The sequence below is a fragment of the Aquarana catesbeiana genome, linkage group LG07 (assembly GCF_042186555.1).
Source record: "Aquarana catesbeiana isolate 2022-GZ linkage group LG07, ASM4218655v1, whole genome shotgun sequence".
Lineage (NCBI taxonomy): Eukaryota > Metazoa > Chordata > Amphibia > Anura > Ranidae > Aquarana > Aquarana catesbeiana.
The window spans coordinates 142,186,563-142,258,651 of record NC_133330.1 but is presented as its reverse complement, the minus strand read 5'-3'; positions in this window follow the sequence as shown (position 1 = coordinate 142,258,651).

The window sequence follows — 72,089 nt, the reverse complement described above, 5'->3', positions numbered from 1 at the left end:
GTACTCCTGACTGGAGACAGTGCTGCACCCTGGAGATGTAAATGTGATCCAACAGTGTGTTTTTTTCTGTGGTGGCTGCCCAGACCAGTTGGGTATATCCTCTTGAGTGAAGAAGGTCAGATATTGGCTTCTTTTCTCTGCACAGAAAATCTTCATTGAAATCTCCACAGAGTATTATAGGTTGGAAATCCATTATTTCCAAAGATTCCAAGAGGCCCAGCAGGTTAGTAAGGAATTGGCCAATACTGTAATCCGGAGGCCTGTAAACAACAGCGATCAAAGCTTGTACAGGGGACTCCAGTTTGACAACCAAGAACTCCAAGTCAGTCACATTGTGATGATACTGCTTTTCAAAGGCCTTGAAATGGTTTCTGACATACAAGGCGACACCTCCACCACTTTTACTTGCAATGTGAGGAAGGTTCGTGTACGAGAGGTGTCTGTTGCGTTTGAACAGGTTGTAGCCCTCCAGCTGGAGACTTTCAGCAACAGAAGAGCCTGAGAGATGAGTTTCAGTGAAACATAAAACATCTCCAAGTGTCAACTCATGGTGAGATTTGATATCTTCAATGTGAGCTGGTAATCCTTCCGTGTTGTGATGGATAATTGTTAATGTTTGCTGTTTGTCTGTTGTCTGTAGAAACTTTAAGAGGGGCATAACACTTTCCAGTGATGCATTCTTCATTGAATCCAGGGAGGCTGTGATTTCAGGATCAGCAAAGATCTTCTCATCAAAGTCGGTTATGTACAGTCCTTGCAGTGTAGTCGTTCTACTCAGAGCAACATAGGCCATTCCCGGTTGGAAGACCCGTTTCAATGAGACCACTGCTGACTGTATCGACATCCCCTGACACTTATGAATCATACATGCAAAAGCCAACTTCAGGGGGAACTGCCTGCGAACAACTCCTTTCTGTCTCAGGTTTTCCTCTACCCTTTCTATGTACACCAAGTTGTCAGCATCACAAGACGACTTGTTACGGTATCTCTGTCCTGCATTTGGATTGTCCAGCATAAGCCCAAGCTTGTTTACCGTAGTAGTACCATTCTCAGTCTGGATGATTATTCTTGCAATCTTGCCAAATGTCTCGTTAACAAGCCCGTCTTCTACATCAATGTTTCTTGTGATCATGATACGGGCACCTTCAGCTGCTTGCAGTGTGTCAATCAGATTGTCTTTGTGTCCTTTGAAAGGTTGGTGTTGCCTCAGCATCACTCCTGTCTTAGGGTCTTTTCTGTAATCGTCGGCATCTATGTTGGTGACGTTTGAATGGAGAACAGACACAGTTGCAGCATTATGTTTGTGAACCTCTTTGTTGGTGGCAAATATGTGTAGCACGTCATTAGGGCAGTGGGTGGGATCTGTAAAAGCCTGAGCAAGCAGAGCTTTGTCATCATTGCTTAAGGTGACAGTCTTCTGCTTGACTCTGATTCTATTCAAAAGCTCAGCAAATGAAATGTCATCCTTCTGTCGCATGATCTCTGTCAGCGTGATCATCTGAAAGTTGTCTTTCCAGAGGTCATTGGTATTTTCCTCAAACACGCAGAGTGGCTTACTTTTTCCCAGCGGGGGGACCTGGTAAAAGTCTCCTACTGCTAGTACTGACATACCACCAAAAGGTTTCTTACTGCCTTTGATTTGCTGTAATCTCCAGTTGATGTAGGCAAACAGGGGCTTTGAAATCATTGACACATCGTCAATAACAATGATCTCCGCATTTGACAGCTGTGCCCTCACTTCATCTTTTAGATTTCCAAGTCCTTGGTAGGGTGGCTTCAAGTTTCTTGGCAACTTCAGCAGAGAATGCAAAGTGTTGCCTGAAATGTTGAAAGCTGCTGTTCCTGTAAATGCAGTTAGTAAAACGCTGGGCATGGATATGTCTGCTTCCTCACGTAGTCTGGTAAGTTTACAGAGTATCTTTGTCGCCTCAGCATAGATGCACTTTATCAGGTGTGATTTGCCTGTCCCTGCACCACCAGTGACAAAGTAATAGAATGGGTCAGGATTTAGGCCACGCACACGGTTAGTGCACCAGTCACAAACTGAGTAGAATGTCTGAGCTTGTGTCCGGTTAAGGTTTCTGTACATTTTCCGAAGGAAATCAGGGCACATTTGTGGGGCCTTCACAGTAAGCGCAATTCCACCTGTTTGTTTGTGACATGTATACTCCGGAACATCATCTTGTTCATTCTCATGAAGTGGCTCCCCTTCTTTGCGTTCCTCTATACATTCCAACCTATCCAACTCAGCTTCTGGGGCAAAGGTGTTCCAAGCATCTTCAACAGGGCCGTTTTTTACAAAGTCATCCAAGACTTGTTCCACAATTTTGTTGTGTTGTTCGAACTTCTTTTGGTTGCTGGTAACAATTGCAGACACTGCTCGGATTGCTTCTTCTCCTGGTAAGCTCACACAGGCGCCTTTGTAAAAATCCTGGTGTGTTGGGAACCTTACAGTTTTCAGTGATGACTCTGAACGGTGGGGGAGGTAGAGTTTAAGCAGTCTGCCGTAGTAGTTCTCGGGGTCCTTCTTCTCTGAGAAGCGTGCGTACCTGATGATTGCAGGCTTCCCTCTCGTGCGTTTTTGAATCATTCCCATTTCATTCAATAGGCTGACACGCTTGCTGTCTTCCTTTTGCTTGCCATCTTCCTTCTGCTTGCCATAGACAACCCTGTAATGGGATGCAAAGTCTGCCAGACACATGGACTCAAACTCTGGTGTTTCGGGTCTGGCTCTGTATTTGTCGACAAAACTCGTCATCCACACATTAAGAGAATCGGCTGGTTTGTTCTGCAATGCACTGAACGGGAGACTCATTTTCAGTGCGTTGTCACCAGTTGGCAGAAAAACAACCTCACGTGAGCAAGACTTCATTTTCAGGCTGCACGTACGGGCCACAGACTCCTGGGCGCTGACCTCTCTGTGTTTTGAATAAGCCTGAAGAACCTCTTTCATTTCTTCTCGTTCTGTCGCTGTTTCTGGGCTCATTTCTTTGACTATTGTTTTGAGATAGTCACTCAGCTCCCGTTCTGGCTTGGATATGTAGGACAACATGTACATGATGCAACCATACTCATCAAGAATGTACTGGATGTCCATGTTGGCGTTCCAGGCCGTCAGCAAATGTGGATTGTAGTTGTTCACCCAGCAGTCCTTGACATCACGCTTCATTAGAATCACGCTTGAGGAGGTCAATGCCTGAATGTACGAGTTGTACTGATTCAAAGTCATATCACACTGTGCCAGTAGCTGTGACATATCTTCAAGCTGCACTTTTCGGTCATTAAGCAAATCACAGACTGGTTTCAGTTTGTTTTTGGCTGCTTGTGGTTTCATTCCACAATCTCCTTGTTCTTCTGGCATCGGGTAAGTTATCCTTGTTTTTCTAATAGGTGGCTTTGGAAATCCAAATCTGCATACTCTGTTACCTTTCTTGCATGATTTTGAATGAGATCTGCTGTGCATTTGAAGTTCTGTTACAAATCTGTGAAGTAAGGCCTGTTTGGCTTCATCAGGCAGCTGGCATGAGATGTTATGATCTATAAAGGCACACACCTTGTCATCACTGTCTTGTCCAAATATAGGAGCTCCTGCTACCCAACAGAGACAATGTATATGAGGGCTCCCTCTTGCCTGAAATTCAACCCGGTAAAAGTAATCGATATCTTCACCAATTGGCTGTGCAGGACCCAACAGCAGCTCTCGCATCAGAGCATCAACCCGTTTGTCAAACATGCGCATGGTGGTCACTGGGTTGCCTCGAAGAATGTCACACTTTTCAGCCCAGTCTAGCCCCGCAAAATCCACCTTTTGACCTTGTTGTGCCTTTATTGCCGTTATTACCTCTGGCCATCTGAATTCTGCAGCAGAGAAGGTAAGAAAAAATGTTGGCTTACCCAATTGTCTGACCATGGCTAGCAAATTCTTCAGATTTTTATCCCAGTAAGCTGGACTCCCTCTCAGTGGTTGCATGAACCTTGTGGCATCTCGGTTTCGCACCAACCTCTCACCCTCACACTTGTCCTGTAGCAGCTTGTTGGATATTTTCCGTCCATCCCTGGTATTGGGTTTTCCTTTCCTTAACTGGATGGACATGCTGCTTTTGGCCATGTGTGTTTCTGTGACAAACTGCGCAAAGAAGAGGTAGCTTGTGTCTCTTGCAAAACGAGTATCAACACAAAAAAGCCTTGCATTGAAATACATGCTCGGGGACAGTTTGACTTGTCTTGCCTGGTCCAATGTATTCTGTCCAGTAGGGAACTGAACAGGGAAAGCCATTGCCTCAAGCCTAGGAACTTTAAAGAAGCTGACAGGTGTGTTTCCTTGTGCAGGTGCAATGCTGAATATTCCATCACCGTGTGTCAGTGCTTCCTCTCCAAGGTCAGATGGCTCCAAACAACTGTCTAGGCCAATTCCAGGTCTTAGTGTATCCTTCTCATCCTCTGCATTTGGAGGTTTTTGTTCATGGCCTTCCTGTTGCTCAGAAGCAGCCGGTAAACATGCAGACTGTACCTCTGATGGATCACAATTTTCGATGCGTTCAAGTATCTCCATCATTTCAGTTTCGTCACAACTGTCGAGTTCCATCCCATCATCATCATTATCATCATCATTATCATCATCATCATCAGCGATTGTCTCATCCACTCTAATTGAAATGTCACTGTAGTCGGGGTGTGTGTCAATGAGTTTTGACAGACCTGCTACTACATTTCCCATGTTGACATTATGAAACAGCTGGTGGCCTTTGTAAGTCAGACGTCTTTTCAGCTTCACTCTGTGTAACTGGGATGTGCTGTGCGATCTTGGTAGAGTATTGACCGTGGTTTCCACCTCGGATGGCACACACACTACAGCACCATGTATAGCTGCCTGTCGACCTTTGGGAAGTGTGATGATCTTGGCAAATGGCAGTATTTTGGCCAAAAGTTGTCTTTCCAGCACATTCAAATCGCAGAGCTCTGGGGGAATGGGCGCCAGCTCCATGTTGTTAGCCACAGCGATGGATGATTTGTGTCCTGCTTTTAAATGTGAGTCACAGTTGTGACAAATCCATTCTTTGGTCCTTTCATCTGGTACGGTGCATTTTTCAGGTCCTTGACAGTGATTGTTGCACACATGGACATATTTCCCTGTCAAACAGGCAGCAACAATGTGTAGATTTTTCTTGTAATTGCTGTGAATGCAATGTTTCACTTGGTTAGGGAAAAGGGTGCGATGACACATCGTGCACACAAATGTTGGCCCAGCTTTAATGCATTCATGGAAAGTGGATATAGCTGTCTGCATTAGGCTGTTGTCCACTGGTTGACTGCATTCCCGCATGACACGAGTCCATCGTCTGTATTTCATTCTTATTTTGAAGGCACATTGCATCTTATGGGTTATGCGAAAATCTGCTTGAGTGTGACGCTTCATTTTCATGTAACTCATGCAATGTTGCAAGTGACGTTTTCTGAAAGCAGGATCATTATGATATTTTCTGGTGATGTATTGCTTCTGCTTCAAGTTGAAATCGACATTTGTCGCATATTTTCTGGTGATGTATTGCTTCTTCTTCAAGTTGTAATCTGCATTTGTCGCATATTTTCTGGTGATGTATTGCTTCTTCTTCAAGTTGTAATCTGCATTTGTCGCATATTTTCTGGTGGTGTACTGCTTCTGCTTCAAGTTGAAATCTGCATTTGTCGCATATTTTCTGGTGATGTACTGCTTCTGCTTCAAGTTGAAATCTGCATTTGTCGCATATTTTCTGGTGATGTATTGCTTCTGCTTCAAGTTGAAATCTGCATTTGTCGCATATTTTCTGGTGATGTACTGCTTCTGCTTCAAGTTGAAATCTGCATTTGTCGCATATTTTCTGGTGATGTATTGCTTCTGGTTCAAGTTGAAATTGGCATCTGTTGCATATTTGCGAATGATATATTGCTTCTGCTTCAACTTAAAATCAGCATCTGCTCTGTATCAGCTGGTGATGTATGTCCTTTTCTTATTCGTGACAGACATCTTTGTAGCCTTGGAATCACGCCTTCTTTCATTTCTGTGTCTTGTCTTCAGTTTTTGTTGTCTCTGTGCATTTAATTTGGAAAATGCCTTACTGTCCTTCCATATGCCCTGTGAGGATTTTCCATCAAGTGACCGTGGAGAATGCTTGCTGGCTGGGAATCTAGTGTGTGTTGCATCTTTGGTCATCTGTGTCACTTTGTTCTCCACATGCTTTGCATTATGTGGTTTGTCAGATTGCACCGGTGGGGACAGCAAACCATCTGACAGACGTCTTGCATGATGAAATGAGACTGGCATGAAGTCATACTGCAGTCCATCAATAGGGTCTCTGGTGTCTGTAAGGAGCAATTCATACAACTTATAAATCCTTGCCCCCATATCACTCAAATGTGTAAAAGTGATCATAACAGCTTTTCCTTTTCCAGTGGCAGGAAGTCCATCCTTATTTCGACTATGAGAATCAAACAGTCCATATCTCCCAGACTTGTCTCTGAACAATGCAATGCAATATGGCACTACTATAAAAAGTGCATGTGTAACATCTGCATTGAGGCACTGAAGTCTTGTGGAGAGGTCAACAAACCAACCTTGGTTGTCACCGTCTACCGTGGCTCTCATACATCCCGATAACACTGGAGATTTAACAATGTTATACTCATATTTGTCAGTGTTGAGTCTGAGGGGCACTTCTTCCATTGTCAAGTGCTGATGCTGATAGACATTTCTTTGTTTTAGCTGTTTTATTGTTGAGCCATACAAGCTGTTGCCCTTCTTCAGTATTTGATCAAGATCACCCCCTTTCTCACATCATCAAGCTCACTGTGGTATGCCAAAAATGTCAGAGCCATGCATGTACACTGTTTGTTCCTTAATCTTCCATAGCCATGATGACCCTGATGAAATGATGCCTGCACAGAAATCTCACTTGGTACACATAGTTCTTGCATACCATGGTTTTCAGAAGTGCCCATCACACTGTCACTGTGCTCTTGAACTTGACACTGAGTTGAACATGAAAATGACACCACAGGGGGGGCAGGAGGCCGAGCCTAGCGGAGCAGACATGCATTGTTAGAGCTCCACGCCGCTGAGGAGAGAAGAGAAGGACAAAGCGGAGCCTGCAGACTCAAAAGGTATCCATTTGAACCTTTTTGCCCCTGGGAACAAATTGTGAAAGTTTGGGCAGGAAATATGGTACTAGGAGGAAACCGTGGCAGAAATAAAAATCACCTCACAAAGAGCTCACAGGCACTCACTGCAGCTGAAGCAGCTCCAGTCACCTCACAAGATACAGCATCAGGGCGCTCTCACAGACAGAAAATGTCACAGCAAGACTCTCCATTTGAGTCAGATACAGAACAAATCCTCTCACAAACTTCTCCACAAGCCTCCTCAGTATCCCCAGTAATATTATTACAATTTGAAAAGATGCTTCATAAGGCTTTAAAACAAACCTCAGACCAAATAACAAAAAGCCTAACCAAAGAAATAAGAGAGCTGGGAAACCGCACCGCAGCCTTAGAAATAAAAATGGATGAAATTGAAATTACAACCCAAGAAAATATAACAGAATTGGAACAATTAAAAAAAGAGAATTTAATACTTCAAACTAAGCTCGAAGATTACGAAAATAGAGCCAGACGTTCAAACTTGCGCATAAGGGGAATACCTGAAACTGTGACAGACCTGCAATCTACTATTACTGCTCTATTACAAGAACTAAAGCCAGATATCCCTATTGAACGTTTAGAACTGGACAGAGTACACAGAGCCCTCACAGCCAAAAAGAAAGATGGACCCCCACGTGATATAATCACAAAATTTCATTATTACAGAACGAAAGAACAAATACTAATTGCTGCAAGAGAAAAAAAGGAACTTCATTTTCATGGACACAATTATCAAATTTTTGCTGACCTATCCCAACTTACTATTACTAAAAGACGATCCATGAAACCCCAACTAATGGAACTGCAACGCCACAACATTATGTATCAATGGGGCTTCCCCTTTTCAGTCAGATTTAACTACCAAGGTACAATTTACAGAAGCAGATCAGCAGATGAACTACAACAAACCCTTTTAAAATTAAATCTGATAGAACCCACAAGCAGCAACACTTCCACACGCAGAAGAATGGCATCATCTTCACCTTCAGGCAGCACCCAGAAAATTTCAGAACAAAATGGGAATCATCATTCTCACAAAAGAGGCCGTTATGCCACATCATCCATGGACCAAGAAGATTCAATGGACTGACATCCTAATTCCTGATATCTCTTGATTTATTATACTAAGAGATGGTTCTCTATAAAAAACCTGTATTTATAACTGAATGTAACTGCATTCTGATAGTCACACACTGTGTGGGATCATGTTACATTCCAGTTATATTTCTTATTACTTCTGATTCATATAGCCTTAGAATATATAAGTGAAATAAGGAAATTCTTGTTCAGTTATATATTATCAGGTAATAATAATAGATTTATTACTTTTTAGGACAAATATGTTTAATAATCCAGAAGTAATGGAAGCTTTTTCTTTCTTTTCTTAAAACAAATATATTATTACCTAACTAGTTCCTAGAATTATGTTTTTGTTTATTCTAATCTGAAGCAATACAACCTCAATTTTATGAGTTAACATATCTAAACAGTTACATATGAATAAAATATGTAATTGTTTACTCTAAAAGGGTTAAAATCCCAAAATAATTCAAACTATCTTCATCAATACCAAAGTTATTAACAGTACCTTTCTAACTGAATTATTTAGCCTAGGGCAAGACTAACCATATACAACCACCCTGGAATAAATAATTTCAACAAAAACTATATTCTGCACTCCAATTAATGAAACATCATTTTGATGTCTTTTGACATAGCACTTCTCTCCTGTAAGCGGAAGATCCATGTACCCCCATTAGCCCTCCTCATTCTCCCAACCATATTATGTGGGAGTGTGACGAAGGCACTTATTCCCCTGAGAGAGATATTTATTCTCTTTCACGGGTAAATTGTGATTACTTGCAAAAAATAATTTATACAATGTATCATCTAATCTCATATGTTTTTTGTTTACTCTTTACTCCAGAATTCACTGGTTTCTTTTCTATCTATTTATCTCTTCAGTCCACACAGGTTGATCTGCGCAGTCAGCTCTGCATAACAAAAAGTAAGTCAAAACTATTTGATCTATTGCCATGGCACCACTGAATATACTTTCCCTGACTGTTCAGGGAATAAATGTCCCTCAAAAAAGGACCAAAGCCTTCCGTACTTTCCATAACAAGAAGGCTCACATAGTATGCCTCCAAGAAACACACTTCACCAAAGATTCTACTCCAAAATATATTTCTCCTTTTTATCAACAAATTTACATGGCTTCTGCCTGTACCAAGCAAAGGGGAACTCTAATTGCATTTCACCGATCCACACCATTCACCTTATCATCAGAAATTAAAGACCCAGAAGGTAGATACCTGATACTCATGGGTTATATAATGGATACAGCAATCACGGTGATTTCCTACTACGCTCCTAACAAACAACCTACACCATTCCTCTCACATATATTACAAGTGATTAATACACACAAAATAGGAACAGTGATAATGTGTGGGGATTCGAACCAGGTCCTCCTCCCATTTCTAGATAAATTACCTTTTACACCATCCAAAATAACCTCTAGATTACCTTTTTCTCAACTTCTTTCCAAATACAATCTGGTAGATTCATGGAGAGAAAGTAACCCAATGAAAAAGAAATTCACTTATTTCTCGCACCCTCATCAAACCTTCACCAGAATAGATCATATTTTTCTAACAATAGGAATGCTACCAGAAATGATTGCATCAGATATAATTCTGATTCCATGGTCTGACCATAATGCAGTATACACTACTATAGCCTCAGCCATACCAAAAGCGCATGACCCAACGTGGTACTTACCGGACATAATGCTCAAACACCCACTACATCAGATGGCCATTGAACAAGCTTTAAAGGAATACATATCAATTAATAATACAACAGACATCTCCCCAATAACACTGTGGGAAGCTCATAAGCCTGTCTTGCGTGGTACAATAAAAAAAACTAGAACTCAATTTTAATGCAGCCTACATATCATTTCAAGATAATCCATCTCAGAGTACAAAATCTCATCTGGAAAAATCTAGATTGGAATACGATCTATTTCTCACTGAGTCAGTTGATAAATCCCTCAAACGCTCCAAACACAATTTCTACATGAATACAAACAAACCAGGTACATATTTGGCTCGGGCATTAAATTCAACTAACAAATCTTTCAAACCAATACGTTTAAAATTATCAAAAAATGTTTACACTTGTAATCCAGTTAAAATAGTCCATAAATTTCACTCACATCTCGCAACTTTATACAAGACAAACAATGAATTTAATCCTACAGAGGCTGGATCCTTCTTCTCAAAAATAACCTTACCTGAGTTATCTCAGAATCAAAAAAGCAGTTTGGATGAGCCTATAACTATAGATGAAGTTGCTAACGCCATAAAAGACCTAAAACTTAACAAAAGACCAGGCCCAGACGGCTACTCGGCTTTATACTATAAAACATTCTCAGAAATACTCTCTCCCATTCTCACTAAAACTTTTAACAAACTTCTAGATGGACATTCTTTTCGGCAAGAAACACTAATGGCAATTGTTTGTATGATCCCAAAACCCCTTTCTGATGATACTTCCTGTGTGAATTATCGGCCTATCTCTCTGTTAAACCTCGATATTAAATTACTAGCAAAAATAATAGCAAAACGCCTCAATAGCATTATAGGAAAATTAATACATAGAGATCAAGAAGGCTTCATGCCAAATAGACAGGCAGGCGATAATATACGCAGGGCAATGTTATTGGCACATATTGCTAAAAAACGGAAAATCCCTTTATGTTTTCTATCTCTCAATATTAAGAGGGCATTTGACACAGTATCCTGGCAATATATGCAATATTCATTACAAAAATGGGGTTTTGGACCCCACTTTTTAACATGGATCAAAGCATTATATAATAAACCCAAAGCCTATATAAAATATGCTGGATACAAATCTGAAGCCTTTAATATCGAAAGAGGTACCCGACAGGGTTGCCCATTATCTCCCTTATTATTTGCCCTTATACTCGAACCCATGGCCCAATACATCAGAACAAACCAAACTATAACTGGCATTGAAGTAGGAGGTATTACACACAAATTATGTATATTTGCAGACGATATATTACTTTTTCTATCATCACCACAGGTCTCTGGTCCTAACTTAATACCAGCTCTTGATGGATTTGCAGCCCTATCCGGCCTTATGATTAATCCTAAGAAATGCCTAGTGCTTAATATTTCACTCACAAACATGGAATTGATCCCGGCTAGGGCTGCACTCCCATTCACATGGGCAGAAAAATCAATCCCATATCTTGGAATTCATTTAACAGCATCTCATTCTGACTTATTCTCAACCAATTATCCTCCTGTATTAAGACAGATCACAAATCTAATAAAACGATGGTCGCAACTTCCTTTATCCTGGATGGGGAAGATTAATGCAATCAAAATGACTATTCTACCCAAATTGCTTTATCTATTCAGAGTCCTCCCTATTCCAATTCCTTCCTATTTTTTGAGAATAGTACAAAAAAGAGCAACTTCGTTTATATGGGGCTCTTCTAAACCACGTATACCTATACACACACTACATCTTCCCAAAAATAAAGGAGGCCTGGGATACCCTAATTTTACTAACTACTACAGAGCAGCACATTTGGCCAGTCTGTCCAAATACCATGCAAAACAGGAAATCCCATTATGGGCATTTATAGAGGCTTCAGAAAATGACCCTCTATTAATATCAAATTTATTATGGCTTGATCCTAAAGACCGCTTTAAAATTCATAATCCCATAACTAAACACTTCTTATCTCTCTGGGATAAACTAAAAACCAAATATCAGTTACAATCTCCACACAATCCTCTCCTTTCTTTTATCAGAAACCCGGCCTTTTATCCGGCATGGATCTACCCAAATTCTTTTAAAGCTTGGACAACATCAGGCATTCAGACACTAAATGACTTCATAGCATCTAAATCATTCCTTTCATTCCCATTGCTTAGAGAAAAATATGATCTACCAAACTCTGAGATATTTAGATATCTCCAAATCAAAAATTTCTATACACCATTCCTAAAGGGGGATACACCATTATCCAATTATCCATTTTTGAATCAATCTGTACAAAAGATCCATTTGCTAAAGGTACAATTTCATCACTTTATAATCAATTATATGGAGTAGCAAATCTTAATAGACCCTCTTACGTTCAGAGGTGGGAGGAGGACCTGGGACGAACTTTAGAAGACACGGACTGGTCTAACATATGGCTCACATCTAAGTCATCTTCACCCAACATCTTAGCACTGGAGACAAATTATAAAGTCCTAACTCACTGGTACCTTGTACCCGCTAGAGTGGCAAAATATTCACCTAATACCTCAGCTCTTTGTTTTCGAGGATGCCCAGAAATAGGCACATATTTACACATATGGTGGACGTGCCCAGTAATCCAAACCTTCTGGAAGGAAGTCTTCGTGATTGCATCTAAAATATTTAAAAAAATAATACAACCAGATCCATATTTAACTTTACTTAATCTAAAACCGGAATGGTTAACACTCTCTCAATTCAAACTAATGATCCAACTAATAATGGCTGCAAAACAAACAGTGGCCAAGGCATGGAAATCTCCTACATTGGTACTAGCAGAAACAATTCACAGAATGAATAATACAATGTCCCATGCTAAGATGGTAGCCATCGATCAAAATCAAATTCCAAAATTTGAAAAACTTTGGCTTCCTTGGATAAAACAACAGTTCCTGTCAAACTTCAATGACTCTGTCCTGTTGCCATGGTAACAGATTACATGACTTACAGAGACACCCATTCTAAGGCTTCAAAGAGAACTAAAAAGAATAATAAACTGACGAGCGGGACAACCTTGTGGACCATACCTCTACCTTTCAACCCTTTTTCTTCTTTCTCTTTCCTTTTCTCCACCTTACGATTAAAGCTCATTATCAGAATTTATTTGACCTATATACACTCTACTTGTAAACAATATGTATAGTAGGTATAAATCATTTAAATACCTACAAAAGTAACTAAGGAAATTATATATATCTTTAATTTAGGTTTACGTGAACCCAATGTTTAATATTTGAAATTTCATGATATTTACCTATATAAACCCTACTGTAAAACAATGAGCTTACTTTATAGATCCTTGTAAACTTACTTTATGTATCTTTATAACATTGTATACTCAATAAACTTCTTTTGACAAGGAAAATGACACCACAGATTCACTATGTACCTCCTGGGCACATTCACTGTCACAAACCTCCATATCCACTATGCTGCTGTGGGGCTCCGGATCCAGTTTAGTCCAGCGTATCTTTGCAGCTTTAGATCTCTTTCCTTTAGATGGCATGATGATATTTGTGGAAGGAGCTATAATTCCCCTCAGAGCTTTGTTCGAAGAGCTATAATTCCCCTCAGAATTGTGTGGGAGGAGCTATAATTCACCTCACAGCGGTGTGGGAGAAACTATAATTCCCCTCAGAGTTGTGTGGGAGGAGCTATAACTTCCCTCCAAGCTGTGTGGGAGGAGCTATAATGCTATAATTGTCCTTAGAGCTGTGTGAGAGGAGCTATAATTCTCCTCAGAGTTGTGTGGGAGGAGCTATAATGCTAAGCTATAATGCTATAATCCCCCTCTGAGCTGTGTGGGAGGAGCTATAATTCCCCTCAAAGCTGTATTGGAGGAGCTATAACTTCCCTCCAAGCTGTGTGGGAGGAGCTATAATGCTATAATTGTCCTTAGAGCTGTGTGAGAGGAGCTATAATTCCCCTCAGAGCTTTGTGATTTTTTTTTTTCCAAAAATGTTTTATTTTTTCAAAAATGTTTTTTTTTCAAAAATGATTTTGTTTTTTGTTTTTTCAAAAATGATTTTTTTTAAAGATTTTTTAAATGATTTTATTTTTTCAAAAATGATTTTTTTTTTAAATTATTTTTTTTTCAAAAATATATAAATATTTTTACAAAAATGTTTTTTATTTATTTATTTTTTTTTTTTAATGATTTTTTTTTTCAAAATTTTTTTTTTTTGATGGGGTGGTCATAATGTTTTGGCTGATCATGGGGGGGGGCATAATGTCAGCTTTTATCACCTCCCACTCTGGTTTTGAACATTTCACCATTCATTCCTATGGGACCAATTTCGCCGCAAAAACGAAGATATTTTGTGAACCATTCGGTGAAACGTTCCACAAAATAATTTTTTTTTTCATGGGGCGGTCATAATGTTTTGGTTGATCATGGGGTGGTCATAATGTTTTGGCTGATCATGGGGTTGTCAGCTTTTGTCACCTCCCACTCTAGTTTTGAACATTTCGCCATTCATTCCTATGGGACCAATTTCACCGCAAAAATGACGATATTTCGTGAACCATTCGGCGAAACGTTCCACAAAGTAATAGCACACCAATTAAATGACATTGAGGCCGGATTCACACTGGTATTTTTCAGCTTTTCACAAAGTTCCACAAGGTAATAGCACAACAATTAAATGACATTGAACATTTCACCATTCATTCCTATGAGACCAATTTTGCCACAAAAACGACAATATTTCGTGGACCATTCAGCGAAACGTTCCACAAAGTAATAGCACACCAATCGGGAACAATCCGCACGTTTCGGTATATTACTTGTCTCTGTAGTGTAAAAACTGTGGGAGGAGTCTACAAGCATTATCAAGTCTAGCAGATGAAGTCACATGCATTTGGGGTGTCTCAGCATCTTGTGTTTACAACCACTGTTTCCTAGCAACGCTCATGTCCTCTTTATGCTTCACAAATACTGCTCAAAACACATTACACAGCACCATGATAGATGTAGTAACTATACAGTAATTCAAATAGCCGTATTTTAAAAACTATAAATCCTACAGCGAAGATCTTTATATTGTGAGAATCACAAGACCCAGACCTAGATTTTGATGTATAGTATGTCTCCGAAATATTAAAAATGGAGGCACAGTCGCAGTTTAGAAATTGCCCTTCAAATTTGAAGGGGCTAGAGTGTAGTTTCAATGAATGTCAATGGACGGCGTGAGTTGCAAACAAATGGTCATATTGTGAAAACTATCAGGACTATGGCTTAGCCGTGGACATGTTTAGTGGCAGCAGGGATAGCTGAACGTTTTGATATAAGATTTGTGTAGGTGGGCTTGAAAATGAGGGAGTGGCGGCAGTTTAGAAATCATGTTCTGATTTTTCAGCTTTTGTCACCTCCCACTCTAGTTTCCCCATTAATTCCTATGGGACCAATTTTGCCGCAAAAACAACGATATTTCGTGAACCATTCGGCGAAACGTTCCACAAAATAATAGCACACAATTCGGGAACAATGCGCACGTTTCGGTATATTACTTGTCTATGTAGTGTAAAAACTGTGGGAGGAGTTAGGGTGGTAAATTTGGCTATAATAATAATAATAACTAGAAAAGGTACAATTTCTGGGGAAATTGTGAAAAGTGTTCTTGCCTCTACATCTGGAGTGAGCGAAGTAACTGGGGGGAGTGCCTGGAGTAACTGTTGTGTGGTTGGAGTAACTGTGGAAAGGTTGAACTGGGCAGATGGGCAGAGTAACTGTGTGGAGTGTTTGTAGTGAGTAAAGATAGTAAACATTACACTAACCAATTGATTGATCAAATTTAAAAAGTGCACAAGTGCTAATGATGTAGAAGGTAGAAATATCGGTAAATTACTTTGTCGGACACAGACTTAAGGGTTACCAGGATTTATTCCGCCCCAGCCAAAGCATAGCACCTGACGGACTCGCGTCCCAAAATCAAGTGTGTCAAAAACAGTTTACACAGTGTACATATAATTTCAATATATTGCATCACAAGCGAACTGGCGGTATATTTCCGTTATACATTAACATTAACATTAACATTTTGAACAGTCAACTTTTTGAACTTTTTGGATACAAGGCAATTCATTAAAGCATATACTTTAAACCCTTACAAATTTTCAGTTTCTCTGCAGTTTTGCTCCTTGCTGTTTCTTTGTCTTACTAATCAGCAAGCAGGCTATAGCACAGGAAGGAGAGGGTGAGTGTGATGAGGACAGTGTGATAGGGCGAGCTGACGTGCTGCATCTACCGTCTGTAGGACGGGTGATCGTTTTAGCCAGCCGGCTTCTTATGCTTATTTGAATCTGCTACACTGTAAGTGTTATTTTAATTCTTTTAATAAACCTCAAAACCAGGATTACGCTATGTTGTTTCCCTCTCTTTTCCCGGGGTACCCCTAAATGAGAACAACCCCCCAGCTAGGAGTCTTTTATTAATCTCCATGATAAGAGTGATTTCCTGTGACTTGGTGGACTAATGGTATCATCACCCTTTGGCTGTATGAAGTGGCATGTCGTTTCCTAGAAGCCCATCCAATGAAAGGCCCTGACCGGGTTAAGGTCGCAAGCCCCCTTGTGCTTGCCGTTTGGTAAGCGCGCATTTTATTTTCAGCTACCACCGTGGTGCGGTGGAGGAATTTTTTCTATTTTACATTTCCTGCTTTAAAAAAATGGGGTCTGAGCCTATGTATTTTCACAACATTTATTTGGACTTTATTCACTGTGTTAGGACTGTCCAGTGAACACTTATTGATTTAGGTTTCAAGAACTGTGTTAGTTATTTAATTTGGGTTCTAACCAATTAGTCCTATTCAACACTGGTACTAGTATTTACTCCTATTTACAGCGCTGCTATATTTGTTATATTGTTGTATTAGTGTGTGTATCTCACATAGAGTGGCTGCTTTTGTTATTATGTAGTTTTTTTTAATTTTTTTTCACTAAGTTATTTTCATCACTATTTTGGTTATCCCCTATTTGGTCATTCACAATATTTCACGAACAGGTACCCTTTTTGGGTGCACTACAGCGCGGTATTCCTCTTACTATATGATGAGGACAGATGTCTGTGATGGATGGGGGGGAGTAAGTGAGTTCAGTGTCTAACAAGTACACCGAACATGAAATATAGAGAATGATGTTTAGCTAATTGTAAATGGTCCCACATAACTATGGCCACGTAAACTGACCCTCATTGCCACTTTATCTGTTTGATGACCACTGTCTCACAACCACTGTTTCCTGGCAACACTCATGCCCTGTTTATGCAGGCTCTAAGCGTGTTCACAACCACTGCTCAAAACACAATACACAGGATAATGGTAGCTGTAATAACTGTGCAGTACCCCTGACTGGAGACACTGCTGCACCCTGGAGATGTAAATGTGATCCAACAGTGTGTTTTTTTCTGTGGTGGCTGCCCAGACCAGTTGAGTATATCCTCTTGAGTGAAGAAGGTCAGATATTGGCTTCTTTTCTCTGCACAGAAAATCTTCATTGAAATCTCCACAGAGTATTATAGGTTGGCAATCCATTATTTCCAAAGATTCCAAGAGGCCCAGCAGGTTAGTAAGGAATTGGCCAATACTGTAATCCGGTGGCCTGTAAACGACAGCGATCAAAGCTTGTACAGGGGACTCCAGTTTGACAACCAAGAACTCCAAGTCAGTCACATTGTGATGATACTGCTTTTCATAGGCCTTGAAATGGTTTCTGACATACAAGGCGACACCTCCGCCACTTTTACTTGCAATGTCAGGAAGGTTTGTGTACGAGAGGTGTCTGTTGCTTTTGAACAGGTTGTAGCCCTCCAGCTGGAGACTTTCAGCAACAGAAGAGCATGAGAGATGAGTTTCAGTGAAACATAAAACATCTCCAAGTGTCAACTCATGGTGAGATTTGATATCTTCAATGTGAGCTGGTAATCCTTCCGTGTTGTGATGGATAATTGTTAATGTTTGCTGTTTGTCTGTTGTCTGTAGAAACTTTAAGAGGGGCATAACACTTTCCAGTGATGCATTCTTCATTGAATCCAGGGAAGCTGTGATTTCAGGATCAGCAAAGATCTTCTTCTCATCAAAGTCGGTTATGTACAGTCCTTGTAGTGTAGTCGTTCTACTCAGAGCAACATAGGCCATTCCCGGTTGGAAGACCCGTTTCAATGAGACCACTGCCGACTGTATCGACATCCCCTGACACTTATGAATCGTACATGCAAAAGCCAACTTCAGGGGGAACTGCCTGCGAACAACTTCTTTCTGTCTCAGGTTTTCCTCTACCCTTTCTATGTACACCAAGTTGTCAGCATCACAAGACGACTTGTTACGGTATCTCTGTCCTGCATTTGGATTGTCCAGCACAAGCCCAAGCTTGTTTACCGTAGTAGCACCATTCTCAGTCTGGATGATTATTCTTGCAATCTTGCCAAATGTCCCGTTAACAAGCCCGTCTTCTACATCAATGTTTCTTGTGATCATGATACGGGCACCTTCAGCTGCTTGCAGTGTGTCAATCAGATTGTCTTTGTGTCCTTTGAAAGGTTGGTGTTGCCTCAGCATCACTCCTGTCTTAGGGTCTTTTCTGTAATCGTCGGCATCTATGTTGGTGACGTTTGAATGGAGAACAGACACAGTTGCAGCATTATGTTTGTGAACCTCTTTGTTGGTGGCAAATATGTGTAGCACGTCATTAGGGCAGTGGGTGGGATCTGTAAAAGCCTGAGCAAGCAGAGCTTTGTCATCATTGCTTAAGGTGCCAGTCTTCTGCTTGACTCTGATTCTATTCAAAAGCTCAGCAAATGAAATGTCTTCCTTCTGTCGCATGATCTCTGTCAGCGTGATCATCTGAAAGTTGTCTTTCCAGACGTCATTGGTATTTTCCTCAAACACGCAGAGTGGCTTACTTTTTCCCAGCGGGGGGACCTGGTAAAAGTCTCCTACTGCTAGTACTGACATACCACCAAAAGGTTTCTTACTGCCTTTGATTTGCTGTAATCTCCAGTTGATGTAGGCAAACAGGGGCTTTGAAATCATTGACACCTCGTCAATAACAATGATCTCCGCATTTGACAGCTGTGCCCTCACTTCATCTATTAGATTTCCAAGTCCTTGGTAGGGTGGCTTCAAGCTTCTTGGCAACTTCAGCAGAGAATGCAATGTGTTGCCTGAAATGTTGAAAGCTGCTGTTCCTGTAAATGCAGTTAGTAAAACGCTGGGCATGGATATGTCTGCTTCCTCACGTAGTCTGGTAAGTTTACAGAGTATCTTTGTCGCCTCAGCATAGATGCACTTTATCAGGTGTGATTTGCCTGTCCCTGCACCACCAGTGACAAAGTAATAGAATGGGTCAGGATTTAGGCCACGCACACGGTTAGTGCACCAGTCACAAACTGAGTAGAATGTCTGAGCTTGTGTCCGGTTAAGGTTTCTGTACATTTTCCGAAGGAAATCAGGGCACATTTGTGGGGCTTTCACAGTAAGCGCAATTCCACCTGTTTGTTTGTGACGTGTATACTCCGGAACATCATCTTGTTCATTCTCATGAAGTGGCTCCCCTTCTTTGCGTTCCTCTACACATTCCAACCTATCCAACTCAGCTTCTGGGGCAAAGGTGTTCCAAGCATCTTCAACAGGTCCGTTTTTTACAAAGTCATCCAAGACTTGTTCCACAATTTTGTTGTGTTGTTCGAACTTCTTTTGGTTGCTGGTAACAATTGCAGACACTGCTTGGATTGCTTCTTCTCCTGGTAAGCTCACACAGGCGCCTTTGTAAAAATCCTGGTGTGTTGGGAACCTTACAGTTTTCAGTGATGACTCTGAACGGTGGGGGAGGTACAGTTTAAGCAGTCTGCCGTAGTAGTTCTCAGGGTCTTTCTTCTCTGAGAAGCGTGCGTACCTGATGATTGCAGGCTTCCCTCTCGTGCGTTTTTGAATCATTCCCATTTCATTCAATAGGCTGACACGCTTGCTGTCTTCCTTTTGCTTGCCATCTTCCTTCTGCTTGCCATAGACAACCCTGTAATGGGATGCAAAGTCTGCCAGACACATGGACTCAAACTCTGGTGTTTCAGGTCTGGCTCTGTATTTGTCGACAAAACTCGTCATCCACACATTAAGAGAATCGGCTGGTTTGTTCTGCAATGCACTGAGCGGGAGACTCATTTTCAGTGCGTTGTCACCAGTTGGCAGAAAAACAACCTCACGTGAGCAAGACTTCATTTTCAGGCTGCACGTACGGGCCACAGACTCCTGGGCGCTGACCTCTCTGTGTTTTGAATAAGCCTGAAGAACCTCTTTCATTTCTTCTCGTTCTGTCGCTGTTTCTGGGCTCATTTCTTTGACTATTGTTTTGAGATAGTCACTCAGCTCCCGTTCTGGCTTGGATATGTAGGACAACATGTACATGATGCAACCATACTCATCAAGAATGTACAGGATGTCCATGTTGGCGTTCCAGGCCGTCAGCAAATGTGGATTATAGTTGTTCACCCAGCAGTCCTTGACATCACGCTTCATTAGAATCACGCTTGAGGAGGTCAATGCCTGAATGTAGGAGTTGTACTGATTCAAAGTCATATCACACTGTGCCAGTAGCTGTGACATGTCTTCAAGCTGCACTTTTGGGTTATTAAGCAAATCCCAGACTGGTTTCAGTTTGTTTTTGGCTGCTTGTGGTTTCATTGCACAATCTCCTTGTTCTTCTGGCATCGGGTAAGTTATCCTCGTTTTTCTAATAGGTGGCTTTGGAAATCCAAATCTGCATACTCTGTTACCTTTCTTGCATGATTTTGAATGAGATCTGCTGTGCATTTGAAGTTCTGTTACAAATCTGTGAAGTAAGGCCTGTTTGGCTTCATCAGGCAGCTGGCATGAGATGTTATGATCTATAAAGGCACACACCTTGTCATCACTGTCTTGTCCAAATATAGGAGCTCCTGCTACCCAACAGAGACAATGTATATGAGGGCTCCCTCTCTCCTGAAATTCAACCCGGTAAAAGTAATCGATAACTTCACCAATTGGCTGTGCAGGACCCAACAGCAACTCTCGCATCAGAGCATCAACCCGTTTGTCAAACATGCGCATGGTGGTCACTGGGTTGCCTCGAAGAATGTCACACTTTTCAGCCCAGTCTAGCCCCGCAAAATCCACCTTTTGACCTTGTTGTGCCTTTATTGCCGTTATTACCTCTGGCCATCTGAATTCTGCAGCAGAGAAGGTAAGAAAAAATGTTGGCTTACCCAATTGTCTGACCATGGCTAGCAAATTCTTCAGATTTTTACCCCAGTAAGCTGGACTCCCTCTCAGTGGCTGCATGAACCTTGTGGCATCTCGGTTTCGCACCAACCTCTCAACCTCACACTTGTCCTGTAGCAGCTTGTTGGATATTTTCCGTCCATCCCTGGTATTGGGTTTTCCGTTCCTTAACTGGATGGACATGCTGCTTTTGGCCATGTGTGTTTCTGTGACAAACTGCGCAAAGAAGAGGTAGCTTGTGTCTCTTGCAAAACGAGTATCAACACAAAAAAGCCTTGCATTGAAATACATGCTCGGGGACAGTTTGACTTGTCTTGCCTGGTCCAATGTATTCTGTCCAGTAGGGAACTGAACAGGGAAAGCCATTGCCTCAAGCCTAGGAACTTTAAAGAAGCTGACAGGTGTGTTTCCTTGTGCAGGTGCAATGCTGAATATTCCATCACCGTGTGTCAGTGCTTCCTCTCCAAGGTCAGATGGCTGCAAACAACTGTCTAGGCCAATTCCAGGTCTTAGTGTATCCTTCTCATCCTCTGCATTGGGAGGTTGTTGGTCATGGCCTTCCTGTTGCTCAGAAGCAGCCGGTAAACATGCAGACTGTACCTCTGATGGATCACAATTTTCGATGCGTTCAAGTATCTCCATCATTTCAGTTTCGTCACAACTGTCGAGTTCCATCCCATCATCATTATCATCATCATCAGCGATTGTCTCATCCACTCTAATTGAAATGTCACTGTAGTCGGGGTGTGTGTCAATGAGTTTTGACAGACCTGCTACTACATTTCCCATGTTGACATAATGAAACAGCTGGTGGCCTTTGTAAGTCAGACGTCTTTTCAGCTTGACTCTGTGTAACTGGGATTTGCTGTGCGATCTTGGTAGAGTATTGACCGTGGTTTCCACCTCGGATGGCACACACACTACAGCGCCATGTATAGCTGCCTGTCGACCTTTGGGAAGTGTGATGATCTTGGCAAATGGCAGTATTTTGGCCAAAAGTTGTCTTTCCAGCACATTCAAATCGCAGAGCTCTGGGGGAATGGGCGCCAGCTCCATGTTGTTAGCTACAGCGATGGATGATTTGTGTCCTGCTTTTAAATGTAAATCACAGTTGTGACAAATCCATTCTTTGGTCCTTTCATCTGGTACGGTGCATTGTTCAGGTCCTTGACAGTGATTGTTGCACACATGGACATATTTCCCTGTCAAACAGGCAGCAACAATGTGTAGATTCTTCTTGTAATTGCTGTGAATGCAATGGTTCAGTTGGTTAGGGAAAAGGGTGCGATGACACATCGTGCACACAAATGTTGGCCCAGCTTTAATGCATTCATGGAAAGTGGATATAGCTGTCTGCATTAGGCTGTTGTCCACTGGTTGACTGCATTCCCGCATGACACGAGTCCATCGTCTGTATTTCATTCTTATTTTGAAGGCACATTGCATCTTATGGGTTATGCGAAAATCTGCTTGAGTTTGACGCTTCATTTTCATGTAACTCATGCAATGTTGCAAGTGACGTTTTCTGAAAGCAGGATCATTATGATATTTTCTGGTGATGTATTGCTTCTGCTTCAACTTGAAATCGACATTTGTGGCATATTTTCTGGTGATGTATTGCTTCTTCTTCAAGTTGTAATCTGCATTTGTCGCATATTTTCTGGTGGTGTACTGCTTCTGTTTCAAGTTGAAATCTGCATTTGTCGCATATTTTCTGGTGATGTATTGCTTCTGCTTCAAGTTGAAATTGGCATCTGTTGCATATTTGCGAATGATATATTGCTTCTGCTTCAACTTAAAATCAGCATCTGCTCTGTATCGGCTGGTGATGTATGTCCTTTTCTTATTGGTGACAGACATCTTTGTAGCCTTGAAATCACGCCTTCTTTCATTTCTGTGTCTTGTCTTCAGTTTTTGTCGTCTCTGTGCATTTAATTTGGACAATGCCTTACTGTCCTTCCATATGCCCTGTGAGGATTTCGCATCAACTGACCGTGGAGAATGCTTGCTGGCTGGGAATCCAGTGTGTGTTACATCTTTGGTCATCTGTGTCACTTTGTTCTCCACATGCTTTGCATTATGTGGTTTGTCAGATTGCACCAGTGGGGACAGCAAACCATCTGACAGACGTCTTGCACGATGAAATGAGACTGGCATGAAGTCATACTGCAGTCCATCAATAGGGCCTCTGGTGTCTGTAAGGAGCAATTCATACAACTTATAAATCCTTGCCCCCATATCACTCAAATGTGTAAAAGTGATCATAACAGCTTTTCCTTTTCCAGTGGCAGGAAGTCCATCCTTATTTCGACTATGAGAATCAAACAGTCCATATCTCCCAGACTTGTCTCTGAACAATGCAATGCAATATGGCACTACTATAAAAAGTGCATGTGTAACATCTGCATTGAGGCACTGAAGTCTTGTGGAGAGGTCAACAAACCAACCTTGGTTGTCACCGTCTACCGTGTCTCTCATACATCCCGATAACACTGGAGATTTAACAACGTTATACTCATATTTGTCAGTGTTGACTCTGAGGGGCACTTCTTCCATTGTCAAGTGTTGATGCTGATAGACATTTCTTTGTTTTAGCTGTTTTATTGTTGAGCCATACAAGCTGTTGCCCTTCTTCAGTATTTGATCAAGATCACCCTTTCTCACATCATCAAGCTCACTGTGGTATGCCAAAAATGTCAGAGCCATGCATGTACACTGTTTGTTCCTTAACCTTCCATAGCCATGATGACCCTGATGAAATGATGCCTGCACAGAAATCTCACTTGGTACACATGGTTCTTGCATGCCATGGTTTTCAGAAATGCCCATCACACTGTCACTGTGCTCTTGAACTTGACACTGAGTTGAACATGAAAATGACACCACAGGTTCACTATGTACCTCCTGGGCACATTCACTGTCACAAACCTCCATATCCACTATGCTGCTGTGGGGCTCCGGATCCAGTTTAGTCCAGCGTATCTTTGCAGCTTTAGATCTCTTTCCTTTAGATGGCATGATGATATTTGTGGAAGGAGCTATAATTCTCCTCAGAGCTTTGTTCGAAGAGCTATAATTCCCCTCAGAGTTGTGTTGGAGGAGGAGCTATAATTCGCCTCAGAGCTGTGTGGGAGGAGCTATAACTCCCCTCTGAGCTGTGTGGGAGGAGCAATAATGCTATAATTCCCCTCAGAGCTGTGTGGGAGGAGATACAATTTCCCTTAGTGTTGTGTGGGAGGAGCTATAATTCCCCTTAGAGCTGTGTGGGAGAAGCTATATTTCCCCTCAGAGCTGTGTGGGAGAAGCTACATTTCCCATCAGAGTTGTGTGGGAGAAGCTATAATTCCCCTCAGAGCTGTTTAAAAGGAGCTATAATTCCCCTCACAGCGGTGTGGAAGAAACTATAATTCCTCTCAGAGTTGTGTGGGAGGAGCTCTAATTCTCCTCAGCTGTGTGGGAGGAGCTATAATGCTAAGCTGTAATTCCCCTCAGAGCTGTGTAGGAGGAGCTATAATTCCCCTCACAGCGGTGTGGGAGAAACTATAATTCCCCTCAGAGTTGTGTGGGAGGAGCTATAATGCTAAGCTATAATGCTATAATTCCCCTTTGAGCTGTGTGGGAGGAGCTATAATTCCCCTCAAAGCTGTTTTGGAGGAGCTATAACTTCCCTCCAAGCTGTGTGGGAGGAGCTATAATGCTATAATTGTCCTTAGAGCTGTGTGAGAGGAGCTATAATTCCCCTCAGAGCTTTGTGATTTTTTTTTTTCAAAAATGATTTTGTTTTTTTGTTTTTTCAAAAATGATTTTGTTTTTTTGTTTTTTCAAAAATGATTTTTTTAAATGATTTTTTTTTTCAAAAATGAAATTTTTTTTTTCAAAAATGAATTTTGTTTTTTTCAAAAATTATTTTTTTTTTAATTTTTTTTTTTCAAAAGTAATTTTTTTTCAAAAATATATTTTTTTTTCAAAAATATTTTTTTTTTCAAAAATATTTTTTTTTTCAAAAATAAATTTTTATTTTTTTCAAAAATATTTTTTTTTTTACATGGGGCGGTCATAATGTTTTGGCTGATCATGGGGTGGTCATAATGTTTTGGCTGATCATGGGGTTGTCAGCTTTTGTCACTTCCCACTCTAGTTTTGAACATTTCGCCATTCATTCCTATGGGACCAATTTTGCCGCAAAAACGACGATATTTCGTGGACCATTCGGCGAAACGTTCCACAAAGTAATAGCACACCAATCGGGAAAAATCCGCACGTTTCGGTATATTACTTGTCTCTGTAGTGTGGAAAATGTGGGAGGAGTCTACAAGCATTATCAAGTCTAGCAGATGAAGTCACATGCATTTGGGGTGTCTCAGCATCTTGTGTTTACAACCACTGTTTCCTAGCAACATTTCCTTTTGAACATTTTGCCATTCATTCCTATGGGACCAATTTCGCCGCAAAAACGACGATATTTCGTGGACCATTCGGCGAAACGTTCCACAAAGTGCTTGCACACCAATCGGGAACAATCCGCACGTTTCGGTATATTACTTGTCTCTGTAGTGTAAAAACTGTGGGAGGAGTCTACAAGCATTATCAAGTCTAGCAGATGAAGTCACATGCATTTGGGGTGTCTCAGCATCTTGTGTTTACAACCACTGTTTCCTAGCAACGCTCATGCCCTGTTTATGCTTCCCAAATACTACTTCATCAAAACTGCCCCATCAGAATTACCCCATCAAAACTGCCCCATCATATTCCTCTATTATAAATCAGTACATGGTGTGTCTGTCCCCTCCCCTGGGCTCTGTAATCAGAGCTGAGATGCTCCAGCCACCTTCCCCCCTGTGTATAACAGAAGCTTTGGTAACCATGGCAACAAAACAAACACTAACAGTACACTCTGATTAATGGCTAAAATTTCCTGAAATGACCTCTAAACAAATGGCCGTATTTTAAAAACTATACATCCTACAGCGAAGATCTTTATATTGTGAGAATCACAAGACCCAGACCTAGATTTTGATGTATAGTATGTCTCTGAAATATTAAAATTGAAGGCACGGTCGCAGTTTAGAAATTGCCCTTCAAATTTGAAGGGGCTAGAGTGTAGTTTCAATGAATGTCAATGGACGGCGTGAGTTGCAAACAAATGGTCATATTGTGAAAAGTATCAGGACTATGGCTTAGCCGTGGACATGTTTAGTGGCAGCAGGGATAGCTGAACGTTTTGATATAAGATTTGTGTAGGTGGGCTTGAAAATGAGGGAGTGGCGGCAGTTTAGAAATCATGTTCTGATTTTTCAGCTTTTGTCATCTCCCACTCTAGTTTCCCCATTCATTCCTATGGGACCAATTTCGCCGCAAAAATTACGATATTTTGTGAACCATTCGGCGAAACGTTCCACAAAGTAATAGCACACCATTCGGGAACAATCCGCACGTTTCGGTATATTACTTGTCTATGTAGTGTAAAAACTGTGGGAGGAGTTAGGGTGGTAAATTTGGCTATAATAATAAGAATAATATATATGTGAGATAACAGTAAGTGGTCTTGCTATGCAAGAACACTTAACTAGAAAAGGTACAATTTCTGGGGAAATTGTGAAAAGTGTTCTTGCCTCTACAACTGGAGTGGGCGGAGTAACTGGATGGAGTGGCTTGAGTAACTGTGAAAAGTGTTAAAAAGCTTAATATTTTAAAAAGTATAAATAGTAGTAAAAAAGTTGAAGTCCCATCATTAGCTGAAAGAGCTGAACATTTTTTTCAAAAGTTTTTTTTTTTTTCAAAAATGAATTATTTTTTTTCAAAAATGAATTTTTTTTTTCAAAAATGATTTTTTTTCAAAAATATTTTTTTTTCAAAAATGATTTTTTTTTTCAAAAATGAATTATTTTTTTTCAAAAATGAATTTTTTTTTTTTAAACAAAATTTTTTTTTTCAAAAATAATTTTTTTTTTCAAAAACTGCCATCAAAACTGCCCCAGCAGAATTGTCCCATCAAAACTGCCCCATCATATTGCCACCATCAAAACTGCCCCATCAGAATTGCCCCATCAAAACTGCCCCATCAGAATTGCCCCATCAAAACTGCCCCATCATAATGCCACCATCAAAACTGCCCCATCAGAATTGCCCTATCAAAACAGCCCCATCATATTGCCACCATCAAAACTGCCCCATCAGAATTGCCCCATCATATTGCCACCATCAAAACTGCCCCATCAGAATTGCCCTATCAAAACTGCCCCATCATATTGCCACCATCAAAACTGCCCCATCATAATTGCCCCACCAAAACTGCCCCATCATATTGCCACCATAAAAACTGCCCCATCATAATTGCCCCATTAAAACTGCCCCATCAGAATTGCCCCATTAAAACTGCCCCATCAGAATTGCCCTATCAAAACTGCCCCATCATATTCCTCTATTATAAATCAGTACATAGTGTGTCTGTCCCCTCCCCCGGGCTCTGTAATCAGAGCTGAGATGCTCCAGCCACCTCCCCCCCTGTGTATAACAGAAGCTTTGGTAACCATGGCAACAAAACAAACACAGTACACTCTGATTAATGGCTAAAATTTCCTGAAATGACCTCTAAACAAAAAGCTTTTTCCCAAAAACTATAAATCCTACAGTGAAGATCTTTATATTGTGAGAATCACAAGACCCAGACCTAGATTTTGATACATAGTATGTCTCTGAAATATTAAAAATAGAGGCACGGTCGCAGTTTAGAAATTGCCCTTCAAATTTGAAGGGGCTAGAGTGTAGTTTCAATGAATGTCAATGGACGGTGTGAGTTGCAAACTAATGGTCATATTATGAAAACTATCAGGACTATGGCTTAGCCGTTGACATGTTTAGTGGCAGCAGGGATAGCTGAACGTTTTGATATAAGATTTGTGTAGGTGGGCTTGAAAATGAGGGAGTGGCGGCAGTTTAGAAATCATGTTCTGATTTTTCACCTTTTGTCACCTCCCACTCTAGTTTCCCCATTCATTCCTATGGGACCAATTTCGCCGCAAAAACTACGATATTTCGTGAACCATTCGGCGAAACATTCCACAAAATAATAGCACACCATTCGGGAACAATCCGCACGTTTTGGTATATTACTTGTTTATGTAGTGTAAAAATTGTGGGAGGAGTTAGGGTGGTAAATTTGGCTATAATAATAAGAATAATAAGAACTAGAAAAGCTACAATTTCTGGGGAAATTGTGAAAAGTGTTCTTGCCTCTACAACTGGAGTGGGCGGAGTAACTGGGTGGAGTGGCTTAAGTAACTATTTTAAAAAGAATCAATAGTAATAAAAAAGTTGAAGAAGTCCCATAATTAGCTGAAAGAGCTGAACATTTTTTTCAAAAATGAATTTTATTTTTTTTTCAAAAATGATTTTTTTTTTCAAAAAAAATTTTTTTTTTAAATGATTTTTTTTCAAAATTTTTTTTTTTTTTAAATGAATTTTATTTTTTTTTTCAAAAATGAATTTTATTTTTTCAAAAATGATTTTTTTTTTTCAAAAATGATTTTTTTTTTTCAAAAATGATTTATTTTTTTTCAAAAATGATTTTTTTTTTCAAAAATGATTTTTTTTTTTTCAAAAATGATTTTTTTATTTTTTTTCAAAAATGAATTTTATTATTTTTTTTTAAAAAATGATTTTTTTTTTTTTTTTTTTCAAAAATATATTTTTTTTTTATTAGGCGGTCATAATGTTTTTTCTGATTATGGGGTGGTCATAATGTTTTGGCTGATCATGGGGTTGTCAGCTTTTGTCACCTCCCACTCTAGTTTTGAACATTTCGCCATTCATTCCTATGGGACCAATTTAGTCGCAAAAACGACGATATTTCGTGAACCATTTGGCGAAACGTTCCACAAAGTAATAGCACACCAATTAAATGACATTGAGGCCGGATTCACACTGGTATTTTTCAGCTTTTCACAAAGTTCCACAAGGTAATAGCACACCAACTAAATGACATTGAACATTTCGCCATTCATTCTTATGGGACCAATTTCGCCGCAAAAACTACAATATTTCGTGGACCATTCAGCGAAACGTTCCACAAAGTAATAGCACACCAATCGGGAACAATCCACACCTATAGTATATTACTGTCTATGTAGTTTAAAAGCTGTGGGAGGAGTTAGGGTGGTATGATCATGGGGTTGTCAGCTTTTGTCACCTCCCACTCTAGTTTTGAACATTTCGCCATTCATTCCTATGGGACCAATTTCGCTGCAAAAACGACGATATTCCGTGAACCATTCGGCGAATGTGTAAAAACTGTGGGAGGAGTTAGGGTGGTAAATTATCAGCATTATCAAGCCTTGCAGATGAAGGTATGGCCACATGCATTTGGGGGGTTTCAGCATCTTGTGTTTACAACCACTGTTTCCTAGCAACGCTCATGTACTGTTTATGCTTCACACGCACTGCTCAATACACAACACAATGTAATTTCTACACAATACAATTCCTATCAAAACTGCCCCATCATATTGCCACCATCAAAACTGCCCCATCATAATTGCCCCACCAAAACTGCCCCATCATATTGCCACCATCAAAACTGCCCCATCAGAATTGCCCTATCAAAACTGCCCCATCATAATTGCCCCATTAAAACTGCCCCATCAAAATTGCCCTATCATAACTGCCCCATCATAATTGCCCCATTAAAACTGCCCCATCATAATTGCCCCACCAAAACTGCCCCATCATATTGCCACCATCAAAACTGCCCCATCAGAATTGCCCTATCAAAACTGCCCCATCATATTCCTCTATTATAAATCAGTACATGGTGTGTCTGTCCCCTCCCCCGGGCTCTGTAATCAGAGCTAAGATGCTCCAGCCACCTCCCCCCTGTGTATAACAGAAGCTTTGGTAACCATGGCAACAAAACAAACACAGTACACTCTTATTAAAGGCTAAAATTTCCTGAAATGAACTCTAAACAAAAAGCTTTTTCCCAAAAACTATAAATCCTACAGCGAAGATCTTTATATTGTGAGAATCACAAGACCCAGACCTAGATTTTGATGTATAGTATGTCTCTGAAATATTAAAAATGAAGGCACAGTCGCAGTTTAGAAATTGCCCTTCAAATTTGGAGGGGTCTAGAGTGTAGTTTCAATGAATGTCAATGGACGGCGTGAGTTGCAAACAAATGGTCATATTGTGAAAACTATCAGGACTATGGCTTATCCGTGGACATGTTTAGTGGCAGCAGGGATAGCTGAACATTTTGATATAAGATTTGTGTAGGTGGGCTTGAAAATGAGGGAGTGGCGGCAGTTTAGAAATCATGTTCTGATTTTTCAGTTTTTGTCACCTCCCACTCTAGTTTCCCCATTCATTCCTATGGGACCAATTTCGCCGCAAAAACGACGATATTTCGTGAACCATTTGGCAAAACGTTCCACAAAATAATAGCACACCATTCGGGAACAATCCGCACGTTTCGGTATATTACTTGTCTATGTAGTGTAAAAACTGTGGGAGGAGTTAGGGTGGTAAATTTGGCTATAATAATAATAATAACTAGAAAAGGTACAATTTCTGGGGAAATTGTGAAAGTGTTCTTGCCTCTACAACTGGAGTGGGCGGAGTAACTGGGTGGGGTGGAGTGGCTTGAGTAACTGTGAAAAGTGTTAAAAAGCTTAATATTTTAAAAAGTATAAATAGTAGTAAAAAAGTTCCATCATTCGCTGAAAGAGCTGAACATTTTTTTCAAAAGTAATTTTTTTTTTCAAAAATGAATTTTTTTTTAATCAAAAATGATTTTTTTTTCTTCAAAAATGATTTTTTTTTTCAAAAGTAATTTTTTTTTTCAAAGGTAATTTTTTTTTTCAAAAATGAATTTTTTTATTTCAAAAATAATTTTTTTTTCGAAATTATTATTTTTTTTAAAGTAATTTTTTTTTCAAAAATAATTTTTTTTTTTTCAAAAATAATTTTTTTTTTTTCAAAAATATTTTTTTTTTTCAAATATATTTTTTTTTCAAAAAAAATTTTTTTTTTAAAAGAAATTTTTTTTTCAAAAATATTTTTTTTTTTCAAAAATAATTTTTTTTTTTCAAAAATATTTTTTTTTTCAAAAATATATTTTTTTTTTTTTCAAAAATGATTTTTTTTTTTCAAAAATTATTTTTTTACTTTTTTCAAAAATTTTTTTTTTTTTTCAAAAATATTTTTTTTTTTTACATGGGGCGGTCATAATGTTTTGGCTGATCATGGGGTTGTCAGCTTTTGTCACTTCCCACTCTAGTTTTGAACATTTCGCCATTCATTCCTATGGGACCAATTTCGCCGCAAAGACGTCATTTCGTGGACCATTCGGCAAAACATTCCACAAAGTAATAACACACCAATCGGGAACAATCCGCTCTTTTCGGTATATTATTTGTCTCTGTAGTGTGAAAACTGTGGGAGGAGTCTACAAGCATTATCAAGTCTAGCAGATGAAGTCACATGCATTTGGGGTGTCTCAGCAACTTGTGTTTACAACCACTGTTTCCTAGCAACGCTCATGCCCTGTTTATGCTTCCCAAATACTACTTCATCAAAACTGCCCCATCAGAATTACCCCATCAAAACTGCCCCATCATATTCCTCTATTATAAATCAGTACATAGTGTGTCTGTCCCCTCCCCCGGGCTCTGTAATCAGAGCTGAGATGCTCCAGCCACCTCCCCCCCTGTGTATAACAGAAGCTTTGGTAACCATGGCAACAAAACAAACACTAACAGTACACTCTGATTAATGGCTAAAATTTCCTGAAATGACCTCTAAACAAATGGCCGTATTTTAAAAACTATACATCCTACAGCGAAGATCTTTATATTGTGAGAATCACAAGACCCAGACCTAGATTTTGATGTATAGTATGTCTCTGAAATATTAAAAATTGAAGGCACAGTCGCAGTTTAGAAATTGCCCTTCAAATTTGGAGGGGGCTAGAGTGTAGTTTCAATGAATGTCAATGGACGGTGTGAGTTGCAAACAAATGGTCATATTGTGAAAACTATCAGGACTATGGCTTAGCCGTGGACATGTTTAGTGGCAGCAGGGATAGCTGAACGTTTTGATATAAGATTTGTGTAGGTGGGCTTGAAAATGAGGGAGTGGCGGCAGTTTAGAAATCATGTTCTGATTTTCCAGCTTTTGTCATCTCCCACTCTAGTTTCCCCATTCATTCCTATGGGACCAATTTCGCCGCAAAAACGACGATATTTCGTGAACCATTCGGCGAAACGTTCCACAAAGTAATAGCACACCATTCGGGAACAATCCGCACGTTTCGGTATATTACTTGTCTATGTAGTGTAAAAACTGTGGGAGGAGTTAGGGTGGTAAATTTGGCTATAATAATAAGAATAATATATATGTGAGATAACAGTAAGTGGTCTTGCTATGCAAGAACACTTAACTAGAAAAGGTACAATTTCTGGGGAAATTGTGAAAGTGTTCTTGCCTCTACAACTGGAGTGGGCGGAGTAACTGGGTGGGGTGGAGTGGCTTGAGTAACTGTGAAAAGTGTTAAAAAGCTTAATATTTTAAAAAGTATAAATAGTAGTAAAAAAGTTCCATCATTCGCTGAAAGAGCTGAACATTTTTTCAAAAGTAATTTTTTTTTTCAAAAATGAATTTTTTTTATTCAAAAATTATTTTTTTTTCTTCAAAAATGAATTTTTTTTTTCAAAAGTAATTTTTTTTTTCAAAGGTAATTTTTTTTTTCAAAAATGAATTTTTTTATTTCAAAAATAATTTTTTTTTCGAAATTTTTTTTTTTTAAAGTAATTTTTTTTTCAAAAATAATTTTTTTTTTCAAAAATATTTTTTTTTTTCAAATATTTTTTTTTTTTTCAAAAATAATTTTTTTTTTTTTAAAGTAATTTTTTTTTCAAAAATATATTTTTTTTTCAAAAATAATTTTTTTTTTCAAAAATAATTTTTTTTTTTTCAAAAATATTTTTTTTTTTCAAAAATGATTTTTTTTTTTTTTCAAAAATTATTTTTTTATTTTTTTCAAAAATTATTTTTTTTTTTCAAAAATATTTTTTTTTTTTACATGGGGCGGTCATAATGTTTTGGCTGATCATGGGGTGGTCATAATGTTTTGGCTGATCATGGGGTTGTCAGCTTTTGTCACCTCCCACTCTAGTTTTGAACATTTCGCCATTCATTCTTATGGGACCAATTTCGCCGAAAAAACTTCATTTCGTGGACCATTCGGCGAAACATTCCACAAAGTAATAACACACCAATCGGGAACAATCCGCTCGTTTCGGTATATTACTTGTCTCTGTAGTGTAAAAACTGTGGGAGGAGTCTACAAGCATTATCAAGTCTAGCAGATGAAGTCACATGCATTTGGGGTGTCTCAGCATCTTGTGTTTACAACCACTGTTTCCTAGCAACGCTCATGCCCTGTTTATGCTTCCCAAATACTACTTCATCAAAACTGCCCCATCAGAATTACCCCATCAAAACTGCCCCATCATATTCCTCTATTATAAATCAGTACATGGTGTGTCTGTCCCCTCCCCCGGGCTCTGTAATCAGAGCTGAGATGCTCCAGCCACCTCCCCCCTGTGTATAACAGAAGCTTTGGTAACCATGGCAACAAAACAAACACAGTACACGCTGATTAATGGCTAAAATTTCCTGAAATGACCTCTAAACAAATGGCCGTATTTTAAAAACTATACATCCTACAGCGAAGATCTTTATATTGTGAGAATCACAAGACCCAGACCTAGATTTTGATACATAGTATGTCTCTGAAATATTAAAAATGAAGGCACGGTCGCAGTTTAGAAATTGCCCTTCAAATTTAAAGGGGCTAGAGTGTAGTTTCAATGAATGTCAATGGACGGCGTGAGTTGCAAACAAATGGTCATATTGTGAAAACTATCAGGACTATGGCTTAGCCGTGGACATGTTTAGTGGCAGCAGGGATAGCTGAACGTTTTGATATAAGATTTGTGTAGGTGGGCTTGAAAATGAGGGAGTGGCGGCAGTTTAGAAATCATGTTCTGATTTTCCAGCTTTTGCCATCTCCCACTCTAGTTTCCCCATTCATTCCTATGGGACCAATTTCGCCGCAAAAACTACGATATTTCGTGAACCATTCGGCGAAACGTTCCACAAAGTAATAGCACACCATTCGGGAACAATCCGCATGTTTCGGTATATTACTTGTCTATGTAGTGTAAAAACTGTGGGAGGAGTTAGGGTGGTAAATTTGGCTATAATAATAATAAGAACTAGAAAAGGTACAATTTCTGGGGAAATTGTGAAAGTGTTCTTGCCTCTACAACTGGAGTGGGCGGAGTAACTGGGTGGGGTGGAGTGGCTTGAGTAACTGTGAAAAGTGTTAAAAAGCTTAATATTTTAAAAAGTATAAATAGTAGTAAAAAAGTTCCATCATTCGCTGAAAGAGCTGAACGTTTTTTTCAAAAGTAATTTTTTCTTTTCAAAAATGAATTTTTTTTAATCAAAAATGATTTTTTTTTCTTCAAAAATGAATTTTTTTATTTCAAAAATAATTTTTTTTTCGAAATTATTATTTTTTTTAAAGTAATTTTTTTTTCAAAAATAATTTTTTTTTTCAAAAATATTTTTTTTTTCAAATATATTTTTTTTTCAAAAATAATTTCTTTTTTAAAAGAAATTTTTTTTTCAAAAATATTTTTTTTTTCAAAAATATTTTTTTTTTCAAAAATATTTTTTTTTTTTTTCAAAAATGATTTTTTTTTTTCAAAAATTATTTTTTTACTTTTTTCAAAAAATTTTTTTTTTTTTCAAAAATATTTTTTTTTTTACATGGGGTGGTCATAATGTTTCGGCTGATCATGGGGTTGTCAGCTTTTGTCACTTCCCACTCTAGTTTTGAACATTTCGCCATTCATTCCTATGGGACCAATTTCGCCGCAAAAACGTCATTTCGTGGACCATTCGGCAAAACATTCCACAAAGTAATAACACACCAATCGGGAACAATCCGCTCGTTTCGGTATATTATTTGTCTCTGTAGTGTGAAAACTGTGGGAGGAGTCTACAAGCATTATCAAGTCTAGCAGATGAAGTCACATGCATTTGGGGTGTCTCAGCATCTTGTGTTTACAACCACTGTTTCCTAGCAACGCTCATGCCCTGTTTATGCTTCCCAAATACTGCTTCATCAAAACTGCCCCATCAGAATTACCCCATCAAAACTGCCCCATCATATTCCTCTATTATAAATCAGTACATGGTGTGTCTGTCCCCTCCCCCAGGCTCTGTAATCAGCTGAGATGCTCCAGCCACCTCCCCCCCCTGTGTATAACAGAAGCTTTGGTAACCATGGCAACAAAACAAACACTAACAGTACACTCTGATTAATGGCTAAAATTTCCTGAAATGACCTCTAAACAAATGGCCGTATTTTAAAAACTATACATCCTACAGCGAAGATCTTTATATTGTGAGAATCACAAGACCCAGACCTAGATTTTGATGTATAGTATGTCTCTGAAATATTAAAAATGAAGGCACAGTCGCAGTTTAGAAATTGCCCTTCAAATTTGGAGGGGGCTAGAGTGTAGTTTCAATGAATGTCAATGGACGGCGTGAGTTGCAAACAAATGGTCATATTGTGAAAACTATCAGGACTATGGCTTAGCCGTGGACATGTTTAGTGGCAGCAGGGATAGCTGAACGTTTTGATATAAGATTTGTGTAGGTGGGCTTGAAAATGAGGGAGTGGCGGCAGTTTAGAAATCATGTTCTGATTTTCCAGCTTTTGCCATCTCCCACTCTAGTTTCCCCATTCATTCCTATGGGACCAATTTCGCCGCAAAAACTACGATATTTCGTGAACCATTCGGCGAAACGTTCCACAAAGTAATAGCCCACCATTCGGGAACAATCCGCATGTTTCGGTATATTACTTGTCTATGTAGTGTAAAAACTGTGGGAGGAGTTAGGGTGGTAAATTTGGCTATAATAATAATAAGAACTAGAAAAGGTACAATTTCTGGGGAAATTGTGAAAGTGTTCTTGCCTCTACAACTGGAGTGGGCGGAGTAACTGGGTGGGGTGGAGTGGCTTGAGTAACTGTGAAAAGTGTTAAAAAGCTTAATATTTTAAAAAGTATAAATAGTAGTAAAAAAGTTCCATCATTCGCTGAAAGAGCTGAACATTTTTTTCAAAAGTAATTTTTTCTTTTCAAAAATGAATTTTTTTAATCAAAAATGATTTTTTTTTCTTCAAAAATGAATTTTTTTATTTCAAAAATAATTTTTTTTTCGAAATTATTATTTTTTTTAAAGTAATTTTTTTTTCAAAAATAATTTTTTTTTTCAAAAATATTTTTTTTTTCAAATATATTTTTTTTTCAAAAATAATTTCTTTTTTAAAAGAAATTTTTTTTTCAAAAATATTTTTTTTTTTCAAAAATATTTTTTTTTTCAAAAATATTTTTTTTTTTTTTCAAAAATGATTTTTTTTTTTTCAAAAATGATTTTTTTACTTTTTTCAAAAATTTTTTTTTTTTTTCAAAAATATTTTTTTTTTTACATGGGGTGGTCATAATGTTTCGGCTGATCATGGGGTTGTCAGCTTTTGTCACTTCCCACTCTAGTTTTGAACATTTCGCCATTCATTCCTATGGGACCAATTTCGCCGCAAAAACGTCATTTCGTGGACCATTCGGCAAAACATTCCACAAAGTAATAACACACCAATCGGGAACAATCCGCTCGTTTCGGTATATTATTTGTCTCTGTAGTGTGAAAACTGTGGGAGGAGTCTACAAGCATTATCAAGTCTAGCAGATGAAGTCACATGCATTTGGGGTGTCTCAGCATCTTGTGTTTACAACCACTGTTTCCTAGCAACGCTCATGCCCTGTTTATGCTTCCCAAATACTGCTTCATCAAAACTGCCCCATCAGAATTACCCCATCAAAACTGCCCCATCATATTCCTCTATTATAAATCAGTACATGGTGTGTCTGTCCCCTCCCCCAGGCTCTGTAATCAGCTGAGATGCTCCAGCCACCTTCCCCCCCTGTGTATAACAGAAGCTTTGGTAACCATGGCAACAAAACAAACACTAACAGTACACTCTGATTAATGGCTAAAATTTCCTGAAATGACCTCTAAACAAATGGCCGTATTTTAAAAACTATACATCCTACAGCGAAGATCTTTATATTGTGAGAATCACAAGACCCAGACCTAGATTTTGATGTATAGTATGTCTCTGAAATATTAAAAATGAAGGCACAGTCGCAGTTTAGAAATTGCCCTTCAAATTTGGAGGGGGCTAGAGTGTAGTTTCAATGAATGTCAATGGACGGCGTGAGTTGCAAACAAATGGTCATATTGTGAAAACTATCAGGACTATGGCTTAGCCGTGGACATGTTTAGTGGCAGCAGGGATAGCTGAACGTTTTGATATAAGATTTGTGTAGGTGGGCTTGAAAATGAGGGAGTGGCGGCAGTTTAGAAATCATGTTCTGATTTTCCAGCTTTTCTCATCTCCCACTCTAGTTTCCCCATTCATTCCTATGGGACCAATTTCGCCACAAAAATGACGATATTTCGTGAACCATTCGGTGAAACGTTCCACAAAGTAATAGCACACCATTCGGGAACAATCCGCACGTTTCGGTATATTACTTGTCTATGTAGTGTAAAAACTGTGGGAGGAGTTAGGGTGGTAAATTTGGCTATAATAATAAGAATAATATATATGTGAGATAACAGTAAGTGGTCTTGCTATGCAAGAACACTTAATAATATATATGTGAGATAACAATAAGTGGTCTTGCTATGCAAGAACACTTAATAAGAATAAGAATAATATATATGTGAGATAACAGTAAGTGGTCTTGCTATGCAAGAAAACTTAACTAGAAAAGCTACAATTTCTGGGGAAATTGTGAAAAGTGTTCTTACCTCTACAACTGGAGTGGGCGGAGTAACTGGGTGGAGTGGCTTGAGTAACTGTTGTGTGGTTGGAGTGGCTGGAGTAACTGTGAAAAGTGTTAAAAAGCTTAATATTTTAAAAAGTATAAATAGTAGTAAAAAAGTTGAAGTCTCATCATTAGCTGAAAGAGCTGAACATTTTTTTCAAAAATTATGATTTTTTTTTCAAAAATTATGATTTTTTTTTTTCAAAAATTATTTTTTTTTCAAAAATAATTTTTTTTTCAAAAATATTTTTTTTTTCAAAAATGATTTTATTTTTATTTTTTAAAAAAAATTTTTTTTTTTTCAAAAATTATTTTTTTTTTTCAAAAATATTTTTTTTTTTTACATGGGGCGGTCATAATGTTTTGGCTGATCATGGGGTGGTCATAATGTTTTGGCTGATCATGGGGTTGTCAGCTTTTGTCACCTTCCACTCTAGTTTTGAACATTTCGCTATTCATTCCTATGGGACCAATTTTGCCGCAAAAACGACATTTCGTGGACCATTCGGCGAAACGTTCCACAAAGTAATAGCACACCAATCGGGAAAAATCCGCTCGTTTCGGTATATTACTTGTCTCTGTAGTGTAAAAACTGTGGGAGGAGTCTACAGGCATTATCAAGTCTAGCAGATGAAGTCACATGCATTTGGGGTGTCTCAGCATCTTGTGTTTACAACCACTGTTTCCTAGCAACACTCATGCCCTGTTTATGCTTCCCAAATACTACTTCATCAAAACTGCCCCATCAGAATTACCCCATCAAAACTGCCCCATCATATTCCTCTATTATAAATCAGTACATGGTGTGTCTGTCCCCTCCCCCGGGCTCTGTAATCAGAGCTGAGATGCTCCAGCCACCTCCCCCCTGTGTATAACAGAAGCTTTGGTAACCATGGCAACAAAACAAACACAGTACACTCTGATTAATGGCTAAAATTTCCTGAAATGACCTCTAAACAAATGGCCGTATTTTAAAAACTATACATCCTACAGCGAAGATCTTTATATTGTGAGAATCACAAGACCCAGACCTAGATTTTGATGTATAGTATGTCTCTGAAATATTAAAATTGAAGGCACAGTCGCAGTTTAGAAATTGTACTTCAAATTTGAAGGGGCTAGAGTGAAGTTTCAATGAATGTCAATAGATGGCGTGAGTTGCAAACAAATGGTCATATTGTGAAAACTATCAGGACTATGGCTTAGCCGTGGACATGTTTAGTGGCAGCAGGGATAGCTGAATGTTTTGATATAAGATTTGTGTAGGTGGGCTTGAAAATGAGGGAGTGGCGGCAGTTTAGAAATCATGTTCTGATTTTTCAGCTTTTGTCACCTCCCACTCTAGTTTCCCCATTCATTCCTATGGGACCAATTTCGCCGCAAAAACGACGATATTTGTGAACCATTCGGCGAAATGTTCCACAAAATAATAGCACACCATTCGGGAACAATCCGCACGTTTTGGTATATTACTTGTCTATGTAGTGTAAAAACTGTGGGAGGAGTTAGGGTGGTAAATTTGGCTATAATAATAATAATAATAACTAGAAAAGCTACAATTTCTGGGGAAATTGTGAAAAGTGTTCTTGCCTCTACAACTGGAGTGGGCAGAGTAACGGGGTGGAGTGGCTTGAGTAACTGTTGTGTGGCTGGAGTAACAGTAATAAAATTCGGCAAAACGTTCCACAAAGTAAAAGCACACCAATCGGGAACAATCCGCACGTTTCGGTATATTACTGTCTATGTAGTGTAAAAACTGTCAATGTAGTTTAAAAGCTGTGGGAGGAGTTAGGGTGGTATGATGATGGGATTGTCAGCTTTTGTCACCTCCCACTCTAGTTTTGAACATTTCGCCATTCATTCCTAAGGGACCAATTTCGCCGCAAAAACAACGATATTTTGTGAACCATTCGGCAAAACGTTCCACAAAGTAATAGCACACCATTCGGGAACAATCCGCACGTTTCTGTATATTACTTGTCTATGTAATGTTAAAAATTGTAGGAGGAGTTAGGGTGGTAAATTTGGCTATAATAATAATAATATATATGTGAGATAACAGTAAGTGGTCTTGCTATGCAAGAACACTTAATAAGAATAACTAGAAAAGCTACAATTTCTGGTGAAATTGTGAAAAGTGTTCTTGCCTCGACAATTGGAGTGGGCGGAGTAACTGGGTGGAGTGGCTTGAGTAACTGAAAAGTGTTAAACAGCTTAATATTTTAAAAAGTATAAATAGTAGTAAAAAAGTTGAAGTCCCATCATTAGCTGAAAGAGCTGAACATTTTTTTCAAAAGTTTTTTTTTTTTCAAAAATATTTTTTTTTTTTTTTTTCAAAAATATATATTTTTTTTTTCAAAAATATTTTTTTTTTTCAAAAATATATTTTTTTTTTCAACCAAAACATTATGACCACCCTATGATCAGCCAAAACATTATGTCCACCCCATGAAAAAAAATAAATATTTTTGAAAAAAAAAAAATTCATTTTTGAAAAAAAAAAAAAAATTCATTTTTGAAAAAAAAAAATTATTTATGAAAAAAAAAAAATATTTTTGAAAAAAAAAAATTATTTTTGAAAAAAAAAAAATGACATTGAGGCCGGATTCACACTGGTATTTTTCAGCTTTTCACAAAGTTCCACAAGGTAATAGCACACCAATTAAATGACATTGAACATTTCACCAATCGGGAACAATTGGCACGTTTCGGTATATTACTTGTCTCTGTAGTGTAAAAACTGTGGGAGGAGTTAGGGTGGTAAATTTGGCTATAATAAGAATAAGAACTAGAAAAGCTACAATTTCTGGGGAAATTGTGAAAGTGTTCTTGCCTCTACAACTGGAGTGGGCGGAGTAACTGGGTGGGGTGGAGTGGCTTGAGTAACTGTGAAAAGTGTTAAAAAGCTTAATATTTTAAAAAGTATAAATAGTAGTAAAAAAGTTCCATCATTAGCTGAAAGAGCTGAACATTTTTTTCAAAAGTAATTTTTTTTTTTTTCAAAAATGAATTATTTTTTTTCAAAAATGATTTTTTTTTCAAAAATGAATTTTTTTTTAAAAATGATTTTTTTTTTCAAAAATGATTTTTTTTTTTTTTTCAAAAATGATTTTTTTTTTTCAAAAATGATTTTTTTTTTTTCAAAAATGAATTTTATTTTTTTTTTTCAAAAAGGATTTTTTTTTTTTTTTTTCAAAAATATATATTTTTTTTATTAGGCGGTCATAATGTTTTTTCTGATCATGGGGTGGTCATAATGTTTTGGCTGATCATGGGGTTGTCAGCTTTTGTCACCTCCCACTCTAGTTTTGAACATTTCGCCATTCATTCCTATGGGACCAATTTCGTCGCAAAAACGACGATATTTCATGAACCATTTGGCGAAACGTTCCACAAAGTAATAGCACACCAATCGGGAACAATCCGCACGTTTCGGTATATTACTTGTCTCTGTAGTGTAAAAACAGTGGGAGGAGTCTACAAGCATTATCAAGTCTAAAAGATGAAGTCACATGCATTTGGGGTGTCTCAGCATCTTGTGTTTACAACCACTGTTTCCTAGCAACGCTCATGCCCTGTTTATGCTTCACAAATACTGCTCAATACACAATAGACAGGACCATGATAGATGTAGTAACTATGCAGTAATTCAAATGGCCGTATTTTAAAAACTATAAATCCTACAGTGAAGATCTTTATATTGTGAGAATCACAAGACCCAGACCTAGATTTTGATACATAGTATGTCTCTAAAATATTAAAAATGGAGGCACGGTCGTAGTTTAGAAATTGCCCTTCAAATTTGAAGGGGCTAGAGTGTAGTTTCAATGAATGTCAATGGACGGCGTGAGTTGCAAACAAATGGTCATATTGTGAAAACTATCAGGACTATGGCTTAGCCGTGGACATGTTTAGTGGCAGCAGGGATAGCTGAACCTTTTGATATAAGATTTGTGTAGGTGGGCTTGAAAATGAGGGAATGGTGGCAGTTTAGAAATCATGTTCTGATTTTTCAGCTTTTGTCACCTCCCACTCTAGTTTCCCCATTCATTTCTATGGGACCAATTTTGCCGCAAAAACGATGATATTTCGTGAACCATTCAGCGAAACATTCCACAAAATAGTAGCACACCATTCGGGAACAATCCGCACGTTTCGGTGTATTACTTGTCTATGTAGTGTAAAAACTGTGGGAGGAGTTAGGGTGGTAAATTTGGCTATAATAATAATAATAACTAGAAAAGCTACAATTTCTGGGGAAATTGTGAAAAGTGTTCTTGCCTCTACAACTGGAGTGGGCGGAGTAACTGGGTGGAGTGGCTTGAGTAACTATTTTAAAAAGTATCAATAGTAGTAAAAAAGTTGAAGAAGTCCCATAATTAGCTTAAAGAGCTGAACATTTTTTTCAAAAATGAATTTTATTTTTTTCAAAAATGATTTTTTTTTCACAAATAATTTTTTTTTTCAAAAATTTTTTTTTTTTAAATGATTTTTTTTTTCAAATTTTTTTTTTTTTTTAAATGAATTTTATTTTTTTTTTCAAAAATGAATTTTATATTTTCAAAAATGATTTTTTTTTTTCAAAAATGATTTTTTTTTTCAAAAATTATTATTTTTTTTTTTTCAAAAATGATTTTTTTTTTTCAAAAATGATTTTTTTTTTTTCAAAAATGAATTTTATTTTTTTTTTTTCAAAAAGGATTTTTTTTTTTTTTTTTTCAAAAATATATATTTTTTTTATTAGGCGGTCATAATGTTTTTTCTGATCATGGGGTGGTCATAATGTTTTGGCTGATCATGGGGTTGTCAGCTTTTGTCACCTCCCACTCTAGTTTTGAACATTTCGCCATTCATTCCTATGGGACCAATTTAGTCGCAAAAACGACGATATTTCGTGAACCATTTGGCGAAACGTTCCACAAAGTAATAGCACACCAATTAAATGACATTGAGGCCGGATTCACACTGGTATTTTTCAGCTTTTCACACAGTTCCACAAGGTAATAGCACACCAATTAAATGACATTGAACATTTCGCCATTCATTCCTATGGGACCAATTTCGCTGCAAAAACTACAATATTTCGTGGACCATTCGGAGAAACGTTCCACAAAGTAATAGCACACCAATCGGGAACAATCCACACCTTCGATATATTACTGTCTATGTAGTTTAAAAGCTGTGGGAGGAGTTAGGGTGGTATGATCATGGGGTTGTCAGCTTTTGTCACCTCCCACTCTAGTTTTGAACATTTCGCAATTCATTCCTATGGGACCAATTTCGCCGCAAAAACGACGATATTCCGTGAACCATTCGGCGAATGTGTAAAAACTGTGGGAGGAGTTAGGGTGGTAAATTATCAGCATTATCAAGCCTCGCAGATGAAGGTATGGCCACATGCATTTGGGGGTTTCAGCATCTTGTGTTTACAACCACTGTTTCCTAGCAACGCTCATGTACTGTTTATGCTTCACACGCACTGCTCAATACACAACACAATGTAATTTCTACACAATACAATTCCAATCAAAACTGCCCCATCATATTGCCACCATCAAAACTGCCCCATCATAATTGCCCCACCAAAACTGCCCTATCATATTGCCACCATCAAAACTGCCCCATCAGAATTGCCCTATCAAAACCGCCCCATCATAATTGCCTCATTAAAACTGCCCCATCAGAATTGCCCTATCAAAACTGCCCCATCATAATTGCCCCATTAAAACTGTCCCATCATAATTGCCCCACCAAAACTGCCCCATCATATTGCCACCATCAAAACTGCCCCATCAGAATTGCCCTATCAAAACTGCCCCATCATAATTGCCCCATTAAAACTGCCCCATCAGAATTGCCCTATCAAAACTGCCCCATCATATTCCTCTATTATAAATCAGTACATGGTGTGTCTGTCCCCTCCCCCGGGCTCTGTAATCAGAGCTGAGATGCTCCAGCCACCTCCCCCACTGTGTATAACAGAAGCTTTGGTAACCATGGCAACAAAACAAACACAGTACACTCTTATTAATGGCAAAAATTTCCTGAAATGACCTCTAAACAAAAAGCTTTTTCCCAAAAACTATAAATCCTACAGCGAAGATCTTTATATTGTGAGAATCACAAGACCCAGACCTATATTTTGATGTATAGTATGTCTCTGAAATATTAAAAATAAAGGCACAGTCGCAGTATAGAAATTGCCCTTCAAATTTGGAGGGGTCTAGAGTGTAGTTTCAATGAATGTCAATGGACGGCGTGAGTTGCAAACAAATGGTCATATTGTGAAAACTATCAGGACTATGGCTTATCCGTGGACATGTTTAGTGGCAGCAGAGATAGCTGAACGTTTTGATATAAGATTTGTGTAGGTGGGCTTGAAAATGAGGGAGTGGCGGCAGTTTAGAAATCATGTTCTGATTTTTCAGTTTTTGTCACCTCCCACTCTAGTTTCCCCATTCATTCCTATGGGACCAATTTCGCCGCAAAACGACGATATTTTGTGAACCATTCGGCGAAACGTTCCACAAAATAATAGCACACCATTCGGGAACAATCCGCACGTTTCGGTATATTACTTGTCTATGTAGTGTAAAAACTGTGGGAGGAGTTAGGGTGGTAAATTTGGCTATAATAATAATAAGAATAATATATATGTGAGATAACAATAAGTGGTCTTGCTATGCAAGAACACTTAATAACTAGAAAAGCTACAATTTCTGGGGAAATTGTGAAAGTGTTCTTGCCTCTACAACTGGAGTGGGTGGAGTAACTGGGTGGGGTGGAGTGGCTTGAGTAACTGTGAAAAGTGTTAAAAAGCTTAATATTTTAAAAAGTGTAAATAGTAGTAAAAAAGTTCCATCATTCGCTGAAAGAGCTGAACATTTTTTCAAAAGTAATTTTTTTTTTCAAAAATGAATTTTTTTTATTCAAAAATGATTTTTTTTTCTTCAAAAATGAATTTTTTTTTTCAAAAGTAATTTTTTTTTTCAAAGGTAATTTTTTTTTTCAAAAATGAATTTTTTTATTTCAAAAATATTTTTTTTTTCGAAATTTTTTTTTTTTAAAGTAATTTTTTTTTCAAAAATAATTTTTTTTTTCAAAAATATTTTTTTTTTTCAAATATTTTTTTTTTTTTTCAAAAATAATTTTTTTTTTTTAAAAGTAATTTTTTTTTCAAAAATATATATTTTTTTCAAAAATAATTTTTTTTTTCAAAAATAATTTTTTTTTTTTCAAAAATATTTTTTTTTTTCAAAAATGATTTTTTTTTTTTTTCAAAAATTATTTTTTTATTTTTTTCAAAAATTATTTTTTTTTTTCAAAAATATTTTTTTTTTTTACATGGGGCGGTCATAATGTTTTGGCTGATCATGGGGTGGTCATAATGTTTTGGCTGATCATGGGGTTGTCAGCTTTTGTCACCTCCCACTCTAGTTTTGAACATTTCGCCATTCATTCTTATGGGACCAATTTCGCCGAAAAAACTTCATTTCGTGGACCATTCGGCGAAACATTCCACAAAGTAATAACACACCAATCGGGAACAATCCGCTCGTTTCGGTATATTACTTGTCTCTGTAGTGTAAAAACTGTGGGAGGAGTCTACAAGCATTATCAAGTCTAGCAGATGAAGTCACATGCATTTGGGGTGTCTCAGCATCTTGTGTTTACAACCACTGTTTCCTAGCAACGCTCATGCCCTGTTTATGCTTCCCAAATACTACTTCATCAAAACTGCCCCATCAGAATTACCCCATCAAAACTGCCCCATCATATTCCTCTATTATAAATCAGTACATGGTGTGTCTGTCCCCTCCCCCGGGCTCTGTAATCAGAGCTGAGATGCTCCAGCCACCTCCCCCCTGTGTATAACAGAAGCTTTGGTAACCATGGCAACAAAACAAACACAGTACACGCTGATTAATGGCTAAAATTTCCTGAAATGACCTCTAAACAAATGGCCGTATTTTAAAAACTATACATCCTACAGCGAAGATCTTTATATTGTGAGAATCACAAGACCCAGACCTAGATTTTGATACATAGTATGTCTCTGAAATATTAAAAATGAAGGCACGGTCGCAGTTTAGAAATTGCCCTTCAAATTTAAAGGGGCTAGAGTGTAGTTTCAATGAATGTCAATGGACGGCGTGAGTTGCAAACAAATGGTCATATTGTGAAAACTATCAGGACTATGGCTTAGCCGTGGACATGTTTAGTGGCAGCAGGGATAGCTGAACGTTTTGATATAAGATTTGTGTAGGTGGGCTTGAAAATGAGGGAGTGGCGGCAGTTTAGAAATCATGTTCTGATTTTCCAGCTTTTGCCATCTCCCACTCTAGTTTCCCCATTCATTCCTATGGGACCAATTTCGCCGCAAAAACTACGATATTTCGTGAACCATTCGGCGAAACGTTCCACAAAGTAATAGCACACCATTCGGGAACAATCCGCATGTTTTGGTATATTACTTGTCTATGTAGTGTAAAAACTGTGGGAGGAGTTAGGGTGGTAAATTTGGCTATAATAATAATAAGAACTAGAAAAGGTACAATTTCTGGGGAAATTGTGAAAGTGTTCTTGCCTCTACAACTGGAGTGGGCGGAGTAACTGGGTGGGGTGGAGTGGCTTGAGTAACTGTGAAAAGTGTTAAAAAGCTTAATATTTTAAAAAGTATAAATAGTAGTAAAAAAGTTCCATCATTCGCTGAAAGAGCTGAACGTTTTTTTCAAAAGTAATTTTTTCTTTTCAAAAATGAATTTTTTTTAATCAAAAATGATTTTTTTTTCTTCAAAAATGAATTTTTTTATTTCAAAAATAATTTTTTTTTCGAAATTATTATTTTTTTTAAAGTAATTTTTTTTTCAAAAATAATTTTTTTTTTCAAAAATATTTTTTTTTTCAAATATATTTTTTTTTCAAAAATAATTTCTTTTTTAAAAGAAATTTTTTTTTCAAAAATATTTTTTTTTTCAAAAATATTTTTTTTTTCAAAAATATTTTTTTTTTTTTTCAAAAATGATTTTTTTTTTTCAAAAATTATTTTTTTACTTTTTTCAAAAAATTTTTTTTTTTTTCAAAAATATTTTTTTTTTTACATGGGGTGGTCATAATGTTTCGGCTGATCATGGGGTTGTCAGCTTTTGTCACTTCCCACTCTAGTTTTGAACATTTCGCCATTCATTCCTATGGGACCAATTTCGCCGCAAAAACGTCATTTCGTGGACCATTCGGCAAAACATTCCACAAAGTAATAACACACCAATCGGGAACAATCCGCTCGTTTCGGTATATTATTTGTCTCTGTAGTGTGAAAACTGTGGGAGGAGTCTACAAGCATTATCAAGTCTAGCAGATGAAGTCACATGCATTTGGGGTGTCTCAGCATCTTGTGTTTACAACCACTGTTTCCTAGCAACGCTCATGCCCTGTTTATGCTTCCCAAATACTGCTTCATCAAAACTGCCCCATCAGAATTACCCCATCAAAACTGCCCCATCATATTCCTCTATTATAAATCAGTACATGGTGTGTCTGTCCCCTCCCCCAGGCTCTGTAATCAGCTGAGATGCTCCAGCCACCTTCCCCCCCTGTGTATAACAGAAGCTTTGGTAACCATGGCAACAAAACAAACACTAACAGTACACTCTGATTAATGGCTAAAATTTCCTGAAATGACCTCTAAACAAATGGCCGTATTTTAAAAACTATACATCCTACAGCGAAGATCTTTATATTGTGAGAATCACAAGACCCAGACCTAGATTTTGATGTATAGTATGTCTCTGAAATATTAAAAATGAAGGCACAGTCGCAGTTTAGAAATTGCCCTTCAAATTTGGAGGGGGCTAGAGTGTAGTTTCAATGAATGTCAATGGACGGCGTGAGTTGCAAACAAATGGTCATATTGTGAAAACTATCAGGACTATGGCTTAGCCGTGGACATGTTTAGTGGCAGCAGGGATAGCTGAACGTTTTGATATAAGATTTGTGTAGGTGGGCTTGAAAATGAGGGAGTGGCGGCAGTTTAGAAATCATGTTCTGATTTTCCAGCTTTTGCCATCTCCCACTCTAGTTTCCCCATTCATTCCTATGGGACCAATTTCGCCGCAAAAACTACGATATTTCGTGAACCATTCGGCGAAACGTTCCACAAAGTAATAGCCCACCATTCGGGAACAATCCGCATGTTTCGGTATATTACTTGTCTATGTAGTGTAAAAACTGTGGGAGGAGTTAGGGTGGTAAATTTGGCTATAATAATAATAAGAACTAGAAAAGGTACAATTTCTGGGGAAATTGTGAAAGTGTTCTTGCCTCTACAACTGGAGTGGGCGGAGTAACTGGGTGGGGTGGAGTGGCTTGAGTAACTGTGAAAAGTGTTAAAAAGCTTAATATTTTAAAAAGTATAAATAGTAGTAAAAAAGTTCCATCATTCGCTGAAAGAGCTGAACATTTTTTTCAAAAGTAATTTTTTCTTTTCAAAAATGAATTTTTTTAATCAAAAATGATTTTTTTTTCTTCAAAAATGAATTTTTTTATTTCAAAAATAATTTTTTTTTCGAAATTATTATTTTTTTTAAAGTAATTTTTTTTTCAAAAATAATTTTTTTTTTCAAAAATATTTTTTTTTTCAAATATATTTTTTTTTCAAAAATAATTTCTTTTTTAAAAGAAATTTTTTTTTCAAAAATATTTTTTTTTTTCAAAAATATTTTTTTTTTCAAAAATATTTTTTTTTTTTTTCAAAAATGATTTTTTTTTTTTCAAAAATGATTTTTTTACTTTTTTCAAAAATTTTTTTTTTTTTTCAAAAATATTTTTTTTTTTACATGGGGTGGTCATAATGTTTCGGCTGATCATGGGGTTGTCAGCTTTTGTCACTTCCCACTCTAGTTTTGAACATTTCGCCATTCATTCCTATGGGACCAATTTCGCCGCAAAAACGTCATTTCGTGGACCATTCGGCAAAACATTCCACAAAGTAATAACACACCAATCGGGAACAATCCGCTCGTTTCGGTATATTATTTGTCTCTGTAGTGTGAAAACTGTGGGAGGAGTCTACAAGCATTATCAAGTCTAGCAGATGAAGTCACATGCATTTGGGGTGTCTCAGCATCTTGTGTTTACAACCACTGTTTCCTAGCAACGCTCATGCCCTGTTTATGCTTCCCAAATACTGCTTCATCAAAACTGCCCCATCAGAATTACCCCATCAAAACTGCCCCATCATATTCCTCTATTATAAATCAGTACATGGTGTGTCTGTCCCCTCCCCCAGGCTCTGTAATCAGCTGAGATGCTCCAGCCACCTTCCCCCCCTGTGTATAACAGAAGCTTTGGTAACCATGGCAACAAAACAAACACTAACAGTACACTCTGATTAATGGCTAAAATTTCCTGAAATGACCTCTAAACAAATGGCCGTATTTTAAAAACTATACATCCTACAGCGAAGATCTTTATATTGTGAGAATCACAAGACCCAGACCTAGATTTTGATGTATAGTATGTCTCTGAAATATTAAAAATGAAGGCACAGTCGCAGTTTAGAAATTGCCCTTCAAATTTGGAGGGGGCTAGAGTGTAGTTTCAATGAATGTCAATGGACGGCGTGAGTTGCAAACAAATGGTCATATTGTGAAAACTATCAGGACTATGGCTTAGCCGTGGACATGTTTAGTGGCAGCAGGGATAGCTGAACGTTTTGATATAAGATTTGTGTAGGTGGGCTTGAAAATGAGGGAGTGGCGGCAGTTTAGAAATCATGTTCTGATTTTCCAGCTTTTCTCATCTCCCACTCTAGTTTCCCCATTCATTCCTATGGGACCAATTTCGCCACAAAAATGACGATATTTCGTGAACCATTCGGTGAAACGTTCCACAAAGTAATAGCACACCATTCGGGAACAATCCGCACGTTTCGGTATATTACTTGTCTATGTAGTGTAAAAACTGTGGGAGGAGTTAGGGTGGTAAATTTGGCTATAATAATAAGAATAATATATATGTGAGATAACAGTAAGTGGTCTTGCTATGCAAGAACACTTAATAATATATATGTGAGATAACAATAAGTGGTCTTGCTATGCAAGAACACTTAATAAGAATAAGAATAATATATATGTGAGATAACAGTAAGTGGTCTTGCTATGCAAGAAAACTTAACTAGAAAAGCTACAATTTCTGGGGAAATTGTGAAAAGTGTTCTTACCTCTACAACTGGAGTGGGCGGAGTAACTGGGTGGAGTGGCTTGAGTAACTGTTGTGTGGTTGGAGTGGCTGGAGTAACTGTGAAAAGTGTTAAAAAGCTTAATATTTTAAAAAGTATAAATAGTAGTAAAAAAGTTGAAGTCTCATCATTAGCTGAAAGAGCTGAACATTTTTTTCAAAAATTATGATTTTTTTTTCAAAAATTATGATTTTTTTTTTTCAAAAATAATTTTTTTTTCAAAAATATTTTTTTTTTCAAAAATGATTTTATTTTTATTTTTTAAAAAAAATTTTTTTTTTTTTCAAAAATTATTTTTTTTTTTCAAAAATATTTTTTTTTTTTACATGGGGCGGTCATAATGTTTTGGCTGATCATGGGGTGGTCATAATGTTTTGGCTGATCATGGGGTTGTCAGCTTTTGTCACCTTCCACTCTAGTTTTGAACATTTCGCTATTCATTCCTATGGGACCAATTTTGCCGCAAAAACGACATTTCGTGGACCATTCGGCGAAACGTTCCACAAAGTAATAGCACACCAATCGGGAAAAATCCGCTCGTTTCGGTATATTACTTGTCTCTGTAGTGTAAAAACTGTGGGAGGAGTCTACAGGCATTATCAAGTCTAGCAGATGAAGTCACATGCATTTGGGGTGTCTCAGCATCTTGTGTTTACAACCACTGTTTCCTAGCAACACTCATGCCCTGTTTATGCTTCCCAAATACTACTTCATCAAAACTGCCCCATCAGAATTACCCCATCAAAACTGCCCCATCATATTCCTCTATTATAAATCAGTACATGGTGTGTCTGTCCCCTCCCCCGGGCTCTGTAATCAGAGCTGAGATGCTCCAGCCACCTCCCCCCTGTGTATAACAGAAGCTTTGGTAACCATGGCAACAAAACAAACACAGTACACTCTGATTAATGGCTAAAATTTCCTGAAATGACCTCTAAACAAATGGCCGTATTTTAAAAACTATACATCCTACAGCGAAGATCTTTATATTGTGAGAATCACAAGACCCAGACCTAGATTTTGATGTATAGTATGTCTCTGAAATATTAAAATTGAAGGCACAGTCGCAGTTTAGAAATTGTACTTCAAATTTGAAGGGGCTAGAGTGAAGTTTCAATGAATGTCAATAGATGGCGTGAGTTGCAAACAAATGGTCATATTGTGAAAACTATCAGGACTATGGCTTAGCCGTGGACATGTTTAGTGGCAGCAGGGATAGCTGAATGTTTTGATATAAGATTTGTGTAGGTGGGCTTGAAAATGAGGGAGTGGCGGCAGTTTAGAAATCATGTTCTGATTTTTCAGCTTTTGTCACCTCCCACTCTAGTTTCCCCATTCATTCCTATGGGACCAATTTCGCCGCAAAAACGACGATATTTGTGAACCATTCGGCGAAATGTTCCACAAAATAATAGCACACCATTCGGGAACAATCCGCACGTTTTGGTATATTACTTGTCTATGTAGTGTAAAAACTGTGGGAGGAGTTAGGGTGGTAAATTTGGCTATAATAATAATAATAATAACTAGAAAAGCTACAATTTCTGGGGAAATTGTGAAAAGTGTTCTTGCCTCTACAACTGGAGTGGGCGGAGTAACGGGGTGGAGTGGCTTGAGTAACTGTTGTGTGGCTGGAGTAACAGTAATAAAATTCGGCAAAACATTCCACAAAGTAAAAGCACACCAATCGGGAACAATCCGCACGTTTCGGTATATTACTGTCTATGTAGTGTAAAAACTGTCAATGTAGTTTAAAAGCTGTGGGAGGAGTTAGGGTGGTATGATGATGGGATTGTCAGCTTTTGTCACCTCCCACTCTAGTTTTGAACATTTCGCCATTCATTCCTAAGGGACCAATTTCGCCGCAAAAACAACGATATTTTGTGAACCATTCGGCAAAACGTTCCACAAAGTAATAGCACACCATTCGGGAACAATCCGCACGTTTCTGTATATTACTTGTCTATGTAATGTTAAAAATTGTAGGAGGAGTTAGGGTGGTAAATTTGGCTATAATAATAATAATATATATGTGAGATAACAGTAAGTGGTCTTGCTATGCAAGAACACTTAATAAGAATAACTAGAAAAGCTACAATTTCTGGTGAAATTGTGAAAAGTGTTCTTGCCTCGACAATTGGAGTGGGCGGAGTAACTGGGTGGAGTGGCTTGAGTAACTGAAAAGTGTTAAACAGCTTAATATTTTAAAAAGTATAAATAGTAGTAAAAAAGTTGAAGTCCCATCATTAGCTGAAAGAGCTGAACATTTTTTTCAAAAGTTTTTTTTTTTTCAAAAATATTTTTTTTTTTTTTTTTTCAAAAATATATATTTTTTTTTTCAAAAATATTTTTTTTTTTCAAAAATATATTTTTTTTTTCAACCAAAACATTATGACCACCCTATGATCAGCCAAAACATTATGTCCACCCCATGAAAAAAAATAAATATTTTTGAAAAAAAAAAAATTCATTTTTGAAAAAAAAAAAAAATTCATTTTTGAAAAAAAAAAATTATTTATGAAAAAAAAAAAATATTTTTGAAAAAAAAAAATTATTTTTGAAAAAAAAAAAATGACATTGAGGCCGGATTCACACTGGTATTTTTCAGCTTTTCACAAAGTTCCACAAGGTAATAGCACACCAATTAAATGACATTGAACATTTCACCAATCGGGAACAATTGGCACGTTTCGGTATATTACTTGTCTCTGTAGTGTAAAAACTGTGGGAGGAGTTAGGGTGGTAAATTTGGCTATAATAAGAATAAGAACTAGAAAAGCTACAATTTCTGGGGAAATTGTGAAAGTGTTCTTGCCTCTACAACTGGAGTGGGCGGAGTAACTGGGTGGGGTGGAGTGGCTTGAGTAACTGTGAAAAGTGTTAAAAAGCTTAATATTTTAAAAAGTATAAATAGTAGTAAAAAAGTTCCATCATTAGCTGAAAGAGCTGAACATTTTTTTCAAAAGTAATTTTTTTTTTTTTCAAAAATGAATTATTTTTTTTCAAAAATGATTTTTTTTTCAAAAATGAATTTTTTTTTAAAAATGATTTTTTTTTTCAAAAATGATTTTTTTTTTTTTTTCAAAAATGATTTTTTTTTTTCAAAAATGATTTTTTTTTTTTCAAAAATGAATTTTATTTTTTTTTTTCAAAAAGGATTTTTTTTTTTTTTTTTCAAAAATATATATTTTTTTTATTAGGCGGTCATAATGTTTTTTCTGATCATGGGGTGGTCATAATGTTTTGGCTGATCATGGGGTTGTCAGCTTTTGTCACCTCCCACTCTAGTTTTGAACATTTCGCCATTCATTCCTATGGGACCAATTTCGTCGCAAAAACGACGATATTTCATGAACCATTTGGCGAAACGTTCCACAAAGTAATAGCACACCAATCGGGAACAATCCGCACGTTTCGGTATATTACTTGTCTCTGTAGTGTAAAAACAGTGGGAGGAGTCTACAAGCATTATCAAGTCTAAAAGATGAAGTCACATGCATTTGGGGTGTCTCAGCATCTTGTGTTTACAACCACTGTTTCCTAGCAACGCTCATGCCCTGTTTATGCTTCACAAATACTGCTCAATACACAATAGACAGGACCATGATAGATGTAGTAACTATGCAGTAATTCAAATGGCCGTATTTTAAAAACTATAAATCCTACAGTGAAGATCTTTATATTGTGAGAATCACAAGACCCAGACCTAGATTTTGATACATAGTATGTCTCTAAAATATTAAAAATGGAGGCACGGTCGTAGTTTAGAAATTGCCCTTCAAATTTGAAGGGGCTAGAGTGTAGTTTCAATGAATGTCAATGGACGGCGTGAGTTGCAAACAAATGGTCATATTGTGAAAACTATCAGGACTATGGCTTAGCCGTGGACATGTTTAGTGGCAGCAGGGATAGCTGAACCTTTTGATATAAGATTTGTGTAGGTGGGCTTGAAAATGAGGGAATGGTGGCAGTTTAGAAATCATGTTCTGATTTTTCAGCTTTTGTCACCTCCCACTCTAGTTTCCCCATTCATTTCTATGGGACCAATTTTGCCGCAAAAACGATGATATTTCGTGAACCATTCAGCGAAACATTCCACAAAATAATAGCACACCATTCGGGAACAATCCGCACGTTTCGGTGTATTACTTGTCTATGTAGTGTAAAAACTGTGGGAGGAGTTAGGGTGGTAAATTTGGCTATAATAATAATAATAACTAGAAAAGCTACAATTTCTGGGGAAATTGTGAAAAGTGTTCTTGCCTCTACAACTGGAGTGGGCGGAGTAACTGGGTGGAGTGGCTTGAGTAACTATTTTAAAAAGTATCAATAGTAGTAAAAAAGTTGAAGAAGTCCCATAATTAGCTTAAAGAGCTGAACATTTTTTTCAAAAATGAATTTTATTTTTTTCAAAAATGATTTTTTTTTCACAAATAATTTTTTTTTTCAAAAATTTTTTTTTTTAAATTTTTTTTTTCAAAATTTTTTTTTTTTTTAAATGAATTTTATTTTTTTTTTCAAAAATGAATTTTATATTTTCAAAAATGATTTTTTTTTTTCAAAAATGATTTTTTTTTTCAAAAATTATTATTTTTTTTTTTTCAAAAATGATTTTTTTTTTTCAAAAATGATTTTTTTTTTTTTCAAAAATGAATTTTATTTTTTTTTTTTCAAAAAGGATTTTTTTTTTTTTTTTTTCAAAAATATATATTTTTTTTATTAGGCGGTCATAATGTTTTTTCTGATCATGGGGTGGTCATAATGTTTTGGCTGATCATGGGGTTGTCAGCTTTTGTCACCTCCCACTCTAGTTTTGAACATTTCGCCATTCATTCCTATGGGACCAATTTAGTCGCAAAAACGACGATATTTCGTGAACCATTTGGCGAAACGTTCCACAAAGTAATAGCACACCAATTAAATGACATTGAGGCCGGATTCACACTGGTATTTTTCAGCTTTTCACACAGTTCCACAAGGTAATAGCACACCAATTAAATGACATTGAACATTTCGCCATTCATTCCTATGGGACCAATTTCGCTGCAAAAACTACAATATTTCGTGGACCATTCGGAGAAACGTTCCACAAAGTAATAGCACACCAATCGGGAACAATCCACACCTTCGATATATTACTGTCTATGTAGTTTAAAAGCTGTGGGAGGAGTTAGGGTGGTATGATCATGGGGTTGTCAGCTTTTGTCACCTCCCACTCTAGTTTTGAACATTTCGCAATTCATTCCTATGGGACCAATTTCGCCGCAAAAACGACGATATTCCGTGAACCATTCGGCGAATGTGTAAAAACTGTGGGAGGAGTTAGGGTGGTAAATTATCAGCATTATCAAGCCTCGCAGATGAAGGTATGGCCACATGCATTTGGGGGTTTCAGCATCTTGTGTTTACAACCACTGTTTCCTAGCAACGCTCATGTACTGTTTATGCTTCACACGCACTGCTCAATACACAACACAATGTAATTTCTACACAATACAATTCCAATCAAAACTGCCCCATCATATTGCCACCATCAAAACTGCCCCATCATAATTGCCCCACCAAAACTGCCCTATCATATTGCCACCATCAAAACTGCCCCATCAGAATTGCCCTATCAAAACCGCCCCATCATAATTGCCTCATTAAAACTGCCCCATCAGAATTGCCCTATCAAAACTGCCCCATCATAATTGCCCCATTAAAACTGTCCCATCATAATTGCCCCACCAAAACTGCCCCATCATATTGCCACCATCAAAACTGCCCCATCAGAATTGCCCTATCAAAACTGCCCCATCATAATTGCCCCATTAAAACTGCCCCATCAGAATTGCCCTATCAAAACTGCCCCATCATATTCCTCTATTATAAATCAGTACATGGTGTGTCTGTCCCCTCCCCCGGGCTCTGTAATCAGAGCTGAGATGCTCCAGCCACCTCCCCCACTGTGTATAACAGAAGCTTTGGTAACCATGGCAACAAAACAAACACAGTACACTCTTATTAATGGCAAAAATTTCCTGAAATGACCTCTAAACAAAAAGCTTTTTCCCAAAAACTATAAATCCTACAGCGAAGATCTTTATATTGTGAGAATCACAAGACCCAGACCTATATTTTGATGTATAGTATGTCTCTGAAATATTAAAAATAAAGGCACAGTCGCAGTATAGAAATTGCCCTTCAAATTTGGAGGGGTCTAGAGTGTAGTTTCAATGAATGTCAATGGACGGCGTGAGTTGCAAACAAATGGTCATATTGTGAAAACTATCAGGACTATGGCTTATCCGTGGACATGTTTAGTGGCAGCAGAGATAGCTGAACGTTTTGATATAAGATTTGTGTAGGTGGGCTTGAAAATGAGGGAGTGGCGGCAGTTTAGAAATCATGTTCTGATTTTTCAGTTTTTGTCACCTCCCACTCTAGTTTCCCCATTCATTCCTATGGGACCAATTTCGCCGCAAAACGACGATATTTTGTGAACCATTCGGCGAAACGTTCCACAAAATAATAGCACACCATTCGGGAACAATCCGCACGTTTCGGTATATTACTTGTCTATGTAGTGTAAAAACTGTGGGAGGAGTTAGGGTGGTAAATTTGGCTATAATAATAATAAGAATAATATATATGTGAGATAACAATAAGTGGTCTTGCTATGCAAGAACACTTAATAACTAGAAAAGCTACAATTTCTGGGGAAATTGTGAAAGTGTTCTTGCCTCTACAACTGGAGTGGGTGGAGTAACTGGGTGGGGTGGAGTGGCTTGAGTAACTGTGAAAAGTGTTAAAAAGCTTAATATTTTAAAAAGTGTAAATAGTAGTAAAAAAGTTCCATCATTCGCTGAAAGAGCTGAACATTTTTTCAAAAGTAATTTTTTTTTTCAAAAATGAATTTTTTTTATTCAAAAATGATTTTTTTTTCTTCAAAAATGAATTTTTTTTTTCAAAAGTAATTTTTTTTTTCAAAGGTAATTTTTTTTTTCAAAAATGAATTTTTTTATTTCAAAAATATTTTTTTTTTCGAAATTTTTTTTTTTTAAAGTAATTTTTTTTTCAAAAATAATTTTTTTTTTCAAAAATATTTTTTTTTTTCAAATATTTTTTTTTTTTTTCAAAAATAATTTTTTTTTTTTAAAAGTAATTTTTTTTTCAAAAATATATATTTTTTTCAAAAATAATTTTTTTTTTCAAAAATAATTTTTTTTTTTTCAAAAATATTTTTTTTTTTCAAAAATGATTTTTTTTTTTTTTCAAAAATTATTTTTTTATTTTTTTCAAAAATTATTTTTTTTTTTCAAAAATATTTTTTTTTTTTACATGGGGCGGTCATAATGTTTTGGCTGATCATGGGGTGGTCATAATGTTTTGGCTGATCATGGGGTTGTCAGCTTTTGTCACCTCCCACTCTAGTTTTGAACATTTCGCCATTCATTCTTATGGGACCAATTTCGCCGAAAAAACTTCATTTCGTGGACCATTCGGCGAAACATTCCACAAAGTAATAACACACCAATCGGGAACAATCCGCTCGTTTCGGTATATTACTTGTCTCTGTAGTGTAAAAACTGTGGGAGGAGTCTACAAGCATTATCAAGTCTAGCAGATGAAGTCACATGCATTTGGGGTGTCTCAGCATCTTGTGTTTACAACCACTGTTTCCTAGCAACGCTCATGCCCTGTTTATGCTTCCCAAATACTACTTCATCAAAACTGCCCCATCAGAATTACCCCATCAAAACTGCCCCATCATATTCCTCTATTATAAATCAGTACATGGTGTGTCTGTCCCCTCCCCCGGGCTCTGTAATCAGAGCTGAGATGCTCCAGCCACCTCCCCCCTGTGTATAACAGAAGCTTTGGTAACCATGGCAACAAAACAAACACAGTACACGCTGATTAATGGCTAAAATTTCCTGAAATGACCTCTAAACAAATGGCCGTATTTTAAAAACTATACATCCTACAGCGAAGATCTTTATATTGTGAGAATCACAAGACCCAGACCTAGATTTTGATACATAGTATGTCTCTGAAATATTAAAAATGAAGGCACGGTCGCAGTTTAGAAATTGCCCTTCAAATTTAAAGGGGCTAGAGTGTAGTTTCAATGAATGTCAATGGACGGCGTGAGTTGCAAACAAATGGTCATATTGTGAAAACTATCAGGACTATGGCTTAGCCGTGGACATGTTTAGTGGCAGCAGGGATAGCTGAACGTTTTGATATAAGATTTGTGTAGGTGGGCTTGAAAATGAGGGAGTGGCGGCAGTTTAGAAATCATGTTCTGATTTTCCAGCTTTTGCCATCTCCCACTCTAGTTTCCCCATTCATTCCTATGGGACCAATTTCGCCGCAAAAACTACGATATTTCGTGAACCATTCGGCGAAACGTTCCACAAAGTAATAGCACACCATTCGGGAACAATCCGCATGTTTCGGTATATTACTTGTCTATGTAGTGTAAAAACTGTGGGAGGAGTTAGGGTGGTAAATTTGGCTATAATAATAATAAGAACTAGAAAAGGTACAATTTCTGGGGAAATTGTGAAAGTGTTCTTGCCTCTACAACTGGAGTGGGCGGAGTAACTGGGTGGGGTGGAGTGGCTTGAGTAACTGTGAAAAGTGTTAAAAAGCTTAATATTTTAAAAAGTATAAATAGTAGTAAAAAAGTTCCATCATTCGCTGAAAGAGCTGAACGTTTTTTTCAAAAGTAATTTTTTCTTTTCAAAAATGAATTTTTTTTAATCAAAAATGATTTTTTTTTCTTCAAAAATGAATTTTTTTATTTCAAAAATAATTTTTTTTTCGAAATTATTATTTTTTTTAAAGTAATTTTTTTTTCAAAAATAATTTTTTTTTTCAAAAATATTTTTTTTTTCAAATATATTTTTTTTTCAAAAATAATTTCTTTTTTAAAAGAAATTTTTTTTTCAAAAATATTTTTTTTTTCAAAAATATTTTTTTTTTCAAAAATATTTTTTTTTTTTTTCAAAAATGATTTTTTTTTTTCAAAAATTATTTTTTTACTTTTTTCAAAAAATTTTTTTTTTTTTCAAAAATATTTTTTTTTTTACATGGGGTGGTCATAATGTTTCGGCTGATCATGGGGTTGTCAGCTTTTGTCACTTCCCACTCTAGTTTTGAACATTTCGCCATTCATTCCTATGGGACCAATTTCGCCGCAAAAACGTCATTTCGTGGACCATTCGGCAAAACATTCCACAAAGTAATAACACACCAATCGGGAACAATCCGCTCGTTTCGGTATATTATTTGTCTCTGTAGTGTGAAAACTGTGGGAGGAGTCTACAAGCATTATCAAGTCTAGCAGATGAAGTCACATGCATTTGGGGTGTCTCAGCATCTTGTGTTTACAACCACTGTTTCCTAGCAACGCTCATGCCCTGTTTATGCTTCCCAAATACTGCTTCATCAAAACTGCCCCATCAGAATTACCCCATCAAAACTGCCCCATCATATTCCTCTATTATAAATCAGTACATGGTGTGTCTGTCCCCTCCCCCAGGCTCTGTAATCAGCTGAGATGCTCCAGCCACCTTCCCCCCCTGTGTATAACAGAAGCTTTGGTAACCATGGCAACAAAACAAACACTAACAGTACACTCTGATTAATGGCTAAAATTTCCTGAAATGACCTCTAAACAAATGGCCGTATTTTAAAAACTATACATCCTACAGCGAAGATCTTTATATTGTGAGAATCACAAGACCCAGACCTAGATTTTGATGTATAGTATGTCTCTGAAATATTAAAAATGAAGGCACAGTCGCAGTTTAGAAATTGCCCTTCAAATTTGGAGGGGGCTAGAGTGTAGTTTCAATGAATGTCAATGGACGGCGTGAGTTGCAAACAAATGGTCATATTGTGAAAACTATCAGGACTATGGCTTAGCCGTGGACATGTTTAGTGGCAGCAGGGATAGCTGAACGTTTTGATATAAGATTTGTGTAGGTGGGCTTGAAAATGAGGGAGTGGCGGCAGTTTAGAAATCATGTTCTGATTTTCCAGCTTTTGCCATCTCCCACTCTAGTTTCCCCATTCATTCCTATGGGACCAATTTCGCCGCAAAAACTACGATATTTCGTGAACCATTCGGCGAAACGTTCCACAAAGTAATAGCCCACCATTCGGGAACAATCCGCATGTTTCGGTATATTACTTGTCTATGTAGTGTAAAAACTGTGGGAGGAGTTAGGGTGGTAAATTTGGCTATAATAATAATAAGAACTAGAAAAGGTACAATTTCTGGGGAAATTGTGAAAGTGTTCTTGCCTCTACAACTGGAGTGGGCGGAGTAACTGGGTGGGGTGGAGTGGCTTGAGTAACTGTGAAAAGTGTTAAAAAGCTTAATATTTTAAAAAGTATAAATAGTAGTAAAAAAGTTCCATCATTCGCTGAAAGAGCTGAACATTTTTTTCAAAAGTAATTTTTTCTTTTCAAAAATGAATTTTTTTAATCAAAAATGATTTTTTTTTCTTCAAAAATGAATTTTTTTATTTCAAAAATAATTTTTTTTTCGAAATTATTATTTTTTTTAAAGTAATTTTTTTTTCAAAAATAATTTTTTTTTTCAAAAATATTTTTTTTTTCAAATATATTTTTTTTTCAAAAATAATTTCTTTTTTAAAAGAAATTTTTTTTTCAAAAATATTTTTTTTTTTCAAAAATATTTTTTTTTTTTTTCAAAAATGATTTTTTTTTTTTCAAAAATGATTTTTTTACTTTTTTCAAAAAATTTTTTTTTTTTTCAAAAATATTTTTTTTTTTACATGGGGTGGTCATAATGTTTCGGCTGATCATGGGGTTGTCAGCTTTTGTCACTTCCCACTCTAGTTTTGAACATTTCGCCATTCATTCCTATGGGACCAATTTCGCCGCAAAAACGTCATTTCGTGGACCATTCGGCAAAACATTCCACAAAGTAATAACACACCAATCGGGAACAATCCGCTCGTTTCGGTATATTATTTGTCTCTGTAGTGTGAAAACTGTGGGAGGAGTCTACAAGCATTATCAAGTCTAGCAGATGAAGTCACATGCATTTGGGGTGTCTCAGCATCTTGTGTTTACAACCACTGTTTCCTAGCAACGCTCATGCCCTGTTTATGCTTCCCAAATACTGCTTCATCAAAACTGCCCCATCAGAATTACCCCATCAAAACTGCCCCATCATATTCCTCTATTATAAATCAGTACATGGTGTGTCTGTCCCCTCCCCCAGGCTCTGTAATCAGCTGAGATGCTCCAGCCACCTTCCCCCCCTGTGTATAACAGAAGCTTTGGTAACCATGGCAACAAAACAAACACTAACAGTACACTCTGATTAATGGCTAAAATTTCCTGAAATGACCTCTAAACAAATGGCCGTATTTTAAAAACTATACATCCTACAGCGAAGATCTTTATATTGTGAGAATCACAAGACCCAGACCTAGATTTTGATGTATAGTATGTCTCTGAAATATTAAAAATGAAGGCACAGTCGCAGTTTAGAAATTGCCCTTCAAATTTGGAGGGGGCTAGAGTGTAGTTTCAATGAATGTCAATGGACGGCGTGAGTTGCAAACAAATGGTCATATTGTGAAAACTATCAGGACTATGGCTTAGCCGTGGACATGTTTAGTGGCAGCAGGGATAGCTGAACGTTTTGATATAAGATTTGTGTAGGTGGGCTTGAAAATGAGGGAGTGGCGGCAGTTTAGAAATCATGTTCTGATTTTCCAGCTTTTCTCATCTCCCACTCTAGTTTCCCCATTCATTCCTATGGGACCAATTTCGCCACAAAAATGACGATATTTCGTGAACCATTCGGTGAAACGTTCCACAAAGTAATAGCACACCATTCGGGAACAATCCGCACGTTTCGGTATATTACTTGTCTATGTAGTGTAAAAACTGTGGGAGGAGTTAGGGTGGTAAATTTGGCTATAATAATAAGAATAATATATATGTGAGATAACAGTAAGTGGTCTTGCTATGCAAGAACACTTAATAATATATATGTGAGATAACAATAAGTGGTCTTGCTATGCAAGAACACTTAATAAGAATAAGAATAATATATATGTGAGATAACAGTAAGTGGTCTTGCTATGCAAGAAAACTTAACTAGAAAAGCTACAATTTCTGGGGAAATTGTGAAAAGTGTTCTTACCTCTACAACTGGAGTGGGCGGAGTAACTGGGTGGAGTGGCTTGAGTAACTGTTGTGTGGTTGGAGTGGCTGGAGTAACTGTGAAAAGTGTTAAAAAGCTTAATATTTTAAAAAGTATAAATAGTAGTAAAAAAGTTGAAGTCTCATCATTAGCTGAAAGAGCTGAACATTTTTTTCAAAAATTATGATTTTTTTTTCAAAAATTATGATTTTTTTTTTTCAAAAATAATTTTTTTTTCAAAAATATTTTTTTTTTCAAAAATGATTTTATTTTTATTTTTTTAAAAAAATTTTTTTTTTTTTCAAAAATTATTTTTTTTTTTCAAAAATATTTTTTTTTTTTACATGGGGCGGTCATAATGTTTTGGCTGATCATGGGGTGGTCATAATGTTTTGGCTGATCATGGGGTTGTCAGCTTTTGTCACCTTCCACTCTAGTTTTGAACATTTCGCTATTCATTCCTATGGGACCAATTTTGCCGCAAAAACGACATTTCGTGGACCATTCGGCGAAACGTTCCACAAAGTAATAGCACACCAATCGGGAAAAATCCGCTCGTTTCGGTATATTACTTGTCTCTGTAGTGTAAAAACTGTGGGAGGAGTCTACAGGCATTATCAAGTCTAGCAGATGAAGTCACATGCATTTGGGGTGTCTCAGCATCTTGTGTTTACAACCACTGTTTCCTAGCAACACTCATGCCCTGTTTATGCTTCCCAAATACTACTTCATCAAAACTGCCCCATCAGAATTACCCCATCAAAACTGCCCCATCATATTCCTCTATTATAAATCAGTACATGGTGTGTCTGTCCCCTCCCCCGGGCTCTGTAATCAGAGCTGAGATGCTCCAGCCACCTCCCCCCTGTGTATAACAGAAGCTTTGGTAACCATGGCAACAAAACAAACACAGTACACTCTGATTAATGGCTAAAATTTCCTGAAATGACCTCTAAACAAATGGCCGTATTTTAAAAACTATACATCCTACAGCGAAGATCTTTATATTGTGAGAATCACAAGACCCAGACCTAGATTTTGATGTATAGTATGTCTCTGAAATATTAAAATTGAAGGCACAGTCGCAGTTTAGAAATTGTACTTCAAATTTGAAGGGGCTAGAGTGAAGTTTCAATGAATGTCAATAGATGGCGTGAGTTGCAAACAAATGGTCATATTGTGAAAACTATCAGGACTATGGCTTAGCCGTGGACATGTTTAGTGGCAGCAGGGATAGCTGAATGTTTTGATATAAGATTTGTGTAGGTGGGCTTGAAAATGAGGGAGTGGCGGCAGTTTAGAAATCATGTTCTGATTTTTCAGCTTTTGTCACCTCCCACTCTAGTTTCCCCATTCATTCCTATGGGACCAATTTCGCCGCAAAAACGACGATATTTGTGAACCATTCGGCGAAATGTTCCACAAAATAATAGCACACCATTCGGGAACAATCCGCACGTTTTGGTATATTACTTGTCTATGTAGTGTAAAAACTGTGGGAGGAGTTAGGGTGGTAAATTTGGCTATAATAATAATAATAATAACTAGAAAAGCTACAATTTCTGGGGAAATTGTGAAAAGTGTTCTTGCCTCTACAACTGGAGTGGGCGGAGTAACGGGGTGGAGTGGCTTGAGTAACTGTTGTGTGGCTGGAGTAACAGTAATAAAATTCGGCAAAACGTTCCACAAAGTAAAAGCACACCAATCGGGAACAATCCGCACGTTTCGGTATATTACTGTCTATGTAGTGTAAAAACTGTCAATGTAGTTTAAAAGCTGTGGGAGGAGTTAGGGTGGTATGATGATGGGATTGTCAGCTTTTGTCACCTCCCACTCTAGTTTTGAACATTTCGCCATTCATTCCTAAGGGACCAATTTCGCCGCAAAAACAACGATATTTTGTGAACCATTCGGCAAAACGTTCCACAAAGTAATAGCACACCATTCGGGAACAATCCGCACGTTTCTGTATATTACTTGTCTATGTAATGTTAAAAATTGTAGGAGGAGTTAGGGTGGTAAATTTGGCTATAATAATAATAATATATATGTGAGATAACAGTAAGTGGTCTTGCTATGCAAGAACACTTAATAAGAATAACTAGAAAAGCTACAATTTCTGGTGAAATTGTGAAAAGTGTTCTTGCCTCGACAATTGGAGTGGGCGGAGTAACTGGGTGGAGTGGCTTGAGTAACTGAAAAGTGTTAAACAGCTTAATATTTTAAAAAGTATAAATAGTAGTAAAAAAGTTGAAGTCCCATCATTAGCTGAAAGAGCTGAACATTTTTTTCAAAAGTTTTTTTTTTTTCAAAAATATTTTTTTTTTTTTTTTTTCAAAAATATATATTTTTTTTTTCAAAAATATTTTTTTTTTTCAAAAATATATTTTTTTTTTCAACCAAAACATTATGACCACCCTATGATCAGCCAAAACATTATGTCCACCCCATGAAAAAAAATAAATATTTTTGAAAAAAAAAAAATTCATTTTTGAAAAAAAAAAAAAATTCATTTTTGAAAAAAAAAAATTATTTATGAAAAAAAAAAATATTTTTGAAAAAAAAAAATTATTTTTGAAAAAAAAAAAATGACATTGAGGCCGGATTCACACTGGTATTTTTCAGCTTTTCACAAAGTTCCACAAGGTAATAGCACACCAATTAAATGACATTGAACATTTCACCAATCGGGAACAATTGGCACGTTTCGGTATATTACTTGTCTCTGTAGTGTAAAAACTGTGGGAGGAGTTAGGGTGGTAAATTTGGCTATAATAAGAATAAGAACTAGAAAAGCTACAATTTCTGGGGAAATTGTGAAAGTGTTCTTGCCTCTACAACTGGAGTGGGCGGAGTAACTGGGTGGGGTGGAGTGGCTTGAGTAACTGTGAAAAGTGTTAAAAAGCTTAATATTTTAAAAAGTATAAATAGTAGTAAAAAAGTTCCATCATTAGCTGAAAGAGCTGAACATTTTTTTCAAAAGTAATTTTTTTTTTTTTCAAAAATGAATTATTTTTTTTCAAAAATGATTTTTTTTTCAAAAATGAATTTTTTTTTAAAAATGATTTTTTTTTTCAAAAATGATTTTTTTTTTTTTTTCAAAAATGATTTTTTTTTTTCAAAAATGATTTTTTTTTTTTCAAAAATGAATTTTATTTTTTTTTTTCAAAAAGGATTTTTTTTTTTTTTTTTCAAAAATATATATTTTTTTTATTAGGCGGTCATAATGTTTTTTCTGATCATGGGGTGGTCATAATGTTTTGGCTGATCATGGGGTTGTCAGCTTTTGTCACCTCCCACTCTAGTTTTGAACATTTCGCCATTCATTCCTATGGGACCAATTTCGTCGCAAAAACGACGATATTTCATGAACCATTTGGCGAAACGTTCCACAAAGTAATAGCACACCAATCGGGAACAATCCGCACGTTTCGGTATATTACTTGTCTCTGTAGTGTAAAAACAGTGGGAGGAGTCTACAAGCATTATCAAGTCTAAAAGATGAAGTCACATGCATTTGGGGTGTCTCAGCATCTTGTGTTTACAACCACTGTTTCCTAGCAACGCTCATGCCCTGTTTATGCTTCACAAATACTGCTCAATACACAATAGACAGGACCATGATAGATGTAGTAACTATGCAGTAATTCAAATGGCCGTATTTTAAAAACTATAAATCCTACAGTGAAGATCTTTATATTGTGAGAATCACAAGACCCAGACCTAGATTTTGATACATAGTATGTCTCTAAAATATTAAAAATGGAGGCACGGTCGTAGTTTAGAAATTGCCCTTCAAATTTGAAGGGGCTAGAGTGTAGTTTCAATGAATGTCAATGGACGGCGTGAGTTGCAAACAAATGGTCATATTGTGAAAACTATCAGGACTATGGCTTAGCCGTGGACATGTTTAGTGGCAGCAGGGATAGCTGAACCTTTTGATATAAGATTTGTGTAGGTGGGCTTGAAAATGAGGGAATGGTGGCAGTTTAGAAATCATGTTCTGATTTTTCAGCTTTTGTCACCTCCCACTCTAGTTTCCCCATTCATTTCTATGGGACCAATTTTGCCGCAAAAACGATGATATTTCGTGAACCATTCAGCGAAACATTCCACAAAATAATAGCACACCATTCGGGAACAATCCGCACGTTTCGGTGTATTACTTGTCTATGTAGTGTAAAAACTGTGGGAGGAGTTAGGGTGGTAAATTTGGCTATAATAATAATAATAACTAGAAAAGCTACAATTTCTGGGGAAATTGTGAAAAGTGTTCTTGCCTCTACAACTGGAGTGGGCGGAGTAACTGGGTGGAGTGGCTTGAGTAACTATTTTAAAAAGTATCAATAGTAGTAAAAAAGTTGAAGAAGTCCCATAATTAGCTTAAAGAGCTGAACATTTTTTTCAAAAATGAATTTTATTTTTTTCAAAAATGATTTTTTTTTCACAAATAATTTTTTTTTTCAAAAATTTTTTTTTTTAAATGATTTTTTTTTTCAAAATTTTTTTTTTTTTTAAATGAATTTTATTTTTTTTTTCAAAAATGAATTTTATATTTTCAAAAATGATTTTTTTTTTTCAAAAATGATTTTTTTTTTCAAAAATTATTATTTTTTTTTTTTCAAAAATGATTTTTTTTTTTCAAAAATGATTTTTTTTTTTTTCAAAAATGAATTTTATTTTTTTTTTTTCAAAAAGGATTTTTTTTTTTTTTTTTTCAAAAATATATATTTTTTTTATTAGGCGGTCATAATGTTTTTTCTGATCATGGGGTGGTCATAATGTTTTGGCTGATCATGGGGTTGTCAGCTTTTGTCACCTCCCACTCTAGTTTTGAACATTTCGCCATTCATTCCTATGGGACCAATTTAGTCGCAAAAACGACGATATTTCGTGAACCATTTGGCGAAACGTTCCACAAAGTAATAGCACACCAATTAAATGACATTGAGGCCGGATTCACACTGGTATTTTTCAGCTTTTCACACAGTTCCACAAGGTAATAGCACACCAATTAAATGACATTGAACATTTCGCCATTCATTCCTATGGGACCAATTTCGCTGCAAAAACTACAATATTTCGTGGACCATTCGGAGAAACGTTCCACAAAGTAATAGCACACCAATCGGGAACAATCCACACCTTCGATATATTACTGTCTATGTAGTTTAAAAGCTGTGGGAGGAGTTAGGGTGGTATGATCATGGGGTTGTCAGCTTTTGTCACCTCCCACTCTAGTTTTGAACATTTCGCAATTCATTCCTATGGGACCAATTTCGCCGCAAAAACGACGATATTCCGTGAACCATTCGGCGAATGTGTAAAAACTGTGGGAGGAGTTAGGGTGGTAAATTATCAGCATTATCAAGCCTCGCAGATGAAGGTATGGCCACATGCATTTGGGGGGTTTCAGCATCTTGTGTTTACAACCACTGTTTCCTAGCAACGCTCATGTACTGTTTATGCTTCACACGCACTGCTCAATACACAACACAATGTAATTTCTACACAATACAATTCCAATCAAAACTGCCCCATCATATTGCCACCATCAAAACTGCCCCATCATAATTGCCCCACCAAAACTGCCCTATCATATTGCCACCATCAAAACTGCCCCATCAGAATTGCCCTATCAAAACCGCCCCATCATAATTGCCTCATTAAAACTGCCCCATCAGAATTGCCCTATCAAAACTGCCCCATCATAATTGCCCCATTAAAACTGTCCCATCATAATTGCCCCACCAAAACTGCCCCATCATATTGCCACCATCAAAACTGCCCCATCAGAATTGCCCTATCAAAACTGCCCCATCATAATTGCCCCATTAAAACTGCCCCATCAGAATTGCCCTATCAAAACTGCCCCATCATATTCCTCTATTATAAATCAGTACATGGTGTGTCTGTCCCCTCCCCCGGGCTCTGTAATCAGAGCTGAGATGCTCCAGCCACCTCCCCCACTGTGTATAACAGAAGCTTTGGTAACCATGGCAACAAAACAAACACAGTACACTCTTATTAATGGCAAAAATTTCCTGAAATGACCTCTAAACAAAAAGCTTTTTCCCAAAAACTATAAATCCTACAGCGAAGATCTTTATATTGTGAGAATCACAAGACCCAGACCTATATTTTGATGTATAGTATGTCTCTGAAATATTAAAAATAAAGGCACAGTCGCAGTATAGAAATTGCCCTTCAAATTTGGAGGGGTCTAGAGTGTAGTTTCAATGAATGTCAATGGACGGCGTGAGTTGCAAACAAATGGTCATATTGTGAAAACTATCAGGACTATGGCTTATCCGTGGACATGTTTAGTGGCAGCAGAGATAGCTGAACGTTTTGATATAAGATTTGTGTAGGTGGGCTTGAAAATGAGGGAGTGGCGGCAGTTTAGAAATCATGTTCTGATTTTTCAGTTTTTGTCACCTCCCACTCTAGTTTCCCCATTCATTCCTATGGGACCAATTTCGCCGCAAAACGACGATATTTTGTGAACCATTCGGTGAAACGTTCCACAAAATAATAGCACACCATTCGGGAACAATCCGCACGTTTCGGTATATTACTTGTCTATGTAGTGTAAAAACTGTGGGAGGAGTTAGGGTGGTAAATTTGGCTATAATAATAATAAGAACTAGAAAAGGTACAATTTCTGGGGAAATTGTGAAAGTGTTCTTGCCTCTACAACTGGAGTGGGCGGAGTAACTGGGTGGGGTGGAGTGGCTTGAGTAACTGTGAAAAGTGTTAAAAAGCTTAATATTTTAAAAAGTATAAATAGTAGTAAAAAAGTTCCATCATTCGCTGAAAGAGCTGAACATTTTTTTCAAAAGTAATTTTTTTTTTCAAAAATGAATTTTTTTTATTCAAAAATTATTTTTTTTCTTCAAAAATTAATTTTTTTTTCTTCAAAAATTAATTTTTTTTTTCAAAAGTAATTTTTTTTTTCAAAGGTAATTTTTTTTTTCAAAAATGAATTTTTTTATTATAAAAATAATTTTTTTTTCGAAATTATTTTTTTTTTAAAGTAATTTTTTTTTCAAAAATAATTTTTTTTTTCAAAAATATTTTTTTTTTTAAATATATATTTTTTTCAAAAATAATTTTTTTTTTAAAAGTAATTTTTTTTTCAAAAATATTTTTTTTTTCAAAAATAATTTTTTTTTTTCAAAAATAATTTTTTTTTTTTCAAAAATATTTTTTTTTTTCAAAAATGATTTTTTTTTTTTTCAAAAATAATTTTTTTATTTTTTTTAAAAATTATTTTTTTTTTTCAAAAATATTTTTTTTTTTACATGGGGCGGTCATAATGTTTTGGCTGATCATGGGGTGGTCATAATGTTTTGGCTGATCATGGGGTTGTCAGCTTTTGTCACCTCCCACTCTAGTTTTGAACATTTCGCCATTCATTCCTATGGGACCAATTTCGCCGCAAAAACGTCATTTCGTGGACCATTCGGCGAAACATTCCACAAAGTAATAACACACCAATCGGGAACAATCCGCTCGTTTCGGTATATTACTTGTCTCTGTAGTGTAAAAACTGTGGGAGGAGTCTACAAGCATTATCAAGTCTAGCAGATGAAGTCACATGCATTTGGGGTGTCTCAGCATCTTGTGTTTACAACCACTGTTTCCTAGCAACGCTCATGCCCTGTTTATGCTTCCCAAATACTACTTCATCAAAACTGCCCCATCAGAATTACCCCATCAAAACTGCCCCATCATATTCCTCTATTATAAATCAGTACATGGTGTGTCTGTCCCCTCCCCCGGGCTCTGTAATCAGAGCTGAGATGCTCCAGCCACCTCCCCCCTGTGTATAACAGAAGCTTTGGTAACCATGGCAACAAAACAAACACAGTACACGCTGATTAATGGCTAAAATTTCCTGAAATGACCTCTAAACAAATGGCCGTATTTTAAAAACTATACATCCTACAGCGAAGATCTTTATATTGTGAGAATCACAAGACCCAGACCTAGATTTTGATACATAGTATGTCTCTGAAATATTAAAATTGAAGGCACGGTCGCAGTTTAGAAATTGCCCTTCAAATTTGAAGGGGCTAGAGTGTAGTTTCAATGAATGTCAATGGATGGCGTGAGTTGCAAACAAATGGTCATATTGTGAAAACTATCAGGACTATGGCTTAGCCGTGGACATGTTTAGTGGCAGCAGGGATAGCTGAATGTTTTGATATAAGATTTGTGTAGGTGGGCTTGAAAATGAGGGAGTGTCGGCAGTTTAGAAATCATGTTCTGATTTTCCAGCTTTTGCCATCTCCCACTCTAGTTTCCCCATTCATTCCTATGGGACCAATTTCACCGCAAAAACTACGATATTTCGTGAACCATTCGGCGAAACGTTCCACAAAGTAATAGCACACCATTCGGGAACAATCCGCACGTTTCGGTATATTACTTGTCTATGTAGTGTAAAAACTGTGGGAGGAGTTAGGGTGGTAAATTTGGCTATAATAATAATAAGAACTAGAAAAGGTACAATTTCTGGGGAAATTGTGAAAGTGTTCTTGCCTCTACAACTGGAGTGGGCGGAGTAACTGGGTGGGGTGGAGTGGCTTGAGTAACTGTGAAAAGTGTTAAAAAGCTTAATATTTTAAAAAGTATAAATAGTAGTAAAACAGTTCCATCATTCGCTGAAAGAGCTGAACATTTTTTTCAAAAGTAATTTTTTTTTTCAAAAATGAATTTTTTTTAATCAAAAATGATTTTTTTTTCTTCAAAAATGATTTTTTTTTTCAAAAGTAATTTTTTTTTTCAAAGGTAATTTTTTTTTCAAAAATGAATTTTTTTATTTCAAAAATAATTTTTTTTTCGAAATTATTATTTTTTTTAAAGTAATTTTTTTTTCAAAAATAATTTTTTTTTTTCAAATATATTTTTTTTTCAAAAATAATTTTTTTTTTAAAAGAAATTTTTTTTTCAAAAATATTTTTTTTTTTCAAAAATAATTTTTTTTTTCAAAAATATTTTTTTTTCAAAAATATATATATTTTTTTTTCAAAAATGATTTTTTTTTTTAAAAAATTATTTTTTTACTTTTTTCAAAAATATTTTTTTTTTTATTAAGCTTTTTAACACTTTTTCACAGTTACTCAAGCCACTCCACCCCACCCAGTTACTCTGCCCACTCCAGTTGTAGGTGGCTGGAGCATCAAAAATATTTTTTTTTTTACATGGGGCGGTCATAATGTTTTGGCTGATCATGGGGTGGTCATAATGTTTTGGCTGATCATGGGGTTGTCAGCTTTTGTCACTTCCCACTCTAGTTTTGAACATTTCGCCATTCATTCCTATGGGACCAATTTCGCCGCAAAAACGTCATTTCGTGGACCATTCGGTAAAACATTCCACAAAGTAATAACACACCAATCGGTAACAATCCGCTCG